The sequence below is a fragment of the Lipophrys pholis genome, assembly GCF_963383615.2.
Source record: "Lipophrys pholis genome assembly, chromosome: 1".
NCBI lineage: Eukaryota > Metazoa > Chordata > Actinopteri > Blenniiformes > Blenniidae > Lipophrys > Lipophrys pholis.
In genome coordinates this window covers 45,024,013-45,096,101 of record NC_137635.1, presented here as the reverse complement: position 1 = coordinate 45,096,101, position 72,089 = coordinate 45,024,013, and the positions used below count along the sequence as shown (strand labels likewise).

General features: G+C 40.9%; 1 protein-coding gene across 1 annotated transcript; it reads right to left on the bottom strand.

Moving 5' to 3' along the window:
* Positions 1 to 26,160: 26,160 nt before the first annotated feature.
* kiss1ra (KISS1 receptor a) lies at positions 26,161 to 51,851 on the bottom strand. Its single transcript, XM_080478952.1, has 5 exons — positions 50,890 to 51,851; positions 47,795 to 47,919; positions 31,042 to 31,177; positions 30,706 to 30,944; positions 26,161 to 28,373 (listed from the first exon to the last, which is right to left on the bottom strand). Exons 1-5 carry the CDS (start codon positions 51,188 to 51,190, stop codon positions 27,993 to 27,995), a joined length of 1,182 nt encoding a protein of 393 aa, XP_080335078.1. The 5' UTR covers positions 51,191 to 51,851; the 3' UTR covers positions 26,161 to 27,992.
* Positions 51,852 to 72,089: the final 20,238 nt, after the last annotated feature.

The following is a 72,089-nucleotide window of genomic DNA, read 5'->3' as shown; positions in this document are numbered from 1 at the left end:
AAAAGCTGCTAAAGTGTGTAAAATCCCAGATCTTCTTAAAGTGGTGACATACTGCACAAACCACTAAATTAAGAGTTGTTTTTACTGGAAAATATCGTAAAAGGCGAGGGGGGGAGTATAAATAGGATTAAGTTTATTAAAGAGTGTTAAATATAATGGATAGTATCTTTTTGGCAAGAGGCAAGCATGAGGTGCTTCTTCAAATTCTTTTCATGGTTTGAGTTCATAGTATGCTTTTTGCAGAATATCTGAATCAGATGAAGGTAACATGTCGTTTTCAAATTAGACTGGAGGCACCAAAACTAACTGGCCTGTTTAGCGGTTCTCAACATGAGGTCCAGTCCCCCTCCCCCCAAGCAGGGTGCTCGGCTTTGACCCCGTTGACACAACAACGTTTTCCAGTGAAGACGTAAACCTTTTTTTTGCATTGGGGTGTCCCTTTTTATGACAGCGGTGCTAGAAGTCACTTTAAAAACCTTTTTTTTTTTTTTTGAAAACACAGCATTTCTGTGTAAAAGGACATCGTAAACGCAAAACATTTCCACTTGAAACACTGTCGTGTAAATGGGGCCTTTCTCACAATCTCATCTGCACATTATTTGAAAATAACCTCGCCGTCCGGCTCAGATCTAAAGCAGACACCAGACCCATTGCTTATTTTTTCATGACGGCTTTCAGTGTTTCAGGTTTCATTGTGATGTTTTGGAAAAACAGCTGCAGCCGTTCTTAGAGACAAACTTGAGAAGAAATACTTTTCTCAACTGGAAGCTTGAAAACTGAAAAGTTCAGTGGAAACACAAAAGCTCCATAAGATCTTTCTGAGGCCACGTTTACACGTATTTCCCCCTCTACGTTTAAAAAAAAAAAATAAATCTTAATTTATACGGACCTGCATTTACAGTACACCTGGTTCAACCAAACCTGTATGAAGCCATGATAGCTAATCAGAATCCTGGAGAAAAATATAATATCATGAATTGTGACATAAATACCCACCTTCCCCCCTTTAGATGCAACCGGAGACACAGAGTTTATCCAGATCTCCACCGCAGCGGACGTTTTCAGGAATCATCGTTTGTGGTGAGTCCTAGCTGCGTTTATGTGGCCTGAAACTTTTCACTTTCAAAATGGGAAATTTAGTTTCTCTCAGCTTTCAGGTTCATTTTTACCCGTCGTCAGTGGGGAACTTTCCCATTTTCTCTTTCCAATGTCCTTTTGAGGGTCGTTGTGGGCGCGGCCCTCTGCAGGCGAACCCTCTTCTCGTGTTCAACAGTCGTCTGCTCAGCTGTGTGAGGAAATGTGACAGGTTGGACGTACGCGAATGTCATTGGCTGAAGAGAAGCCTTACGGGAGAAGCGGATAGCTGATTGGTGCAGCCGTGGACCTTTTGTGACAGCTGCCAGGCATCAGAGACTGATTGCCAACCCCCTGGAAGCCACGCCCCTTCAGGAGGAGGGAGCGGAGCGGAGAGTGCTGCTGGCCTTGTTCAAGATGTGTTTGTCAGCTGAAACTAGTGATATTCGCGCCGTGTCTTAGAAACTGACTACGTAGGGAGCCTCGTGCGTTTGTAACTCCCTCCTTCCTATTTGTTTGCCTCCCGATTTAGCTGCTGATTATTTGTGACAGCTTTTTGTTTTAGCTCTGCCTTCTGCAAGAGTCTCCTTTTAATTCACTTGTGTGGTTCTTTGTGTTTATTGTAAGTCGCCTATCTTTGTTATTGTTACGGAGTTGTTTTGGTTCTCATTGCAGCAGGTTTTTGTTACATTTGTTCAGAAGAGAGGAAAATGAGTAACTTTGTGTTAAACCTATTTCATCTGTTTTTTATATTGCTTCCCGTTTTCCTGCATTGGGCCAAGGTCATGACAAGTACGTTTTACCATGACAGTGTCCAGCCTTCTGGACAGATTATCAACAATTGGACCACTGAACGCACTCTGGGACTGGTTCAAGACACACCTCTCTCGTTGTGTATTCAGATGAAATCATTCACCTCTAAGCCATCTCCTCTCACCATTGGTGTCCCCCAGGGTTCTGTCATAGGTCCCATTATTGTCATTGTCTATCACCTCCAACTTGGCTTTATTTTCCATTAAAATACAGTTTCATTGCTATGCAGATGACACTCAGGTCTACCTTTGAACTACTGCACCGGCAAGAGTGTTCTGAATGTTGCTACTAGGTTTTTTTTTAAAACTTAACGTTTTTCAACACTTATGTACTGTGACGTTTGGCATCTTGAAGGATGCTTATACATAACATATATTATCATGATGATTATATATATTATCATCTTGACTGTTACTGAGTTAACCAACTAGTTTCAGGCCCTCCGGTCTTGTAATATCACTTTGCCCCACAAGGTGGTGTATTCAGTCAGTACTTCCTGACATTCATAGATAAGAAAATCAAATACATATTGCTGAAACTGTTGACAGTGATTCACCAATTGCATAAGAACAAATCAGTGTAAAATAAAGTCAAACCCTATTATTGTGAGATAAAACTATCTGATATAAGACTAATAAATTGCCACGTGAAAAGTGTAGTTGCCAATCTGCTTTCATAACATGAATATAAATTCAAGACTTGACATTTACCCCCCCCAATTCTTCTGAAGTTATTTCTGTCCGGTGAATCCCACACGAAGGCACAGGTGAAGCAGCATTACAGAAAATCTACTACAAAACTTGACATTTGGTATTTGGGCACTCCATTTGAACAGCAACTTTCCTGCCTCATACCAGTACCTTCTCACTTAACATTTACAAATGCATCCACTTTGCACCAGTTGTGAATCCACTACGAATTTGTCTTTTTCGCTGTTGCACTTGCTCTTTTCCATGAAAGGTAAGGTCTGCAAGTTCGTAAATCTTCACGTTTCGAAATGAGCGTTTTCACGCTGATCCAAATTAATCGGTACTTCACATCCTGCGTGCTTCTGCGAGGCATTAATGATGCCTAAGTCCGTCGTTCTGTGTGAGACAGGACGGGAATGGTGAACCGGTTGAGCGACTGGCGGGTGTGTCAGGGTGCGACCCCGCTGACTTATCCAACAGCAATGTTCTCCTTCAAGGTGAATGAGTCACAACCTCCCTCCGTCGGGAGATTTCTTTTTCCAACGGATATTTCTCTCCTCCATAAACGTTCTGTGTTGTTTTCAGTGCAGAACTCAGAAGATTTTCAGAGCTTCATTCCAGAGTTTAAAGTGCATTAACTGCAGGTTTACACAAGACGTTATGATTTGCAGTCCGTATCTGTCTGGGATGAGCTTTGTTGCCCCCGGGTGCTAATTGTTTTCTCCTGAATCCATTAGCATTTTTATGTGTACAGCTAAATGGTCTGAACGCTTCATGCAGAACTAAAAGGTTGCTGCTGCTGACAACCTGCTGACATAAGTCCTCCAACTGGAAAGACCACTGTGGGTTTTTTTTTCTTTTGCAAACGAAAACGTAGTGGACGATCAGCCATAACAATATAACCACAGACACAAGAAGTGAAACACTGGTGCCACTGCAAAAAAGGGCAGACCAGATATAAGATATAAACTTTAAATTTGAGAAGAAAATTACTTAAAACTAGTGATTTTACTTGATAAAAAATCTTTTAAATCTAGATTTAAAATCATGCTGTAATGGCGAGGGCTGAAAAGAAGTAAATAACTTTTAAAACAAAGTCAAATTATCTGTCATGTCTAAAATAGACTTTAAATCTTAGCAAGTGCCAAATAATTCGCAGTGTATCTCTTTATCAATGCACCTGTTGTGGGGGGGGGATGAGTTGGGTAGAAAGTAAACGTTTTCTTAAATATGTATATATATATTTCCTTTTCTTGTTTTTTTCTCGTAAAAACTGTAAGGATGGTCAATATCTGTAGAACGGCGTCCATTGAAGGAAAAGCCATGAGGCTTTTTGATGCCCGTGGGGAGTTTGTTGTGGGTAAGGCTTCAGATCATCCTGATCCTTGTCTCCCCCTGAAAGGACCAGCAAAATCAGAGCATGGCTCAGTAATGTCCAGAGGTATGGTCTACCTGGGGAGCAAATGAAACCAGGATGCATTATGGGCCGGAGACCGACCAAAACGTGAAACGGTTGGTGCACTCTTTGATGTAAACAGTATTTCCTGATGACGGTGCTTCAGCAGGATAAAACGCCCTGCCACAAAACCAAAAATAGTACAGGAATGACCTGAGGTGACTCACTCCAAAGTCCCCCAGATCTCATGCCAGTCGAGCATTTTCGGGACATGCTGGACAAACAAATACAACCCGACACCGTCATACCGTCATGAGGTCTCGTGGAATCCATGTGACCTTTGGCCATTAATGTTAATTGAATTTGTGTCTCAGCTAACTCAAAAATGTGTCCCGCATTTGAATTAATGCGTACCAGACGCTGAGAAGACACGCAAACAAGAACAAGACCGTGATTAAAGGAGGGGACTTGAATAGTTGATTCAGATTATATGCGTGCCACGATATTAAAACACAAACTCTACTTCCATTTCCACTTGTTGCGTCATGATCCGGTTCCAGAAAACACACGACCGAGTTTAAGCTGTGTCATCATCATTCAATTGACTGACTTCATGATTTAAATACACCTGCAGGGGCACGTATACAGCCGTAATTTATATGACAAACAGAAGAAGTTGTTCCTGCCAACTGGGGCGTAACTTGTTCTGCAAACAGGGTAATAGATTGATCACTACCTATAGAGCGATGACGCAGTGTGGGAAGGAATCTTTAATTCAATACAGTTTGATTTAAAAAATGGTATAATTGTGTATCCAACTGCACAGAGTGATAAAACTAGGGCGCATGCGAGGTCACTGTGGCATTGAACTTTAATATTTATCCACCAAAATTAAACTTCCTTACTTTCATTGTACTTTACTGATGAACGATCTTCAAGAACAAGAAATCGGCGGTAAGAAGGAGACCAGGATCCTGAGCCATGAAACAACAAACCAAAGAATTCTGATGATTATTTTATTGATGTTTGTCTTTTATTGGTCCTGATCTTTGCAATAAAGTAAAATAGAATACAGGTAAAACATCACACCTGATTGAACTACTGTCCTGTAGGCATCAATACAAAACTCCATCTTTATGAAGGAAAGATTCGATTTGTTTAGATAATTTAAACAAATGGATCATAGAATAATAAATGGTAAGACAACTTTCTTCCAAAGAGGCTCAACATAGTCAACAGACGGTGGATATTTCCCTAAAATAAGAATACACAACAACATTTCAAGTGAAACTATCATTTTTTGCGTTTTTGTTTCGGAAAGGTTTTTGCATTTACGCTGCAATTTGAATCCCCATATTTGTGATGTTGATCATGGATATTTCCTTTTTTAGTGTTCCTTTTGAAGGAAAAAAAATACACAATCCAGCAAGCTTACTTCACATGAGAAAGTTAAAACCCTCTCCAGGTTTGTTTGTGTCTGTCTTCCTGAAGCTCTGACTCACGTCGCTTCGCTTTTAGGAGAAATGACTCCCCGTTTGTTTCCGCTGGCCTCGGCCTCCTCCCTTTAACCTCCTTCACTTTCCATTCCTCTCGACGTCCCGCTCCTCTCCAGCTTATCGCCTCCTCTTCGCAAACCCCTTCAAACAGCCAAAATAAAATAAAATTGCAGGCTGGAGGTTATTGCAACACACAGATGATGGCGGGAGATATTCTCGAGCGGTCATCTTGATTAAGAGTTCCTCATTTTCTGCCACGCATTGGACTGGAATTAAACTGTTTCTGGGTTCCCCCCCCCCCCCCCCCCCCCCCCAAGTTCGTGGGACAGCAAATACAATTTGATATTCCGGAGCGCCCACTGACGATTTGTTTGCGAGCAAGCCTCCATTTAGAGCAGGATGTATGTTTCAGCACATCCATCTGCTGCTGCTGCAGCCTGTAAATGAGCCACTTGTTGAGAGGGCCACAATGCGGCTCAGAGAAACGCAGGAAGACGGCAAACAAAGAGCAGAATGGAGCCGACCTGGGGCTGTGAGGGCGTCGCAGGGCAGGAGGTCACGCTGGACGTCACCGCGATCGATTGACTGATGAGGTCCCTTTGTCTCTAATGAGGAGGGGGGGGAGGGTGCAGCAACACAGATTGTTAGCAAATTGGCGAAATAATCCCCATATGTATAAAAGTTATAACTTTTTGAGATATACACTCTCGGGATGCACCGATACCGTTATTGAGTCTGATACTGCACTGGGGACTGGTATTCGTAAATGAGTCCCATTACAACCTGTCAGGTGACGTCATCCATCAGCAACAAACAGAAAAAGTCAACTTCTCGACAACTTCACTGCTCACCAGTGTTTTATTTTTTTTTGAAAAATACCCTGGAACTGACATATGTGGCAGAGCCACATGTAATTAACCATTGGTAAAAATGTAAGTAATACAGTTGTACTTAAAGTTTCATTTATTTATTTATTTTTTCAGATGTGTTACAGCACTAGGGAAAGAGGAGATGGAACAAGCGGCCAGTAAAACAACAGTCATCAAATCAAAAAAAAAAAAAAATCCACGAACCAAAAATCCGACAAAGTCACTGAGAATGCAGAGATCACACTGGAACGCAAACAACACACATGTATCGGCAACCAAGACTCACAAAAAAAGCAGAATTATACACCGCCGTTATCAGGTGGAGACAATCACACTCGCAGACACAGGTGAAACACATCAGGGCGGGGACCTGCAATCAGACACAGGAGGGGAAGTCATGAGCCTGGAACGGCAGCATTAAAACTGAAAAATAAAACAGGAAACAAACCTGTCCTCCACTTCTGCAGGTTCTCCACTGTCGGCTGTCGGTACAGGCCAGGGTCTCGTCTGCAAACAGCATCGTCCATCCAGACGTTTCAGTTCTGACTTCAAATGTGAGCAATTGAATTGCACCTCCACTTTGAAAGGCACAATATGGGGAAAAATATTGTAGATATTACTACAGATTTCATGCTTTCTTCATATATGTCCAGTAAAGGTACAATATATCCAATTTTTATTTAAAGGTACATTATCTTGTGTTTTACATTTACATTACATTTTGTTTTTAATTTAATGGTACAATCTGTTGTTTTTATTATAAATGACAATATCTTGCATTTTTATTCATTATTAGAAGATAATGCATTTTGGTTGAAAGATATAATCACAGGTTTTTTTAAATGTACAATAGATGTTAATTGAAAATGACAGTTTTTCCTTTTTATTAAAATATTACAATATTTTCTTATTTAAAATTCTGTTTTTTAGTCAAAGGTACAATATATATATATTTTATTTTATTTTATTTTATTCAAAATGACAATATATTGTGTTTTTATGAAAAAATAGACATTTTGTTTTATTTAAAGGTATAAACTGTTTCCAGATTCATGAGCTGCATGGAGTTAATCCTCAGGTGAGCTCAGTGGGATTATCGACCTGCGCCCCGGAGTCACTGATCTCTGGTTTTATTCTCAGACTTGGTGATGAGTGCAGCCGCTTTGTGGTTGAGCCCTGCTGATGGGTCAGTGCACTAATTTCCTTGGAATTGTGCAGTTTGTGATTTGGAAGCTGTCCGGCCATGAATCAGTGATGACGAAGAGACACATTCAACTGGTTTTAAGGTGAAATGAGGCCAGAGTAGAAGCCGCCCTACGGAGTCACAACACGGCGTTCAATCCGCCCGCTCCGCATGTCGAACCATCGCCTGTCGCTTGGGAAGCAGCGCGGCGGCAGGAAAATTTCCTTCAGTTAATGTTGTGGCGCTTAGGCTGCTGTGATTAAAGCACTTTTAATGAGGCTTTTCACTGCGCTCCTTGTGCTTCTTTGGCACCTGTAATAATGGCAGCAGCCTCTTAAACAGATAATGACGGCTCTTGCGGTTCTGACTGAACAGGCCCGTGGCAGGCTAATGACATGGGAATCTCACTCCAAACACTCAGGAATTCCGTCTGCCCATGTGTAATTGTGGCCTTTTACACAAGGAATTAATGAAACGGTTGGATTTAGACTCACGTTCCTAAAAAAAATGTGGCCTTTGCTTTATTTATATCGAACTTCTCACGCAATTTCAAGTCAAATAAACGGTTTGGATACTTCTTTTTCCTCTGACTTCCTCGTTTTATTTCCATGTTTGTGCGCTTCGCTGGTGGAAAGAGTCACAACATTTGCAAATATTTCATACTGATGAGGTTATGTACTCATAACAATAAAGCCGGAGTGTTTATAAGGTGACTGGTTGTTAACAATCTCTCACACATACTTATCTGAGCAGCAGTGTGGAGCGTTTCTTTATTTGTCTAAACTCCTTTTCCGTATACTGGAAGAAACGGCTCATTGGATGAAATCAGTGGAATTTGGGGCATAATTTCTATCCAACAAACTACAACTGCGCTATATAAAGACGCGGAAATGAATCAAACCAATTAAAATGTCTGAAATTGATTTGATCCTCAAGAAATGACTCAAAGAATTCATTTCTTTCCAATACATTTCTTTATACTTCGCCATGATTGATGCACATTTGCAGAAACAGTGAAAAAATAGAGTTTGCTTAAGTAAGTTCCCAAAACAGAGCGGATTCTGTAGAAACAAAGTACCGCCCAGTTACGGCCCTCTTCAGTCGTGTAATACCAGTTTGTACCACAAAGTGGTGTGTTGAGCTACGGTAGCATGTTTAGTTCTTTTTTTTTTTTTTTTAACATCGGTTGAATATAAAGTCGCAGATGCCAACTCACACAGTGAAACATAATATTTATTAAATACACACCCAGAAAAGTGGCATGTTAATCTTACAGATTGTAAATGTGGAAAAAATAATAATTAAGACAACTAAGCAACTTATTCTGCATCATTCAGGCTAAGGCCCAATTTACATGAAAACAAGTGAAAACTGTGATATTTCAATGTGTTTATGGATTTTGTTTTCACGTAAACAAATCTACAAGTCACCAAAAATGATTATATCTGAAAACTTCAGTCAAAGTTGAGATGTGGAAAAAAACCAACGCCACAGTATGTGATAGAAGCATCACCAGCGCCATATGTGTGCAACAGTTACTTTTTCCTCACAGTAATACTTTTATTGACACGATTCCCAGCCACTGTTTTCTTTTATATTGTTTGTTTTGTTCTCTAAAGCCACATGGAGGAGGAGCTCCTCTTGTCTATCGGTCCAAACCAACGACCCTTTCATCACCAAATGACCAGGAAGTGATTTGTGCCATTCGTTGATTCTGTCACACTGCCACCTATGGGTGTGGGATGCTCATAGTCGCTCTTCATGATGTTTTTATGCAGGTTTGTGTAAATGACGATTTATTTTTGAGAACGTAGACGTGGAAATATCAGTTTTCATAAATACCTGGCTATGTGTAAACGTGGCCAGAATGAAACACCAAAACATGTTTGGCTTTGTTTTGTTTTTTAAACAGTGGAGTTGAAGATGTGTAACGCAGTAGACTTTTTTTTTTTTTTTTTTCTCGAATGGAAAATTTCCTCTTGGGAGAAGTCATCCCAGGGCACTTGATGTTAAAGCGAAAACAGCAGTGCAGTTGTGCTGAAAACCACACTACACACACACACACACACACACACACACACACACACACACACACACACACACACACACACACACACACACACACACACACACACACACACACACACACAGTGTTCATATGACTATAAAGCGGTGGTGTTTAGCACAGCTGCTGTCTGCCCAGATTTGTTATTTTCTTCTCGTCAAAACGTGGCGGATGTAAAAGACTGAACGTTATATATGAAATTACGCCCGATTGGACGTCTGCTGCTTCCACAGAAAATTACACATGAAAAACTTAAGAATACTTTTTCTGTTTTAAAGAACACTTCACATGTTTTAATCAAGTTTTTAGTTTTTTTTTTAAGTAATTTGGCACAAACAATAACTTATTAACTGTAAATTGTTTTTACATTTTGACAATCTGCTGCAATAGCACACAAAATATATTTGATTAAATAGCTTTTTTTTTATTTTTTATTTATTCAGTTCAGATAATTCTTTCAAAAAAAGACTAAATTGAGCCATTAGCTCAAAAAAGCTAGTTTCCATGTTTTCATTCAATGACATTGACTAATATAAGGCACCATGTTATCTGCAAACTTTCTGAATAATTCAGTTTTTAAAACATACTGATGATTCAAACAACTGTTTTAACCCTTAATATGGCGACAGATAATGTATGGTACCTACCATTTTTCTTCCAGTTCCAATTTTTCTATTCATTGACGATAAAATACATAATGAAAAACTCTTATTTTACACCCTCGCTCCTCATTCAGAACTCATTATAATACCGTCATCTTAAAATTATGAAGAGAATATGTGTTAAAATGCACATTAAAGGGACTGTGCATTACATTAAAGTTGATTAATAGATGCCACAAAGATTTAAGATTGATAATCATGCTTTTAATTAGCTTAATTTACCCAGATAACATGATACATAGGAGGATAGGTGTAATCTTAAGTGTGCAGCCCAACTTTTACAAAGAAAAAGTTTTAATTTGTGAGAATTTTTAAGGTAGAAAGTAATCGAAAAAGTACCTTTTTGATTACTTTCAACACTTTTTCAGGTGTCTCAGCGCAGACAGCTAATTTAGAGTGAAAAATAGAAACTAAAGTGAGAAGAAACACACTCTGCGTTGAAAACGTGTCCCCAGGCGTCCGCGGGACAGAAGCTTCTGGATCGGTTTAGGCTCTTCAGACGCCGCTCAGGGTTCGAATAAGGGCGCCGGCGTGGCGTAAAGTTGAGGCATCAGGACACGCTTTGACGACGGGCTGCGACGGTAAAAATATCGAGCAGTTTGGCAAAGGTCCTCGTGCGTTCTGAAGAGAGGCAGCAGATGTTTTCTGTTAGGTTTATGCTGCTTTGTTAGAATTAATTAGCAGAGACGAGGCATCTTCGCTTCATTACTGAAGTGTGCAAAACAAACTTTGTGGAGGAGGGAAAGAAAAAAACATCTCTATGCTAAAAAACACACCACTGTAGACACTTTTTAAAAATAGTTATTTGTCGTTTTTAAACAGAGAAATCCCTCAGCAGATGGGTTAGAACGTGACATTGATTATTGTTTTCAATATATTGATTTGTTCATCAATAAATCTTTAAGTATCCAGTACTTTTCCTGCACAACACAGTATGACACAATACAGACACAAAAAAAAGGGGAAAAAAAACAAACTAAAATAGAGTAATTAAACAGGTAGTTAAAATACAAAAGGAGAAAATGATATATATATAAAAAATACAAATATTTCCACAAAAATATAGGAACAAGAATGTAAGAATATAATTGTGTGTATATATATCTATATATCTATATATCTATATATAGATATATATTAAAGATTGTATTATACTGAATGATATACTAAGTTTGATTCCTTGCTCTTGTTGTTGTTTGGGAAACGTTTGTCTGTTTTTCATTAGAAACTGACTCCTAAATTACAAATAGACCTTAAATGTCCTTTCATTCTCAGTTACAGGGTAAATTGCATGATGCTGTATAATTTTCAGTGATGACAGTCACTCGATACTCCCGCACACGCCCTTCACTTTTTTTTTTTTCTTTCTTTTTTTTTTTTTCTTAAACCAAAGTACAGTAAGTCCACACCTCGGGAACCCAGAACACCACGTTCGCTGTGTTTGAAGAGGGAAAGTATCAGGTTCACGGCAACTAAACAAACGTGGCATCTATCTGGACCACCCTCCAGGATTATGTAGCTGTCGGAAAATCTTCATGGATTCACACACACACACACACACACACACACACACACACACACACACACACACACACACACACACACACACACACACACACACACACACACACACACACACACACACACACACACACACACACACACACACACACATATTTTTGCACAGACATGCATGCATCCCTTTCTGCACACTGTGTTCTATTTAGATCAGGTGAAAAACAGTCGAAGTCGAAGTCACTGTCATTTGTAATAAATCCAAACTGTAACTCTTTTCTTGTTTCAAAAGAGCATGAATTAACGTAGCATGCATGATAACTCCAGGTGAACCCAGGCCCAGACCCAGACACACACACACACACACACACACACACACACACACACACACACACACACACACACACACACACACACACACACACACACACACACACACACACACACACAGACGTCTGATCTCTGCTCAGACAGGCATGTTTGTACTAGACAGAGTGGCTACATTTAAAGTGTGTCTTGGCAGCGTCACTAATAATACCTGCCCCACTCCAGGTGGCTTGGTATACATATACACTTTAGAACACACACACACACACACACACACACACACACACACACACACACACACACACACACACACACACACACACACACACACACACACACACACACACACACACACACACACACACACACACACACACACACACGAGCATATGTTCTGCGCGCTGTGTGACAGTTTGGTAGCGGTGATGTGGAGGTTACCCACCCAGAGGGATCTCTTCAGTGAGAGTCAATGCATTTTAACCGCCGCAGTGTTAGTTTGTCTTTTGTCACATCAAGGTGATTCATGCCTTCAGCTTATTGGGTGTTGCTTTATGTCAAAGCCCGAACGGTATGTACGCATGTAACTCTCGGCCCCGGGAACGGTTGACAGGAACACTATGTATCTTGTAGCTTTTCCGCACAACAAAGCCAGACACAACATGACCCGATAGGCTCCGCTCTGTAAGATGGTCGGGGATTCACCAGGCAGTGGGGCGTGTTACGTAATGTCGGCACGATGCAACTTCAGTAACATGAAATAATATAAAATGTATATATAAATAGATAGAAATGTAATACTGTGACGTGAAGATGGTGGAAATGCTTCAAGACACCTTTTTACATTGGTCTTTACCGAACGAAATCACGTAAATATATAAAGCAGTGGTGTCAAACATATTTTAATTTAGACGCCACATATAGTCCAATTTCTTCTTAAGTGGGCCAGACTGGTAAAATAGAGCTTAATCAACCTTCAAATTTAAAACTTTGAAGTTTTCCTTTGTTTTGGTGCAGAGTATATGTGATGAAAATGTCTATATTTTTTTTTGCAAAACCAAAGATTTACTTCTGACAATTACTACAATCTTACCAGAACCTAAACAGGTACAGAAGATGGTTTCATCAATTCTTTAAGGTGGATTTTTGCTTCTTCCCTCGGGACGGAGGTTTTTAGTCCCAAAGTGTTTTCACAAAAGTCGTCGCCACTGAGCTCAGTAAGAGGCAGTAACAATGCACTCTGCTTTATTTGATTCTATTCATTCATTCTATTTCTTGGCTCTATTTATTCTTGTGGCTTTACAGATTTTGTGTTCTTATCCTGATTGCAGAGATTGCTTTTATTTCCATAAGGTTATTTTTTCATTGTGTTATTTCATTTTTTTATTTATCTCTGTTGCTCTTTTGGTGAAGAGCATAACACACAGTGAAACCGCAGATTAAGTCAGAAATCCAACTAACTTCTCTGCTTGAAAGAGGTAGTTTAACTTATTGAATAACTACAAAGCTGAATTGCGAGCTCCTGCCGGTTCCATGTTTGCGTTCATTCCGCAGGTCACATGCAAACACATTCAAATGAGGGTTTTTCTGTGCATTAATGCTTCGATTGGATGGAGCCCTCACGAGCGTGGAGGTGGACATGTTAGAGCAAATACATGCAAATCTGAAAAGAAAATGAGAAGAGCAAAAAAAAAAAAAAAAGAGTTTAAAAAGAGGTGAAAAAAAAAAGTGGCCCAAAAGCTTCCAGTGCGTAAGGTTTGAACTCCTCTCTGGGGTCTTGTCCATGTAAAAATCCACTTTAACTTTACTGATGGTCTTGCCTCTGTAATGGTTGTCGACTATAAACTGCCTGGTTGCTGTGCTGACTTGCTTCACTTTGCCTCGGACCGTACAAAATGTACAGTTCAAGCTCGCTGTGTCGTCAATCTACGGTATGAAGCCACGAAGGGAACCACATTCACCATATTTGTTTATTATATGCAGCTTGTAGGTTTATGCCAGTCGCGCTGCCGGCAGTTATCACAAATAACCTCACATGAGCGGCTGAATGTAATGCAAATATCTATTTTCATTACATTTAAAAAGCTCTCAAAACGTTTGAGGATATTCTTGCCAGGACTTGAAGCCGTTGCTGTGCTTACTGCCACACACTGCTTCTTTTTCAAGCTAAATTTAGGATAGATTAAAAGTGGCTGTGGTATTATCATAGTTTACATTCACTTTAATTCACTTGTATTTATAGTGCAACAGTTAGAATATATGTGTGTTTGTGACTGAGAATTTACGTAAAAGTGTGGCATTTCGCAGGTATACTTCAAGTGAAAACGAACATTACTGCTTGTGCCCCACACAAACATGAATAATACTACAAACACACACACACACACAGACACACACACACAAACACAAACACACAGGAATTGAGTGGCGCACAACTGCATGCAAATGAGGAAGTGTCAGCCTGATTACAAAAACTCCTCAGACCAGTGATTTGCTCCAGCGAAGGCAATTAAATGGTACGGCGAGCACAAGCAATTAAACTCAGGTCAAAACTTTACAGCTGCATATTTCCTACTCCACAAGTGTGTGTGACATCTGATCACTACTAATTACTGCAGGAAGTCGGGCCTTTTTTCAAAATGTTCCACCACGCAGGAATAGAATCACATCTCAAAAAAGAAATCTCAACAAAGTCGAAGCCAAATACAATGTAGAAAGTGAACGTTGGCGCTGGGAGCTGAGGGGCAATATTTTCTGTAAGAAAAGGGCAAAACAAGTCAGTGTGGAGTAGAAACAGGAAAGAAAAGTCCTATGCTGATGATGTGTGAGTATTATTTCTACGGCAAAATGACAACACATGGACAATAGCCACAAAAGGAACACTTTTTTCATTTATTGCATCATGGTTTTTCTTATATATTTATTTGTAAACAAAAACACAAATGAAAAAGTAAAACAAGAGGATCCGAGGTTTATCTATCTGTATATCTATGTTTATATTCTTCATATTCTTTAAAGTAATATTCTTTTTTCAATCACGCGTAATATTTGTTGTTTTATTGTACAAGTTAGTTTTGAAATTTTGAAATATACTTAAAACTATACAAACTAAATATACTTTTTTGAAATTTACACCACAGATATTATATATAGAGTCCAGACAATTTGGCAGACGTCAAATCTCTGATTGCTCTTGTTTGTATATATTTATAGATGTATGGAATAAGTAATTAATAAAACACCCCAAATCTACGAAAATGTTTTTATTTCTTCACTTTTTGAAGAGAAAAACAGTACAATAGGTCGCAATATGTCATTTTTGGTTTAAAAAAAAAAAAAAAAAACAGTCTGAATTTATTTCTGTCAATAAAATAAGTGTTTAAGTTAATCAATTTAATTGATTAAATTGGTCAGTTTTAGACAGTATAATATATCATTTATAAAGATTTCAACAAATCTCACACAAAGAGCATTACAAAAGGAGTTCTTTTTACGTTTCCTGATTTAAAACCTGTGTTTTTATTTGAGGTTGAAATGTGTGTAAAGTGTTTTTTTATATATATATATCCATGAGGGAAACACAACCTAGTTTCTTTTTAAAATCTGGTTTTATTTAGGGTTAAATAATCATGTTGTGAACTCTGTGTGTGTGTGTGTGTGTGTGTGTGTGTGTGTGTGTGTGTGTGTGTGTGTGTGTGTGTGTGTGTGTGTGTGTGTGTGTGTGTGTGTGTGTGTGTGTGTGTGTGTGTGTGTGTGTGTGTGTGTCGCTCCATTTATTTTTAGACCACAGGCAGGATATTAGGTTTCATTAAACGCCCCAGACCCCTTTCTTTTCCCCTACTATCGTCGTCTCTCTCTCTCTCTCTCTCTCTCTCTCTCTCTCTCTCGCTCTCTCACACACACACTCAGTCACAGGGGCGAGGTGGTTGGCGTTGGTGTGGTTTCCTGCTGGTGTTGTGACGTGAGGCGGCTCTGCTGGCTGGGGAGAAAGACTTCTTTGTATACGGCCGTCTCTCCCTCCTCTCCCCTCCCTCTCTCTCCCCTCTCTCCCTCCACCACTGACAATTATTTTCCCCCCTCCAACCCTCAGCTGACAGTTCACTGTGTTAAGCCTCTGTCGTCATCCGTCTGTCGTGCCATCCCAGAGAGAGAGAGAGAGAGAGAGAGAGAGAGAGAGCGGAACAAAAAAAAAAAGAAGAAGAGGTTTAGATTTCAGCAGCTGCAGCGAAAACAGCCTCAAAACTGAAGCTTTCGCTTATTTTCCAACTCCGGGCCACCCAAGGTTATCCAGATTTTCTTGAATCCAAGCTTCTCTCTGGTAGTATTCGTCACTCGGCCCTCAGACGGACCCCCTTTGCTCTTCCCCGAGACGACTCGGGGCCCCCGGCCGGCATCATGCGGTTTCTGGGGCCGCGGCAGAAGCGACGGTGTCAACAGTCGGGCTTGTGTTTGGGCAGAAAGCCTAGTTTACTGTCTTCGGAAACACACTCGACGTGCACGCACGGCAGTTTCCCTCCACAGAGAGCGCGCCCATGCCAAAAACAACCCGCACACACATCAACAGGCCGCTGCCAGACACTTTCTGCCACAGTGACTGCTCTGATCTCCTCCTCCTGGTCTGACTCTCTGTCGCCCTCTTCAGGAGACATTGCTCTATTAACACCCCCTTTAAAGGGAGTTTAGGACGCTCATGAGCATTGGGGAGGGGGGGGGGGGGGGGCTTTCTGAGCTGTGTAGCTCTTTTATTTGCTCAGTACGACAAATAGAAACTGGAGAGATGAGGATGAAATCATTGTTGACAACCTCCAATATAAAGATGACATACTGAGCGTTTTCAGCTTAAAACTTTTTTATGGATTAAATCCGTCTGTGATGGACCGGTGATCTGTTCAGGGTGAATCCTACCCTCGTCCACACTAAGCTGGGATTGGCTCCAGCTACCTGAGACCCTGAACAGGAGAACAGGATAGGTGCAAAAGAATATAGATGGATGGGTAAATAGTTTGTCTTTAAATGAACATTAATAGATAACATATGTAACAACCAATGATGTAATAATGGTTGATAATATAATACCATTAATCTAGTCATTAATCAAATAATTTCTAATGTAATAAAGCCAATAATATTATATTTTTTTGTCTTTTTATTGTATTAAAGCTACTAATCTGAAATTCTGGCCATTTTAGAAGCGATGAATCCAATAATGTGATAACGTTGTCCGTTTTACATGAAATATAGTCAATAATGAAATGGTTTTGTTGATTTTAAATGTAATAAAGCTAATAATGCTATACTGTTGGCCATTTTAGGTGTCATTAAGGCCAATGTTGTAGTAAGTTTGGTCTTTGTATTGTAGGAACGCCAATAATGTGATAATGTGAGCAATTTTAAATGACATAAAGCCAATAATTTAATAGGATATTTGAGCAATTATCCAAACTAAATATTTCCAGTAATTCAAAATGTTATTACATTAAAGAGCAGAATAAAAACAAATTATAAAATAAAAAAAAAAGTAAACACTGCAGCTGATATTTTGTTAATAAATCAAATTTACCATTTTGATAACACATAAATAAAAAGTGCATTTCTTAGGGGGGGGAAATATTCTTTTTGTCTGTACTTTTTTGTGGGAGTTTGCCCTCAAATTCTAAATAAAAGAAACTTCCAAAAGAAAAATGTACCCAAGGGCACGTTTTCCAAATTAATAGTAATTTGGAGCCTCTCAACTAAAAGAAAACGAAGAAATATGGACTCAAACTGAAAGTCGACATGTTGAAATCAGTGACAGCCTGTAATAACATACTCATTATTACTTTGATTTAATAGCAGTTTTAACGCCGCTGAAATCTTACAGGATTAAACAAAGGCTGCGTTAAAGTCTATTTGAGACGATGAGTCTCATGGGGGATCAAACGGGTTTGACGTCGCTCTTTTCAGCGACGATGGGGGGGGGGGGGACACTGAGGAAAGTAAGCTGAGGTCTCCTCTTAACAGCTAAATCCATCTGTCGGCCGCCATTCTTCCAGGCGTCGTGCAGAGACTCGCTGGGATCAGACAGTGACAGGTGGATGTTTGATGGATTGCCTCCGTCTCCCTCGGTGAGCGATGAATCCCCTCAGCTCCTCAGACGAGCCCTCGGAGCTCACCCGCATGTCCACGGAACTCTCAGCGGCGGCGAGCCTCGCCAGGTTGATAATGTCTGTGTCAGAGTGACATTAACATCCATTTGTTTCGCTCTATCGAGCTTCCACTTTTCTGTCAATCGGCGAAACTTGACACACGCTGGAAAATAGAAGCCCACGTGTCTCTCCAGGCTTTTATTTTGTTTTTTGTTTTTTTTTCCTTCCAGCCCATTCCTCAATCTTCTTACATTTTCTAGTCTGAAGATTAATTTCCCCCGGGAGCCACATGTTCAGCCAGGTGATGTAATTAATCACTTAGAGAGGTTTGTGCTTTATTCAGACGCAGGTGGAGAGGTCCACGTGATCTGAAAACAACATTGGATAGTACGCAGTTGAACAGACCGGCAAAACGGCACCGCCTTCAGAATAAGAAGGTTAAACGTCAATGAATGCAATCGAAAGATAAATCTCGACATCTCACTGTCGAGGTCTATTCCACGTGATCATTGATCATCTGGAAAACTCTCGGTTTAAGCGTGTGTGAGTGTGTGGGAACTTCACGCTATCTTTAGTCTCTTCGTCTTGAGATTTGGACCAAAAACTTTACATCTCTTCACAACTAAAACTGGGTCATCGATGTTTTCATTTCCCCCGTGACTCACTTTAAAATCATGTAGTTTGTAGTTTGTAGTTGTTGCAGTTTTGCAGTCTTGCAGTTGGTGGAGTGCTTGTCTTTCAGTTGTAGGGTTGCGGGTGCGATTCCCCATCTCTCCCTGTCCCCATGTCAAAGTGTTCTCGGACAAGACCGAACCCCAGACTGCTCCCATTTGATAAACAGTGTGCCTTGTATGGCGGCTGCCTCCATTGGTTGGGCTGGTAGAGTGAGCCCTTGATTGGACGGTTGCAAGTTCAACTCCCCGACTCGCCGTGTTTACATGCCGAAGTCTCCTTGAGCTCAACACTGAACTCCAAACCGCTCCCAGCGGATGGTAAAAGCACCTTACATGTTGCAGCCATGCCCATTGGTTGAGGCGGCCACTGCCTCAACCAATGGGCATGGCTGCAACATGTAAGGTGCTTTTACCATCCGCTGGGAGCCATGCCCATTGGTTGAGGCAGTGGTGGCCAAGAGGTTGGAGAAGAATTGGACATTCGTAGGTTTGAATCCTGCAGCTGACGGGTCACTGCTGTGGATCCTTGAACAAGACCCGATGTGGCTCCCCACCGCATCCTTGAAAGGAGACGGGTCAATGTAAGAAAAAGGAATTTCTCCAAAGAGATTAATGAGGACGATGAGTTTAGATCAGTTTTACTTTAATTCAGCTGGATGATGAAGAGGTCAAAGTACCCCAGACCATATTTAATGGAAAATGTGAAGGAAAAATAAATGCACTTTTCTATTTCTTAATCACATCTTGAATGCCGATGAGAACTCTATCTGAAGTTAGAAACTGGCAATTAAGATAATCGGGGTATGAAAAAACATATTAAATCGTCTTTTTCACCACGGCTTTTATTCAAATGAAATACTTTTTTACTCTGGATTTGATCGCTTTTATCTGTGACACTTTTTCCTCCACTTTTAAAAAAAACAAAAAAAAACCACTTGAACTCATAAAACCGAGAAGGGAGATAATGATATTTTTTTGTCTATCATTCAGACACAAAGGAGCTTTTCCACTGTGGCGGAGCAAAGCTTTTGTGCGGCGATCCCTGCAGCAGGATCCATACGAGCACAGGAGACGTGTCATACAGGAGAACGTACAGAACACGAGCATCCTGTGGCCTCTGTGTTCCCGCCGCAAACCCCTTCAGTGAATTGAACGCCCACGCTGCATCTCCCCGTTACGTGCGGCTTTTTTATTTAGCTCCACCCGACACCGTGATGTGAAAACCACCCGGGTTGTGACATGTACTTTACAGAGCGACGGCCGACACACTGCTTAAACGGGTAAAATAGAGGTTGGATGCATTATTGCAACTGGTGTCACCATCGTGAGGAACACTGGAACACGGCGTGCGGCGAGTTTCTGTTTGGTTGGAGTGAATCATGTTTCTTTTCTTTTTTGTTTTCACACTTTGGTTGAATCTGAAATGAACGACAGCGACCAGTTCTTTAGTGGAAGTTTTCCCATTATGGCTCTTTTTCCGGCCACTGATCATACAAAAGTGAAAAAAGTAAGAAAATGCTACTTCTGACGTTTGAGGACTGATCAGCCAGAACATTAAAACCACCGAGAATGGACGCAAAACCAGTAATTATAATTTTAAAGTATTACTTGTTTGTGTGTGACTTGAATCAGGGAGAAAATCAACATGTTGTCTTGAAACTTGATGTATCGATGTTGCAAAAAGAAAACTTCCTTCCTTCCGGTTGCTTCCCTTTTTCTGGAATTCAGATCTGTTTGCACAAACAGTGTGATATGTTTTAACTTTGGCTCATGCAAGCAGGCAAACACAGAAGCAATACCTGTTTTTAACAGACTGCTCTTGTGTAAACAGGCCTAATGCATATGAAACCACCATTTCAATACGTGTCTGTACAGGATTCCTGTCATAGTGTCATTTTTCAAATGAAAAAAAAAAAAAAGGTTCTGCCTTGACATAGCAAAATGATTTAACAAGAAAACGGCAGAAACACTAGAAATGATGTAGTGAGCATGCCAGGTCACCAGTCGGCTCTGTTAGTAATCTTTTTTTAATGAAACCATAAACACATGCGAGCAGAGAAAAATATGCTATAAACATTATCAATAGCGAGTCCGCGGACATTCGTATGGACAGACGATGAAGTTGGATTGTTATGTGGTGTGCATGTGCTGAGCCCGAGCGTTTGTGAGAAAGTTGGATTCTTGCCCATTTACGCAAAGACGGAGTCGGAGTGTTTTCACAAAGCTCCACCCGGGGAGCTGTTTTCAAACAGTCTAAGTTGTCGTGTAAAAGCAGAAGTTTAGATTTTCCACTTGAAAATGGGGCTTAAAACACCAAAGTATCAGATCAGATAAACATAACCTCACTGCATCTTCATTAGTTCTCAATATGAAAGTGTTTAATGTGTTTAATGTGTTTAACGTGCCATTTTCTTTGAAAAAAAAAAAGAGAAGACACATAAGGGAGCTTTTAAAAAAAATAAAGACTACTGTATTGGATCATTTTTAAGTTTTATATCTTTAACTTTAGCATTTCTTTTACCTAAAGTCATCACACAATTTTTAAGGAAAGTGATGAATTTTAGTTTATCACTACATTGGTGCAGAAATGAGAAAATACCAGAGACACTCAGCCAAACCCAGCTTGTATGGGAGTGTGTGATATAAAGTGATATAAAGAAGTGTGTGATATAAAGAAAGGTTGAGCTCTCAGCGCTCCAAATAGAGAAAATATCAGACATGATATGTTCACAAAGGCTCTTTGTACAAAACCTGAATGTTGTGGTGTGAAGTCATACATTCGAAGAAAAAGAGCACATGAGTAACACGGAATAGTAACATCTTTGGTGTGGATTTGATGTGGGATGAAAAGATGAGAGCAGATAATTGAACATGTGGCCAGGCCTCACAGAGAGACGACTAATTAAAAAAAAAAGAAAAAGACTTGAACTAGATAGAACCGCCACTGTTGCAATACAACGGTCACACCGAGGTTTGCACCAGGCCAGGGTCATTACCGCAGGTGTTGGTGTTTAAATGCAGCTTTGTGCACATGCTACTATGAAGAACTTCGAGCCGCACGTAAGCCTGCTGAAGCCGCTGCCGCGTCGTCTGCCGCTCGCTTTCCATGTGGCGAACACACGGCTGAGCTTTAGCCAGAGCTCAGTGTAGTTCAGGTGTGGAAACGAGACATTTTGCAACACGTTTGCAGCTCGATTCCAAAAACCCAGTATTGTGCAGCGACGCTCCAGATTCATGTCTCTTCACATGCAGCTATGGATAGAGCAAACACGACGCCAACAGCCACCTTCCTTTGTCGAAAAGAATTCTTCCTGGGGGATAGGTTCTCCATTCCCCTGCACGGGTGGATTAAAGATGTGTGAAGAGCTTTGGGACCTGTTTACAACAACAACAACAACAACAACAACGACAACGACAACGACAACGACAACAACCACAACCACAACCACAACCACAACAACAACGCTTTCAAGTTAAAAAACTGGAAACTTTAGTTGTTTTGAGTCTGTTCCCGTGACAACGGTGCTTGGAGCCCCTGAAAACTTTTTGAAAACGCTCCAACGCTGCTATTCTGCTTGTGCTCTCGATCTCGCAAGATCTCATTTGGTACTGGAAAAAACCATCTACGATCTATTTCACAACATTTAAGACTCTTCTCGTGGCTTGAATACTCTTTCTTTAAAAAAAAAGTCTGGCTTTTTTTTTTTTTTTTTTTCAGGCTGAAGCGGTCAAATGTTGATATTTTGGGCTGAGATGAAGTCAGTCAGTGAAACATAAACCCGCTTTGACAGCTACAGAGTCTGTTTGTAAACATATCGACTTTGGTGTGATCGATTTAGGTAACTGCCGGTTGGAAATGAGTGGAAATGGTCTTATTTTAGTGTGCTGGTTTATTATCTGTGTAGAAGTGAGACTTTTTATGGGAAGTATATTTGGAAGATTTTTTTTCCTAGTAGAGCGACTTTACCCTCTCTGTCATGGACGACCACACCAGGAGAGGAACCTGGCTGCAAGGTGGTAGAACAATACCGGAGCTGAGCTGTCAGCACGCATCCAGCTCAGCCGAAGTTTGTAGGAAATCACGCTGCAGTTCAAACCCATCATTTTTGGTCTGTTTGAGTTAGTCATTATTAAATCTGATATTTTCAACTCCACGTGTTCCTGGGAAGATGACGTGTGTTCGTCATTTGCAGGGCAGTTTAGGACTGGTGCCATCTGCTGCTGCAGATAAGTGAAGTTCAGGAGCAAAAAACAGGCCGCCGGAGGCGGAGTTTTATTGTTTCCCGAATCACAGATGAAGTAAAGAACATGGATACACTCTTACACACTTAATACTCTGGTTTACTCTCTTTGTGACGGGTTGGATCATCCACTCTTTATGCTGATTGGCCGTTGACCATAACGACTGCTCCGGGCTGCACAGCATAACAACCATCATCATTATCATCGAATATGATACAGCATGGTGCAATTTCATGACTTTAGAAAAACTGAAAAATTTCAAATGCACTTTGAAGTATTGAAAAAGTTCTTTCGGAATACATTATACACATGCATGCCAATTTAAATCACTATATACAATGCACTCCTGTACCTTGGTTGCTCCCATACCTTTACCTAGAAACGAGCGGTGCGGATCATTCCCGAGGTTGCTTTTTCCAGGTCACACTCATAACTAGTTTATTCAGTCAAAGTTGATCAAATTTAAGGATCTCGCAAACTATAATACGTCAATATTTTTCTGTATAGTGTTCAACAAATTATTGCCGACTAACGCACTACATTTCTTTTCAGTTCGAGAGAAGAGCTCGTAATTTGAGATGATATGGAGATTTTACATTGCCGGGGGCTCAATCCACTTGGAAAAGTTTTTGTGTGTCTGTGTGCAGAGTAAAACTTTTATATAAACATCAGGTCTGGGCACAATCTAGAGAGAGTGGGTCTGAATCTTATATCAATACTCTGTCTACTAGTGTTGATATGTGCTTTTATTTCCTTATCATTGTTTATTACCATTGCTGGTAAGTTGTATTGTATTAAAATTGTTGTATAGACGATTGTCAAATCAGTTTTCAGTCCACAGTTTGCGGAAAAAAAATGGAGGATGTAACAGTGACGCTCATTGTGTAGAATACTATTTGAAAATGGGGGTGGGGTTAAGCTGTATTTTTTTTCCCGCCCAGTAAACGCCACCTGGGTCTCAGTGTGAAGATCTGTCAGCGTCTCCACTGATCCGGTGAGGACCCGTAATGGGAAAGGATGCGGACGTTTGTGCGTGGGACACAAAGAAAGGTCAGGGACCGGCGACGCCACACCGATTATACCCTCCGCTTCAATCAGCTCCCACTTCTCACATCTGGCAGCCGAGAAACTCGCGTTCAGCTGCCTTTTGTCAGACGCTGAACAAACAACGTGAAATCTATGCCGCTTGATTTGTGTGCATTTGTGTCGCAACCTGGAAGCCAGGACGAAGTCTCAGAGCCGCTTTGCCTCCTGTAATTATTCAGTAGTGTTTCCTTATTGTGAGAGCAATTTATTTATTTATTATTTATTTAGCAATTTTATTTATTTTCTCCTCCTTTATATTCTTTATTATGATTATTTGTTTTTATTTTTTTTACTTTATTTAGCTGTTTTCATACTGGTTATTAGAGCACTTTATTGAAATCCACGTGGAATACGACTAAAATATAGATTAAAGCTAAATGTTTATTTGCAAATTTTCTCTTTCCGAAAATGTCAGGGAGCGAGCGCTGACGAGTTCTAGTTAGAATAACTCTCATATAACCTCGAGCTGCTCATTTTGATGAGGGCGTCTGATTAGAACACACATTATTTTTTATTCTCGTTGTGCTGCGGTGACACATTAACTCAGCTGTCAGCACTTTGTGCGTCAGTCTGACGGCTGAGTCACTCGCTGGAGTTCAGCTGAAGTTACTGGGAATTCAAGTGGCGGTTGATTTAATCCCTCATCATTAAAGTCTGATTCATTTAAGTGTGAATGCTTCACTCCACGTGCTCTGTGAGCCTGGGACTGTAAGACAGCTTGCAGACCGCTCTGAATCAGACGGAAGCTGGTTTTTATTCGGGGCCATGACAGATACAGGAGAATACTAATGTTTCTGACAGTCGGACATTTTTCATGTTGTTTGGACAGCCGGGCCAGACAGCGAGACAGAGAGAGACAGCAGCTCTAAAACTTTGTGATGAATAGAATAGAATAGAAATGGTTTATTAATCCCAGAGGAGAATCCTTGTAGCTCTCGCTCCACACAGAAAGGAACACAGAATAAATAGCATAGAAGTCAAAATATCAATACGACAGTATAAAGATAAACAGGTAATGATAAATATGAACATACACAGGGCTAAGCGGTGACTGGTATGAGCATAGAAGAATGAAATTAAGAAAAAAACACAATAAATACTCTTTACAAGGAGGAGTTATAGAGTCTTATTGCTAGAGGAATGAAGGATCTCCTGGAGGGGGAGAGACATTGTTCATGACAAAAGGAGCTCAAATCAAGCTCACGGAAATCTGAGTCATTTTAATGTTTTAATTGGCGTTGACCTTGCAATCAGACACGCATGCATTACTGGGAAAAGTCGTGTCATTTTGGGGAAAATGGAACGCAGGCGTTTTTAAGTGAAATTGCTAAACGTTTATTGCATTTTAAGGGTCCGTTTACAAGAGGGTTGTACTTGGTGCTACTGAAAATGCAAGTTTTCATAAAAGTTCTCCAAAGTTAAAACTTTTTGAAGACGCGCCGAATCCTCAAGCACGCGCGCGCGTGTGTGTGTGTGTGTGTGTGTGTGTGTGTGTGTGTGTGTGTGTGTGTGTGTGTGTGTGTGTGTGTGTGTGTGTGTGTGTGTGTGTGTGTGGTTTCCTTTCAAACGCAAACAGCAGCGCCCACTTGTGGCCTGTTACGCTAACCACATCTTTTTCATCGTTCCTGAAACTAAAATGCTAAAGCGATGCGTTTTTACTCGAGGTTCAGAAGAACATTTATTCAGAGTTGTATATTTACTGTTCAAACTGTATCCAAATAAAATAAGGAATAATTACATTTGCTAATTTTTTTTCTGTTTTCTGTTTATTGTTAAAAACTCCTGCAGAACAGAGAAGAAACTACTTTTAAGCACCTATGACAAACAAATAGTAACACACTGCAATTTGTAAGCGTCACATTGGCTTCAAATACACAACTCCAACTCTCCCAAAAAAAGTTAAGACGATAAAAACAAGAGCAGAATGTGATGGTGCAAGTGATTTTTGAGGCCTCGTTTATTTGAAAATACCACAAACACATTTACAGAGATTCTGAGTCGGACACAACATAGAAATGATAATTAAAAAAAAAAAAAAGCAACTAGGTGTAAACACAGATTAAAGGCAGAAAAATGCAATCTGTGTGCTCCTTCTGCGTCAAAATCAAACCATTGTCTGTGAGCTCAAGAACAAGTTCAAAACACCACAACGTAAAGACGAAAGCAGACAGACCGACTGATGGCTTCTCTGGGCCTGAGCTCCTCTCGGTCCCGTTTACACGACAGCAGTTTCAAGTGAAAATGCAGAGCTTTCATTGCGTATTGGGTGTCCGTTATATGACAACTTGTGCTTGGAGCTGGTGAAAACGCAACTTTTTGAAAAGGGCTGCCAAGGTGGAACTCGAATCCTCTGACTCTGTGGGAACAGAGAAAACGCAACTTTCTGAAAACGCTCGGACTCTTGCGACTGTGGTAAATAGTTCCCCTGTTTATAACGTATTCTTCTCTGCGTGCATGTGTGCGTGTGTGGTTTCATTACAAACAACAAACAACAGCACCAACTCTGGCCTGGCACTCTAACGACTTCATTTTCAGCTCGTCCACCGTTTCCATGTCAACTGACATTGTTGTCGTAACGGTCATACATTCCTCCAGAATCAAAATGATGCGTTTTCACTTGAAACGTTGTCGTGTAGACGGGGCCTCTGATGAACTGAGGTGAAGTAGTTAAGGTGTCCCGTGGTCTGACGGATCCATCCATCCGCAAAATTATTTTATTAAATCATCACACGCACGCACGCACGCACGCACGCACGCACGCACACGCACACGCACACGCACACGCACACACACACTCATGACCATAAAAGATTTCACTTCAAGTGTTTTTCGACCATGAAAGCGACCTCTCAGAAATGCCCCCTCACTTGTTGTGAGGCTTCAGCGCTAGCCACTTCACATCTGTGCAGCCTGATGGATCGACGTGAAATTCTTTGCTGACGTGTCCTCCGGGATGGAGACGACAGGGACCGTCCAGCTGAAGCAGCCCACTAATGCGACGCATTATTTACAGGTTTTTTGAAGCAAACATGTGCATCCAGAGAACAGGTGTTTCTCAGGAAAACCTTTGTTTATTTCAGCAAAATGACGTCAAACCGCATTCTGCGTGTGCGACAGCGACCTTGCTCTGCAGTGAATCCAGGTGCTCTCAGGCACGTGAAGTCGTGTAGTTATCAGGGACGGGACATGTTTCCTTAAAACCGACAAGTTTGAAACGCTTTTGGTATGTTTGCGAAACAAAGAGCCCAGAGGTTAGCCTGCCAATTCCTATATCTCTCCAACGAGTTGCTGGCATCAAGTTTAATTAAAGTATTTCAAATTCTCAGTTTCCCCTCTTCTGATATGACGTCCTTGTCCCATTTCCACGAGAATCCAATATTCAATACTAGTCATTTCCAGAACATTATACATTCTTCATCCGTCGTCTGAGCGGATTATTACTAAATCTGCAAACATCATCGGGTTTTATAGGAACTGGGAACCTTGCCTGCAGCTTTGTGCCGTCCTCCGATGTGTGGGACTGCCCTGCGTTGCTTGGCAGCTCGGCGGGCGACAGCGCTGGCTGGTCTTGGCAGTGGAGCCGAACGCGCCAAACGCAGTTAATGTCCATCTGTATTGTGTGTCTGTTTCCCCACGTCAGGTTGTTAATTAGTTGCATTCATTAACATAAATAATAAGCATCTCCTGGTCTGTTCCTTTTGAAAGTTTGTCCCGTTGTTACTCGTGCCAAATGTCCTCCGGGCGGAATTAGCAAGCCATTTCAGTGTTAATGGTCGGAATCAATTTGCTCGGTTGTTATTGTTGCCTTCCTCTGCAGCCACGAACTTGATCTCGGCGTTGGCAGTCCTGGAAGCCATGCTGCTGTCTCTGACCTTGTGTTTGAACAGGAAGGGGAAGGTTTTCCTGAAGGACTTCTGAAAGCTGGCCCCCATGAACCCGTACACGATGGGGTTGACGGAGGAGTTGGCGTACGACATGCAGTTGGCCCAGGTCTTGACCTTGTACGTGGCGTAGTTTGGCTGGTAGTTTGGGGAAAAAGACTGAAAGAGGACGAAGATCTGGATGGGACCCCAGCAGATGGCGAAGAGGAGGACGATCACCACCACCATCTTGGAGACTTTGCTCCGGATGCTGATCGTCCTCTCTGACAGGAGGTTGACCTGAGGAGGATACCAGAGGTCAGGAAGTTTATCGAACATTTTTTTTCTTCCCTCAACTGACCGAATAGTCACGTCATGAAAACCAAGATACGGAGGCCACAGCAGAACAGACAGGTGTTGTGCTGAGAAATAGATGCGACTCCAAATGGAAGTCCCCCCCCCGCCCCGAGAGGCTCCAATCTGGCCAAACCACCGAGCAAATGGTAGAAACGTCAATGAAAGCATTTATTTTTTTAACAAATTCCTCAAGATTAGCGGATACAGCACGACACTAAGACCCGAGCTGAGACGTGAGTGATGCAGCCTCAAAATCCGGAACTTCAAACTGGCTTCAAAGTCAAGCTGTCAGGGTGAGGTTGTAAAAAGATGCATGATGCAACAGCTATAGGAGAAGTCGTTTCACTGTATTTTGTACCAGAAGCTTTCATTGAAAATGGTTTTATGCTGACATTGTAGTGATATTCGGTGGTAGTTTTTTGGTTTTGGGAAATTATAGACATTTTCATCACATATTCTCAGAGAAAAACTTGAAGGTTTGAATTTAAAGGTTATTATTGCACTATTTTACAGCTCCGGCCCACTCACGATGAACTTTGTCCCTGAATTGAAATGTGTTTAACACCCCTGCATCAGAGGATGGTCAATTCTAATAAAAGGAAATACGTTTATGTTAAAAAAAAAGAAAAGAAAACTGCATGCACTGAATGAAAGGCTTGTCGAATCATCAATTCTGATAACTTATAATGAGTTTCTGCCGCCAACTTCAGTTATTTGATGCAAGACGTCATTGTGCTGATCTGCGTTTTGTCTAAAACTGCCACTGTGACTTGTTAAATCACCCAGGGAATATCTGAACGCTTTCCAAAAACTTTATTAAACTACACTGAGTGATTCTGACACTTCCACACAAAACACTTTAACAAATGCTGCTCTGTGCAAGAAAATATGATCCAAAGTAGTCTCGATTTATTTTTCTTATTTTTTGGGAATTTTTTGTATTGCTACCTTCATCTTGTAAACATTTAAGTTACTTTCAAGAACACACACACACACACACACACACACACACACACACACACACACACACACACACACACACACACACACACACACACTTCACAATATGATTATTTTATCTTAGCCCAGATTAAAAAAAATCCTCAAATTGTATTTTTGTTTGAAGTTCACATTTGTAATGTACAAATTATCCCTGATCAGAGCTGCTTATCTATAATTTGTAACAAACCACATGAAAATGGGTTTAAAATTCAGCTCGTCATGAATATTTCAATCGTGTAAAGTGGGTCTTCAGCCAGTATGGAGGCAGCGCTGCTGCATCAGCTCCAATTGGCAGTGGTCGTCATTAAGGTGTCTAATTATCAATGTTTATGTATATATGTAGTTTATCCAGTTGAGTAGGAGCTTTATCTAGCTTGTCATGTCAAATTCAATATGTTTCAGCATCTGTTTGTCTTACAGTTCAACTTCTAATTCAAAATGTGATGGATTTTCTCGTTTCTTGTTATTTTCTTGTTATTATAGTTTCATGTCCACATTTTGTCACACAGGATGATGTTTTTTTTGTTTGTTTTTTTTAAAATCTGCTTCAATTCCCTCCTGACAGGGTGGCGTCTTCCACCTTTCCAACAAGCTGTGGGATTTAACTGTGTAATAGATGAGATTTGAAAATGATTTGTCATCGGGTTCCATGTGTGATGTGATGGCTCACCTGTCCGGTCGGCCCTCATGGATTTGAAGGTCGGCTGAATAAAGACTTTTAGGAGCTGCAGTCATTAATGTGTAAAACCATTTCATCTGTCCATGCTTTTCTTGTCTTATTGGACTGAAGGTAAACTGAGGTTAGACACTATTGTGATTTACTTCAACATTTTGTGGGACAAAGTAGTGTGGCGAGACTGCCTCGCTCGTGAACACGTACGTCTCTATGTAACCCTGTTTATGTTTCAGCCTTGGCTTCAGCCTGCTTTAAGTCTCTGCACAGTGCCAGATGTTAATGTGAGCAACTAAAAGTGTATATTGACAAAATGAATTTTTGAAGTTTTTCTGCTGTTTAATCAAAATCTGTTCACTATCTTCAGTCCATTTTTGGAGCTGAGAACTGAAAATCTTCCGTGATGTACCTATAAACCTAAAGAACAATGTGTTATTCCTTGGAGTTCAAGGCAAACGGATGGCTGTGATTGTATTGTTCAGTCACTTTGGGAACGGGGGACAAAGACGGGCACTGGCACAATGAAGAGAGAACAGTACGTTTCATCTCGCCGTAAAGCAATCACAGCAAAGCGTGCAACAATACGCGCCTCCTCCGTACCTGATAATTGTTGTCTACAGGCTCCACAGTGGGCTGGCCCACCCTCTTCACCATGAGCGTGTAGCAGAAGGAGATAGTGAGCACGGGCAGCAGGTACGCAGCGATGAACTGGTAGAGGATGAAAGCCCTCTCATGCGTCTTGGAGGGAAACCTCTCCATGCAGTACTGCCTCGGGCCGTACCAGTATCCCTCCTCTATCCGCTGGTACATTAAGATGGGAGTGGACAGGATGAAGGAGCCTGCAGGGAACATCAGAGAAAACCTTCTGATCCTATACACTGTTGTAATCAATTACTATCTCTCGGGGAAATCTATTTTCGAAGAATCGTGACACACCAATCCAAATGCAGATGCTGACGATCATGGCGACCTTGGGGGTGCGGTGGCGCAGGGACTTGAGGGGGTAGACCGTCACGTAGCAGCGGTCTCCACTCATTGCAGTCAGGGTGATACAGGTGGCTTGTACCGTCACCTAACAAAGGTCGGAAAACAGAGAGGGGATGTACACTGGATGCAATGTGGTTTTCATATTAAACATACAAAGGACACACGCTTTGAGGACTGTTGGGGGTCAACGGTTGGATCCTGTCAGTGAGTTTCAAAGCTATGAGCCTCTGAACGCTGTTGTTTTTGTAATGAAAACCATGCACACGTGCGCTTAAAGGAGACATATCATGCTTTTAAATCCTTCCTTTTTACATATAAATCATACAGTTGTGGTCTATACAACGCGAAACTGCAATGCTTGGGTCTGAATTCCTCATTATTAGAGCTCCACAGGCCCCTTTTCAACCCCTTTTCTGATGCGCTTCTGAGAGCAACTCGTTTTGGGGCGGTCTCTTCAAATGCAAATGAGACACTTCATACCCCGCCTCCTCTCCAGGTTGCAGAGGTCACACTCGGTTCAACGCCACCCTGTTCGGCCATCTTTGTAGTTTGATAGAACAGATACAATTATCTAGCGGCGCAGAAACTTTATATTCACACATTATTTACAAAATGTCAACAACGGAAGATTTGTCCATCCAGCCATACATGTTGGAGCCAGAGTCGGACCCGGCGGAGCGAGATGAAAATGACGATGATGCACCTACAGAACAACGTCTTCATATGGATGTAACGCAATGGTGTGTTACTATATTTACACTAACTTCTCCATCCATGCCCACTACTACAATACTGCCTGTATTACAACGACTATTTAACACAGAAGTTACATTATAATCTAAAACGAGCACACAGCGCTAACATATGAAGACGGTGCAACTGCTAATGCTAACAAAACAATGACAGGGACGTCTTATCATCACACTTTTTAGCGTTATATACAGCTTACCGAAGTGCTCTGTTCGTCGTCTCCATAGATAGAAGGAACTGACCGCTCAATCAGACCAAGTCTTTCGGCAAATCCTTCTTTATACTGGCGGAGGTTGCTGAAGCAGTCGTCCTTAAAGTGATTCGCGCACACAAAAATGACCTTACCCACAGATGTGGGTACATTTCTGTGAAAAATAAAACTCAACCAGGCACTTCGAAAAGGTTCTGATGCTGGGAGACGGTGTAACGAAGCTTGTGGGTTACTACATCCAACAACCGAACATTTCGACTTATCCTCTCGTAACTTCGGTTGGACTACAAAATCGCAGCGAGAAACAAAAATGGCGGATTGCTCGAAACGTCGATGTCCTAATTTGGCAGTTCCGCTGAGAATACTGTGACGTCATTGTTCAAAAAACGTAATAGAGAATAGAAAAATCGAAACCGATCGCAAAATATGACCAAAACAGAATATAAAGATATCAACGGAGCACCTGAAGAGACTACTTTGAACTTTTCTGTACTTCTAAACACTCTAAATATACACCAAAATGCATTTAAGGGCTAAAAAAGTGGATTTAGCATGATATGTCCCCTTTAAAGAACAATACGTGATAATCATTAAGAATGTACGCTATTCCGGTTGATTCACAACTATAAAACTACCAAGTCCCAGGAGCACGTCGACTCAGCAGGCTGCCATTTTTGTTCCTGTCAATCCACACATCAATGTGAAGAAGAACTATTTACTGCGGCCATGGTGTGCATGAGCAGCAGCAGAGGTTTCGAAAAGTTGTGATTTCCCCATTTCTGTGGAGAAGCAGTTAGAGCGTTTTCCAAAAGTTGCATTTTCAGTGGCTCTGAGCACCGTTGTCATGTAAACAGACACACAAACCGCACAGAAAGTGTTTTAATTTTCACTCCTGTGTCTTGTTGCCTTCTATTCCTTCCATGTAGGGGTTTTTTTTTTGGTCTTCTTTCAAGTTTAGTTTCCTTGTTTTCATTCATCTTTCTCATTACATTTGCCAATATTTTCACATGTTAAGCACTTCTAAATAACTCATTGCTGGAATAAGATGTACAAATATAGCTGCCTTGCCTTGGAAATTACATTATTTTTTGGCAGGAAATTTGTGGGCACAATGTGTACGATTTGGAACATGCTCCTGTTGTGTTAGTACTAACTCACTGTACTTGTCATGCTACACAGTTTATTTCTTGTGTTATTTTGAGATTCTAACTGTTTGTGGTTTCAGGCTCCTTCCCCTTCTTGTGTCTGATTGCTGTTCCCCGCCCTGATGTGTTTCACCTGTGTGTGAGTGTGATTATCTTCACCTGGTTGCTGTGGTATATATTGGGCGTCTTCTGTTGTTGGTTTAACTCTGTCCGGCTTTCCAGTGCCGCAGCAACAGTCTATTGTTATCTCTGGGATTTTAATGATTTGGGTCACTTGTTTTGGTGTTTTGGTGCAAGAAGGGGGCAACTGGCAGCCCGAATTTGCATTGTTCAGTCGATACACATTTTAATTTAACTTGTGATGTCAATCCTCTGTCAATACATGTTTTCTTGAAGTTAGTACCCTTAAATACAAATTTTATTTATGGCACCCTGGTAATAAGGAAGATTACCAGGAAGCCCCAAGTCAACAGTTTTCTAAATGAATCAGTTGCTGCTGTATCAAATTTTCCAAATGACAGAGCTTCTGTTCAAGAAATCAGAGCAGGATGAATTAATACATACATGAACGGAACTTGTGAAAACAAGAGACATTGTTGTGTCTGTTACCTCTTTATTGCTTGTTGGTCCGATGAGTCTACATGCCAGATTGACTTATGTGGTTATCTACAATTCAATACAGTCTTCTATGTGATGACACCATTAACTTTAGTGAAAGTGCTTTTTTTTTTTTCAAAATTGATTTAGGCTTTTTTCCACATGTTTTGGACGGGGGAAAAAAAACCCCAGCTTTAATGAGCCTGCTAGCTTTCTACATCACAGTCCTCACAGTGTTTTGTTCACCAATGACAGATGTGAATATAAACGATGAACCAAATTCTAACCATAACCACCTTTCAAAACATTTTCAATGAAAGCGTGAGCCCATGAAATAGAAAAAGAGTCAAACACAATAGGACAGAGCCTCATATGAGTCAGCTTGGGCAGAGGCACTAATAGCTTCTGGCGGCTTCATCCCAGGGCTGCCCCATCTGCGCCTTTTAACAAAACTGTATGTGACCCACATGAAAGAGGAAAACAAAACAAAAAAACCTGAGCTGCACAGAAAAAGATACACTGAGAAGAATAAAGTCTTGAACTAAGAAACCCAGTAAAATATTTATGAAAGTGTGGACTGGCCAACAAAAAATGAAAAATAGACATATGAAGAAAAATGTACGTATATATTTTGTAGGAAAATGTTCTTTTTAATGTCTGATGCATTCATTTAGTGGAAGTTGTGGAAAATGTTTATGTTTGCAGTAGATTAATTACTCCCCCCAAAAAGTATTTTCGTCAGAGAAAACAACATAGTTTTGATGCATTTCAATAAGGAAAGGAATGTTTGTATTGTACAACCAGTTGGCAAGCTAGACCAAGCCTGACCGGGCAAGCAATACCACGTTTTACCACCAGGTGGTGTAAGGAGGTACTAGTGTCATTGGTCTGAGTCCCCCCCCCCCCCCCCCCCCCCCCACACACCCCGAAAATATAAATAAATAAATAAAACAAACAAACAAAAAACAAGCAGCAGGTATTTACTTTAAGTGATTTGAGAGGTTTAGTACTCAAGAGGGTTTTTTTTCTGTTATCTTCATTTTGTGTGTTCTAATTATTTTAGAAATAAATCTACATTTGAATAGACTTTATTCTTCTTTCAGCTTATGAAGCGTTTAACAAACGGGGTCCATCACATCTGAAAGAGTTGATTGTCCCACATCACCATGGTAGACCACTTATTCTTCAGAGTTTTGCCCCCAGGAGGTTCCTCGGTTAATTAGGAGGCAAAACGTTTACTCAGGCTCCTCTCATGAGGAACCAGCTCCCAGTTTTAGTTAGGGAGGCTAACGCAGTCTCTGCTTTTTTTTTTTTTTGATTTTGTCCTTCAACTGCACATTAGGCGCAAATCTTGAGACTTGATATATAAAAAAGAACAAAAATAAAACAAATCGAAATTTAAAACACAAAACAAACGGAACAAATCCAAAAGACATTCATTCAGCAGAAACTTTGGTAATGTGGGGTGAATCAGTCCTCTTGAAGTTTTAGGTCACATTCGAGTCTCTTTTGTTCATCATTTTGTCCTAGGTTCTAGTGAAGATGGATTCTCGTATTCTCAACTTAAGCGTCTCCATAATGAAAATGTCCTCTATCATTGACAACCAGTTTTTTTGATTCGGGGAATCCATTAGAGCCCGTTCTTTATGATGGCTTTCTTGGCTGCTGCCAAGAGAATCCTGAACAGGTATTGGTCCTCAGTTTGGAGGATTCCATTCAAGTGTCCCAGGTACAAGACCAGGCAGCTTTGTGGGATCTCATATTCAAAAGTTTGGCGGAGAGCTGATTGCGTACTCTCCAAGAACGGTTGTGTTTTTACACGAGACCAAAATATTTGTGTGATTTTAGTTGCATTTGCCCACATAATCTCCAGCAATGTTGTTGAGATTTTGTTTATTTGCTTTTAATTTGGGGTGTTTGAAGTATTTGATCTGATTCAAAATTCTCTCCTCTTGTTTGTTGTCCAGATGTCATTCCACACCTTTTCTGGGATTTCTTCACTCGGCTCTCGCTCCCATTTCTTTGAAATGTTGGTTTGGCTTGCAGTTGAACACGAGCATTTGAGTTTTGTGTATGCTTAATTTATAGCCAGAGTATTTTCCGAATACTTCGAGGGTTTGCATTAATGGCAGTCTCTACTTTTAACTGTAGTACCCCAATTTTCTTAGCTCGATTTGAAAGTTTGGAGTGGCTCGGGTCAACCTGGAGCATTTTGTAGTTAAACTGCTATAAATTTAAACTGCTGGAAGACCTATGATTCACTGAAACGCCTCTCTTCTCTCCTCTACAATTCATATGACACCATTTCATGTTTCACCCTGATGTTTCCCTCCTGCCTGGTTGTAAACACAGTGACAGCAATGTCAGCTAGGTAGGCCGGATTTTTCTTCTTTAATGGGTGGCTGTGGATATGCTGTTGCAGATGGTCTTTTTTAGATTCCACCTCATGTCAAGTCCTCTTGATAAAGACACTGAACCTCACTGAGCTCCCAATGGATTCGATTCAATCTTATTTATATAGCACCAAATACAACACAGTCTCAAGGAACTATTGCAGAGAAAAACACAATAATTCCACATGAGTAAGCAGAGGAGACAGTGGAATGAAAGAAAGAAACCTCCCTTTTAATGGGGATTAAGCTGCAGAATCAGTGGAGAGTTTCTGCTGTTCTGGTTCGACGATAGAAAGAGACAAAAGGAAAGGACAGACAGAGAGGAGGAGGGAATCAAACCCTGGTTGGGGTAGGGTTTGAGCGCCTTGCACTACAGGATCACAATAGTTGCGTGAATGAGCGACTGTGATGAACAGTGTATTGGGGGATCGTTGAGTCAGTAGAAAATGCTATATACGTGAAATCCATTCACCAGTTTCATTTGGTGGCCAACAAATCAAATTGTCTGCACTCCCAGAAACTGTACTTTACTTTGTTTGTCTGCAGAAAATGATCCCTGAAAGACCATGTTGCAAACAGCAGTCCTCCTGTGATCAATCCTTATGACATTTTGCACTGCAACAAACTCCAAAAGTCATCTTGGCGCAGGAAACGGGGCTGTAATCACACAATGCAGCTCAATCAGTGATCATTCTGTGAAGCTTGGATCCTGATGAAATCGAGAGGAAAAAGTCGACAGCACATGCACAAGCTATCATGGAGTCTGTTTTCTCCACAAATGTTTCCACCCTCTATAGTTAATCACTGCACACTGAGATGCAGTAGTTGGAGCAGCTTTTTGTCCACCGCTCACGGCTTCCTCCACCTCTTGTTCCAGGTTTTATTTGCTAATGAGCTCGCCTTGCTTTCACCCCGCAGAGTGCGCGAGCGAATAAAGACAGGAATGAAGCGAGCAGTGGGAGAGGAAGCCGGGAAGCAGTAGGAAGGCTGCATTCGCGATTAGTGTCTGTCATTAGCATATCGTTCAATTTAACTTCTAATAGGGTTCAACAATGCTCGATTAAATTAGAGCACGGGTGCACCCGAGGAATGGTAATTAAAACATAAACGTAGAATTCATGTCGCCGTAGAAATAACACAAACTCATCTTCCAAGAGCTTCCTCACTCACTTTAAAACCCCTGAATCAATGCACTAGAGCATCAGAACCTGGTCCCAAACATCGCATTTTAGGTGATCATCTTCCCTCATTTCCAGACTATAATGTTACTAATACATGCCGACTGAAACGTAACTGACTAGAAGATTGTAGTTATTCTATATGGTCTGTTTACTGCGCTCATCCCATCAGGTTTGAGGAAGTCATGTCCTACACTTTAATAACTCCACATAAAAAAACTGTACAAAGAAATTAAAAAAAAAACAGCATGGCCACGTAGCCCGAGACCGAGTCAAGCCCAAGAGCGTCCAAAGACCAAAGACCTTGGACGGGATCTCAAGACTAATACCCCTCTCAAATACTACATTTTTGCTCAAGGTTTCACATTTCTTTGACTGGATTTGTCAGAAAAAATGAAGGAATTTCACTTTTTGCAGCTGAAGCGATTGCAATCATTTCATATGATTAATATTTTGCGTCGTTCAAATACAGCGTCTCTATGTAGCTTGATGTCTTTTATGTAGATTTAAATAATCCACATGGCTTTGGAAATTCAATACCCGGCTAAAAATGGAGGACCCAATGTTCTTCATGCATATTTGCATCTTTTTTCTTGTCTCTCTTTTGTCGTCGTACCGGCCTCGTTTTCTCCTTCCACCTCTCACATGCTGTTTAAACCCGTCAGCCTCCAGAGGACCCGAGCGTCACATCAGCGCTTCAAAGAATATGATTAGAGGAATGGAAAAGGGTCAGAATGAGTTCAGCAGAGGAAATATGCACCACAGTCTCCAAGACATCACGTGCATCAAGATCGTTCAGGTTTTTTTTTTTCCATGGAGGTCAACTTTCACTCACAAATTGTCAGTTTGAGGTTAGACAACATGTTTCTATACCAATAGAATGCTTTTAAAAGCTTTTACAAAACATTTTGTGAGTATTGATAAAACACATTTACATGATCTTTCTAGTGAAAACGTGTCGTTTTTGCATTTTTATTTCAGAAACGTTTCGCATGTACACTGCAACATTGACACAGACGCATCAGGAATGCTGAAAACGATGTAGTGTTCAAGTATGGCCACTAGCAGGTGCTATCGGTTGTTTTTGTAATTAAACGTCACACACATACCCGCAGAACAATAAACATGAACAATGGCGAGTACACGGGCATTCATGTGGACGGATGATGACGCTGGATTGTTTTTACAGTGACTCTCAACTATAAAACTACCAAGTCCCAGGAGATTATGGACTGAGAGTCGTGACACTCTGGAGGCAAACACTGTTGTTATTGTCCTTATCTATTTACATTTACCGTGGTGTGCATGTATAGTAGCAGCATTTTTAAAAGGTTGCATTTCCTCTTAGACGGAGCAACATTGTCATGTAAATAGATAATCAAAATGTAATGAAAGTTTCTCTTGTTTTCACTTAAAAACATGTACTTGCTGTCGTACTTTAGGATTTTACAAGTGTAACTCATATTGAAGCTGGTGAGGTTTTTCCAGATTTTCAAATGAGTCACATGTTAGGCAATCCAATTTTTCTCTCAGGTCTTCCAGGTGTTTCTTTCTTTCTTTTTTTTTTTTACTATGACAAAACACATTAATCAAAATGAGTCCTTCTGTAGAAATAGTGTCCATGAGCCTTCATCAACGTCTCTGGACTCCTGTAATCTCTGCAGTAAAGACCGTCTTTGGCAGAGGTCATGATTTTCGCCTGTTGTTTACTCGCCACCAGCATTAAAGTAGTTTATCTTCGAGTGAGAGTGGACCCATCTGCCAGATTTCTATGAATACCTTACTGTGGCGATAGGGGCCGGTCAGAGGGAAATCTGCAGTCCTGCCAGGATTTGATGAGTATCAGAGACAATCACTGGCTCTCTATTGAAGTTAATCATCTCTGCTTTCCGAGGACCGTTCACTCTATACATATTTGCAGAAATGAGCTGCCCTCTTCAATCTATGGAAATATTCTCTCACAGTAAATTATTCTCTTCAACCGAAATGCTTTATAATTGTACCACTCAATGCTCGTCTGTGGCTCCTCTCCATACTAATGCTGTCACGTAGTTCAGCAAATGTTGACAGCACTTAAGACAAGTTAGTTTAGTAACACTTGGTTTCTTCATTTCAGGCAAATATGTTTTTACAACATAGCTCTGACATGTTTTGACGGTGTGAAGACGTGAGTAGGTCGTAAAAACTTACTTTTAGCAACAAACTAAAGGGATAATGAACTGAACTGAACTCTGCTCACTCCTGATGAAAACATCTCAATCACTATTTAGGGTTTCTGCCTGAAAGTTACAACCAAAAGAAAGTTCTGATATTTTATTCACTAATTCGTATTTTATCCAAATATAAGTTGCAGATTAACAGTCATCCTTCTGTTTGCCACGAGTTGGATCAAATCCATAACAGTGCATGACACAAAATCATGTCGCTAAGATGCTAAACTAGCGCCGTTGGTCAGAATATACATGTAAATTTAACCAAGGTAGCATGAAGGCTGTGTAAGACAGAACAGTTTATATACTTCAACTGGAGCAGTGCACAACCACATAAAGTCAACAATTCTAAATGTCACACATCAAATTACACAGAATAAACTATTATGACTGAAATCATAAATCCATATAATGTCATTTTCTCAATCCATAATTAAGATTTTGGACCGTTCCACTTTGATTTGACTCATATACTTTAGTATATATTTTGAGGAGAAACTATACCGCTCCTGGATATGAGCTGCTTTAAGTCAAAACAAGTTTAAATAGCCTGGTTTCTATTATGGATTTCTTCGAATGAAAAGGGTATCCTGATGGGCTCAGTCTTAAGAGTATTACGCTTTATTGCGTTTGGGAAGAAAGCTTCTAATATAATGTCTGCATACTTTTAAGATTCGTTGTGCTCCCAGCCTGAAACTTGCTCTTTCTGATCATCAAGGATATAGTCAGAATAATGGAGTTAGCTGTAGGTCATGTCTTTAAAGAAAACCTTCACATTGGGTCTTTGAATATTGATAGAAGGGCATCCATTATTGAGGTAGCTGTTCTTTATATTCTCTGTTCCTGTTGTGTAAGTATGGATTCTGTAAGAGTGTGAGGATCTGTTTGTCTAAGGTTAAAGACAAAACAAAACAGAAAGTAGCCTCTGTGTTGAAGCGCAAACCATAAAAAATTTGAACAATTTGATGAGTTAAATCGGCCGGGAAGAAATGAGAGTGATTTGAAAGAGAATAATTCACAGGATGTTGCCATTTTTTTTATTTATTTAACTCTTCAGTGGATCCAGGAGGATTTGACTCCGTGCTGTGCTACATGCTACATGCTACATTCTGAAGACTTCCAAGGCTCACAGCCCAGCGATGCTACATGATAAACATGATTAAAGTAGGACTCATTAATAGTGAGCTGTAGCGTGTGGCGACTCATAGTGAGCTCAGTCCCTCGGACTACAGCCTACAGTATGCATAGTACGCAGACAAGACTCTACCCATTACCCTGTAAACTATAAAGGCAGTCGTATACTGGAGACTCCAAGGCTGTTGGAGCTGTTGGAGCTGTTGGAGCTGTGTGTAGCGTCGATACAGAAGCTGTGTGTAAGTGTTTCACGGCATCACATAACTTTCACCCATCGTTTGCGCACGGAGTATATATTAGACTTAAAGGCATCTAATAAGTATAAGTATTAGGAATTGGTATCGGCAAGTAGCTAAATATTAAAAAAGGAATATCGACGCATCTCTTATGGATGAAGTTGTTACTTGATTAGCCGGTTATTGACCAGCTGCAGATGCCTGAGAAGGACCTCTGCCATTATCAGACTCCTCCCATCCAGCTCCTCACCTGTTTGAACTGACAACTCCTGCAAGCGCCACAAGTCGATGAAGATTATTAAAGAGATTTTATCCTTGGACCATCAGATTATTAAAAAAAAACATTAACCTGGACATTAGTGTTTGAATATGTCCATCAATTGCAATGCTGGCTCATACTCGCTTATAATATGGCTTAAGTGTACAACGTTTGTGTGCTATTCGGGGGTTTAGTTTTCATCTGCATCAGTATTTTAGCCGGAAAGAAAGAGCAGGAATCGGTTTGCAAGCTGCCACTTCATCAAGGTGAACAAACAGTTACTAACTCCCAGCACATTCTCTTCTGTCTCATATCTCCATAAAGACTATATACTCACTTTATGCATATATGTGTCCACTTCCCTACAGCTATGGTGTATACGATCCCACTCCTACCCCACGTGCACACAAACAGTGATTCTGTATGAAAAGAAATGGAGAGAACAAAAGCGCATTTAATAATGCCTCTTCTTCTATATCCCGTCTTAAGTATTTAAAATGTTTCCAGTGAAGAAAAAAGGTATCTGTGCTTCCTCTTCATCCAACTTCAAGTATAAACTCGAACACAATGGTTTGAACTCTTTCCTCGCAGACAGATTGAAGCCTAAATTGTCCATAGAGGAGTGTGACAGAGCACAGGGAAGAAAACGAGTGGATAAAGAGATGGACTGACAGATGAATTTAGTAAATTCCCATGTCTGGGTTTCTTCCATTCTCCAATATGTGGTTTATTGATTGATCTGAATGGGACAAAATCACAGCCAATGAAAAAAAAAACAAGACGAACAATTTCAAATTTCACTCCATTATGTTTACGTTCTGTTGTTTGGGTTGTCAAATTCAACATGTTCAACATGCAGTGTTATGAAATGAAAATTCTAAATAAACTCTGGGCCTTACGTTCTGCTTTTTACAGAAGACGTCAGCTCATTTCTATCACATCTTAAAACACTAGTTTACGACAACTCACCAGTGAAGAGGATATGAAACTTATTCTCTGTCTAATTTATGTATTACATGTAGCTCACTTATCTATTGCTGTGGTCTTTTGCATTTTAAATAGAATTTCTGCCATCAATCATCTCAAACTGAAGTCGAGCGTTACTTTAATGTTTTATTCTGGTGTATGTAAATGTCTGTAATTGAATTGCTGAACGAGGCCATGCAAATAAAGGTGAACTCAGGCTTTATATGCAGAGACGAGTTTCTCTTGAATTTTTCCAACTGGCAGCGATATAACATCTGAAACCTCTGCAATAATAGGAATCGGAAGAAACCCGTTCATATTACTGACCTGTTTTCTCACTTAAGATGAATGATTGTTAGATTAACATCATCAAGTTTCTCATTTTAGTTCTGATATTGACTATCCCGTGACATTTATGTTAAAGATTGTGCCGCACTTTTGACATTGAAGCACGTGAACATGAGCACTGATGCGGTGAAAAGGATTTTGAAGTCACTGGCACTATCCTCTGCCGTGACACGTCACCTGTAGCGGTGTAATCTAACAATAGATTGCTTGAACACGGACCAGATGTCAACACAGCGGGCTCGGTTCACGTCTCCCGCTGTTTGTCTTCTGTTGTTCTTGTTAAACTTTGAAGCACTGCTCAAGCTAACGGCCGTTATTTCTCTGAGAAATACATCAAACTAAGACCTCTTCTGTCTCACGATTATTAAAAACGTCATTACCGTTCTAACGGGTTCACAGAATAATGAATTCCTGAAAAAACTGAATAAGGGCAGAGAAAATAGAAAGTTCCTGCTTCACCTTAAAAGTGACGATTCAGAAAAAAAAAAAAAAAAAAAAAAAGTGACGATTCAGACCAACTGGCTCTCATAAAGCTCATAAACCAAATTATTTACACACTCTTTTAACTTGTCTGTGCTCCTGCTTCACCTTTAAGACTTTTATTTAATTTTTCTGATTCACTAAATGAACCCAGGTTACTCTGCAAGTTTAAAGAAAGTTGTTATTTTTAAGGTTTTCTGGACTTAATAAACACACCAGTCATTCCCAAGGTGTGTGCAGCTGTGAGATGTCATTTACATTAACTAATGTCTAATGTATGTATGTAATGACACGCTAATAACTACATCGTTTTTCTGTGCAAACAAATGGCCTTTTCAAAACGTTGCTTGAAAATGCAAAAAGTGTCTGAAATGAAAACACATACTGAATTTAGCATACAATTTATTCAAGTTCTGTTTGTGCAGGCGGATTACAGTGTCGGGGTGGAACTTACAATTGGTGACACGCGGCTTATTAACTGGACAGGAGCTGCAGTCGTTTTAGAGCCCTCGTGACAAGTGCAGCCTTTTCAGGTTGCTTGGCTTTGGCTGCCTGTAATTAAATCCGGAATTTGTGTCTGCTCATTGTCACGCACGGTGTACTTAAGAAAATCAACTTCACTCTGAGTAAGCTCTACTCTTTCACTTGTACAGGGATGAATTTTCTTAAGTGGCATCAATTCTCCTCCTATTCTCGTCAAAGTTCATATATATATATATATATATATTTATACATATTGCACATTAACTAAATATGTACTCAGGACCAGCTTCATGAAATAATATTGGATAATTCAGTTTTACTCAGCTGAAATACAGTAATTTAGTCTTACTGCTGGGGGTTTTCCCATCTGACCGAATCTCAGGTGAAGCAGTTTATTTTCATCGTGGTTCTTCAATTTTTTATGCTTCCTAGTTTAATGCCCAAGGCGAGGAGATCAAACGGTTCATATTCCTGGTGGGTCGTGTTTCCGACTGTGCTGGCTGCTCTGCTCCTGTACCTTCTGGTAGCTGCTTATTTTCTCAAAACAAGTGGTTGTTAACGGTCTTCCAAGCAGTTCGAACCACCATCAGCAGCACCCTGCTGTCTGCACAGAGAGACAAGCACACACGCTCACATTCTCACCGAGGGGGAATTTTAATGGTCACCAATCGGTCCTACGATTCAAAAATGTGTATCTGCAAATTATTCAATAAAATGGGGAGATGTGTTATGTGTACCTTGTGTACATCAATGGACCCAGAACACATTTTTGGGTTAGCCACAACTTTGAGGGAATGGGGTAAGGTGTCAGAAAATCCAGTTTAGTTTGTTAAAGAAGGTCTGCACTCTTTCAGGAAGAACTGAAATCCATGGAAAGGTGACCTGATGTAAGAGTGGCTATACTCCAGAGTGAGTAAAAGGAAAGTGGACCAGTGAGGAAACTGCATCTGTTGTAGAGCAGCTCTTCCCGGAACAAAAACCCGCCACTCAATCATTTCATGTCTTACACTCGTTGGCACAGGGAGGATGATTTTAGAGACGCTGGCACTGAGTGAGTTACTGAAAATGTCCATATCGTATTAAAGTGCACCGTCTCTCAGCACCTTTCCTGTCTATGCCTGCTGCCTTTTGAGTATTGATTCACTGTACAGGTCACCACACCTCAGCAGACCGTATGAGGGGAGCTCACTCTGAAATAGGTCTGATCCTGGGGCAGATGGAAACGGCTCTCAACAGCATTTGGCATCCATCCCGGCCCTCGTGCCACATACAAAAGGTTCTCTGGCAGATCTCAGTGCACAGCAAAGTTCACCAAACTTGACGTCAGAGCCAGCTAAGATCACATTCACAGTCTAATGCACATTCAGGCCATTTCAAAGACGGGCCCCCGCTCTCCAAAAGCCACAAAGAAATGAGCTGACACCCACCTCAGGCACCACTCGCCATGGACTACGCTAGACCTCCAAAGACCCCATGGACTAGTAAAGCCAAAAAAGCTTTTAATGACCTGTCGCACCATGTGCATTTCCCACCAATCCCACAGAGTGAGGTCAAAACCAAGCGAGACCACTTCCTCCTCTCAAGCATACAGAGTGGGCGTCTCCTCCATCGAAGGCAAATCAGATCGAAATGATCTATAAGTCGCCTTTGGATGGTAATTTATTTCAGATCATGTAGATCGTGATCATTTCCATATTTACATGCATATAAACACAATCATATGCACAGTTCTTGTATATATGTATCCACCTCCCCACAGCTGGAGTGTATATAATCCCACTCCCACACACACACACACACACACACACACACACACACACACACACACACACACACACACACACACACACACACACACACACACACACACACACACACACACAGCAATTAGGAAGAACAAAAGCTCATTTAATCCTACCTCTGTGATCCCAATGAATAGGGAAAGTATCTACGCTTCCTCTCCATCTCAGCCTATTGTACTTGAAAGGATAAACTCACAGTCACATAGGAGTCCCCATTTACATGTTTCAAGTGAAAATGCATTGTTTTTGCATTTTCGTTTCAGGAATTTCCACAAGTACACAGCAACATTTTGAAAATGATCCATGTCCATTTACACAGAAATTGCAAATATTGCTGTAAACAATGTCGTTAGTGTGCCGGGCCACAAGTTGGCCTTGTTGTTTGTTTATGTAATGGGGGTACAAACAAGTGCGCAGAGAACAATACACTATTTAAATTAACAATGGTGAGTCCATAGACATTTGTATGGACAGACGATGAAGTTAGATTGTTGTTACAGTGACTCAACTACAAAACTACAAAGTCCCACCAGAATATGGACTGGGACTCATGACACTCCTTGTTTTCCTTCGTTTCGAGACGGATTTAGAGTATATATATTTTTTGAAATTACACTTTGGGAGCTGTTTTTAAAAAGTTGTGGCTTTGAGTGACTCCAAAACACCGTTGTCATGGCAACAGATGCCCAAAAGGTAACCGATTCACATCCGGTGTTTAATTAACTCTCTGCCCAGAAAGGAGGAGCCGCCCGGACACAAGGGTGACAGGCGGAGGAGACACACACACACACACACACACACACACACACACACACACTGGAGCAGAGTGTGGTGTTTTGTGTTGATCAGGTAATGAAGTCACCTCATCACCTCTGTGGGAACCTGATGGTGGCAGAAGGTGGCAAAGCATGACTGCCACACCTTCTTCTAAACGGGGCCTAAATTATCCAATTAATTCAATGGTTCACTGCCTGCAGCACCTGTGAACAGCAGGATCGCCTCATTTGATCGTCATTATAATCGACAGAAAACATAGCCACTACCAAGAAGCGAGCCAGTGTGTTGAGAATTCGGCGAAACAGATCTGTGCAGAAGTGAAGAAAGTAGCCTTCGCACTAACTCCAGTTAGAGGATGAGCTTTCTGAACCAACCGGAGACACGAGAGGAAAGATTGGCTCAATCCGAAATAATTATTACAATAATCCAGCCAAGACCTAATGAAAGCATAGATTACAGTTCCAAAGAGCTGCTGTGCAATAAAAGGTTTTTATCTTGGAAAAGTTACTTGAGCTAAAAAAAAAAGTTTTTTTAAAAAAGCTTACATTTTTGTTCCAATTTAAAATCACTGCCCACATTACAACCAAAGTTAAAAACTGTCAGATTCAAATACAAAAGTTTTTTTTAACAAACACCAAGATTTCTGTTGTCTTTTCTTTAAACTTGGTATTTTTCTGTTGTTTTTTTTTTACCTTCTAGGCTTTAATGTCATCGATAAATAACAGAAATGGGCTGATAGAGAAAGTATCTTTGTCCTTCAGTGGTACATAACTATTGCTGTCACCTCTATAACAATGGAAGTAGCTCCCATACTTTCTGTCACGGAGCCACTTGTCTCCATTAAAGTTGTCCTTGGGATAAATGTTCATGTTTCAGTGGCACGTAATGTTGGATGTTTAACCACGGGGTCTTCTCAGCTCCGTTGGAAGGGGGATTGAGATCTCCTGTGAGCTGATCGCATGAGCTCTGCCTGATGTTCCAGCCAATCGTCTGTGTTTCTAGGTGGACGTCTCTCCAGCATCTCGCCGTGGTTCTCCTGTGATGTCATGGACATTGTTTCTCTGTTTTTGGTTTTTCTAGTTTGGAATAAAGATTAACTTGTTGCATGGTGTTTGGAGTCTTGAATCCGGGGGCCTCCGGGGAAGCTCCCTCTGCAGTCAAAACTATCACATATGTGTAATTGTGATCTGTGTCATTGCTGCCGACCAAACTGATGGTTCATCAGCTTTGCTAGAAGTGGTTATACTGCGTGTATATGTGCAGGAAAAATCCTTTCTTAAACAAGTACCTGTACTTTTACCTCAGTAAAGGATGTGAGAATTCTTGTCTCCTCGGGAAAAACCTACAGGGATTTGAAGAACGTTTGAACTGAAGAAAGGTATTTTGTTTAGCCTTTTCCTATCGCTCCTTCTTTTAGTGGAGTTTGATCTGTGAGAGGAATGTCTCGGGAGTATTTTTTTTTTTGAAAAGGCTTTCGTTGTATCTCTCAAGACGCCAACAATGGCTGAGTTAAGCTTTGTAGGTTTTTCTCAAGGCAGGCTGTGAGCTCTTTTAAGAGATTAGAAAAATGGAATTTTCTTTGACGAGAAATGAGCTGAGGAGCTGCTCCAGTCCATTGGTCAAATAATTGCAAAAGATGGAGCACGGCACGTATAGAAAAAAAAAAAATCTTAATTTTGAGGTGAGACAGTCGGGATGATTACTGAGCTGATCGGTGTGTCTCTTTCTCTTACCTGCTGCAGAAAGGCCACAAACTTGCACATGAAGTTGCCGAAGATCCAGCCGGGGAGAGGGTAGAGGGTGGCGGTGAAGGGGACGCAGCACACCAAGAAGATGATGTCTGTGGCGGCGAGGTTCGCTGCACAGGGAGAGAGCAACGTTCAGAACAACGTTTGACGAGAGCTGGGCCCCGAGGTTTAGTGGGATTATACTGCTGCATTGAGATTGTAAGATTGTAAACGACACCACTGTGTAGCAGCTCATGCTATCGTTGCACATCCATTCCTCCGGAGCTACTCAACACGCCACCTTGTGGCACAAACTCTTATTGCAGGACTAAACAAAGTGCCTTTGTTGGTCAGCACATTAGAAAATGGTCTTTAGGATGACGCCATGAATACCGATTTCTCCTATTTGGCCATCCTTCTGGTGAGCGTGATTTATTTTGCAAGGAAATATATGACAGAATGTCAACTTGATAATTGACAGCCCGCTTCAGCACCGAGTTGTTTTACTCTCTGTCTGTTTATAAACCTGTGACTGACTGCAGGAGGTCAAACAAAAAACACCCACACAAAGAATCGCTGCCAAATAGGAAATACTCTGAATTCAGCTCCAACTTGTCAACCCAGTGTTCTCACACAATTGCAAATAATGAAAATATTACACAATGACTATCAGGTCATGCATTAAAAAACTAAACAAAACAAGCTGCAGTGTTAAATTCTGTAAGACTTATTCTGCTTCTCTCCTTTATTCATCACTCACAATTTCCTTTTTGTTCCACCGGCTAATCTAATCACAGTATAGCTGTCCGGCCATTTTGCTGAAGGGAGAGGCAGATGGTGCGGGAGCTAATCAGATCGTGCTGAATATTAAACTAACATCATATTTTCATCACTGAGAAATGAATCCTGTATTAAATCACGGCTCGGTCACGGCTGACGGCTATGTGCGGCCTTCATAAGGACCTGCATGGATTGTTTTCCTATTTGATCCATGAACTTAATCTCGGTTGATCACTCTGTGACAGTCACAGCCCCGTCGGATGTGCTATAACTGTCCACACAGATCAACCCTGAATGCTTCAGAAGGAAGGCAGCGGCGGGAGTGATGCGTTCCTTCATTGATAGAGTTTAATTCAAATTATTAGGGGGGGTGGGGGTGGGGAACTGAGCGTCATTAAGGATAACCATCAAGCATACCCAAGCTTTTTTCAGCGTCTCTTCTCGATTGCTTGAAGATCTCCGACTCCCATGAGCTCGAACAGAGATGATAAACCTTTCCCTTATAAGCACAAATGAGGCCTACATTAAAACCGTGGGCTCTCCGGCAGTGGAATTGCCTGTTTACACAAATTAATAAAGATGAACGGCATGCAGCAAGTGTCTAATAACACCACGCAGCGGATAATTATTGTGCCTGCTCTCCTCCAAACTTCCCCGTGATAAAATCAATTTGTGCTTAGCTGCAGCTCGAGACACGTGTGATTACCTGTGTCACCTAAACGGTTTCAGGAATTCATGTAAAAAGATTGTGGCGTAGCGTCTAGTCAGTCCTTCCAATCTCAGCAGCATTAGCGTTTTAAATGTTGCCTCTTTTTTCTCTTTTGTTTTGTTTTTAATGTGTTTCCATCACATTAGGTTTTGCATAATTAAAGCGCCATCAAAGATTGAGGAGAAGCTGCGGGAAAAGCGTCTTTGCCCACAGTCGAACAGTAAAAATGATGTTATTACAGCAGAGTGCACCAGACTGACGCTACATTAAAAATTCACATTTTACTCAGCTTTAAGTGGGCCTCGCCATCATTTTTCGATTTCAGCCATTACTCTGAGTGTTAACATAAATATATACCACATATAAAGTTTGAGGAGGAATATTTTACAAGAATACACACTTGTTACTTCCTCATCGAATAGACTTGTAAATACCTACATGCTTGTTTGTAATTTAGGATATGGTCCAGGGTTGGATTTGTGTTAAATTATTATCAACATAATTTTAGATCTGAATAAAGGTTGTGGACTGAACGCTAATTAAAGTGTTAAGAATAACCTTAAGTGAAAGAAATGTGATGTTTGCAGGCTGACATATACATATAAGGATCTACCTGCCTGACTTCTGCATAAGCAGCTAATTAATGCACCTCCGCTAATGCATCTTTAATGCTTATAGATTTCAACAGCTGCTACCAAGAACACCTTCTAATTTCTCCAGCATTAACCAAAATGTATAACTTAGCTTTAGACTTAGTGGCATCATGATCAGTCTAAGTTGCTCTGACCAATATAGATTTTCAAAATGTTTGCGAATGTGCTTTAATCACCGTGAGATCGATTTAGTCTCGCTGCACCCTGCACACAGCACAGAACTGGATTGTGCCATGTTAACCAGAAACGTTACTTTAAACGTCCAACCCAGGGGTCTGCAACCTGCGGCTCTTCAGCCATTCTGCAGTGGCCCCCAGAAGCTTTCACAAAATGATACGTCAATTAGCATTTTAGCTTGTGTTCATTCTATTTACACGACAGAGTCATTTCTAAAAGGCCTCTTAACTTAAAAGGCTAAAAAGTTTCAATAACTGAAAAAAAAATTGCTGTAAACACAAGAAATGTGTGTGTGTGCATGTGTGCTATATATATATATATATATATATATATATATATCCAGTTAAATCCAGTTATCCAGTTAAATTTGATTTGATGAAAAGTGGCAGAAACGTCTCTTTATTTGTTTTGGTTTTTTTTCCACAATTTCCCATATGCAACAAGGATTTTGATTGGTGCATGAATTTGCAAAATTCTGAAAAAAATAATAATACAAAAATACTTGGAGCTTATCATGTTGGGGTCCAACATGTTGGGGTCTGTTGGTCATAATGGTTGCAGATGCCTGATCAAACTGAAAACAGAAAGAAAGCAGATCTTTAACCATTTTCAACAGAGAAAGTGAGGATTCGTTACTGAACTTCCTCTTTTGAAGCCGCTATCAGTATGTGTTTCAATAATACAGGATAGATGAGAGAGACGTCAACTAATTAAGATGCATTTAAAGTTCAATGCTAAAGATTTCAAAGGTCTTGTTTTACCAGAACGAACACAAACTTTACCTATGTAGAAGTTGGTGGCGGTCCTCATCTGCCGGTGTTTGGAGATGACATAAATAACCAGAGAGTTTCCCACCAGTCCGACCAGCATGATGAGGGAGAAGAAGAGGGGCACCAGCCAGGCGTCGGTGAGGAACGGGTGCTGATCTTCCTCCTCGTCCTCCTCCTCGCCCCCGCGTCTCCCCAGAGAGTAGTTCGCCTCCGACCCGTTGAGCCAGCCGCGCTGGGTGGAGTTCCACGGCTCCTCGGAGGAGTACATGGTGAGGAAGGTGTGGAGAGAGAAGAGAGTGTGTGCAGTGTGCATGCACTAAGACCCGTCTGCCTTCAGGGAAAGAACGAGCGAGGTCTGGAGACTGAGGAATTGAGGAGGGAAATATCCAGGGTAAACAAAAGAGATCGGACGAGAAGACGCATAAGACTCCTGAGTCTGAAGTGCTCCACGCGGGACATCCTGCGAGAAATGTCTAATCTGCTGGCAAGAGGAGGACTGAAGGTGAGTCAGAGAGGAGGAATTGTCTCTCCTTTTGTTGGAGCAGATTTAATGATAACTGCCCCTCCTGCCACCACAGCATCGCCTCCTCCGAGCTCCGGCTGGAGCAAACCCCAGGACAGATCAAGAGATTTGTTGATGTTTCTGAGAGGCATATAGGTGTCTGAGACGTTCCCTCTTCAGACAATCAGCCTTCCTCTTCTCTCCTCCAGTTTGTTTGCACCTCTCAGCGAGGTCCAGGTTGTTTTTTTCCTTCCACTGGAGGATTTTTCTTTGAATAACAAGAGAGTAAGTTGAGTGGAAGACGAGGCAGACTGGTGTGGGAGTCAGAATCTATCTACTCTGCGACCACAAGAAAACTATTCCTGGAGAAGAAAAATAAATAAATGTAATTTCAAAAAAAAAAAAGGTACTCGGCTCCGTTTGTCATTCACCCTCTGAGCAGAGCTGAATCACCGACACAGCAGCAGAGACTGGAGCAGAAGAGCTGCTGGCGGCTTTATAGTAACAGCGAGACCAAGGACACACATACTGTACACAGCGGAGAGAACACACACACACACACACACACACACACACACACACACACACACACACACACACACACACACACACACACACACACACACACACACACAGAGTGAGTCTATATGCACTTGGGCTACGATTTTGGGATAACAGTGGATGTCAAAGTCTCCTAGCAACATCATCCTCAATAGTCCTTTAGCAATATTTATCCAGAATAGAAATTATCCTCAGCTTATTTGGTTCCGCCGAGAACAATGACACTCTGCAGAAATTCCTTGAGAAAAGCTTCGGCAATCTTGAATGCTCTGTTTTTAGTGTTTCACGTGCTCCCGTCAGTTTACATCGGAATTAACAGGAACAAGAAGTCTTTAATTCCAATTTAATCCCATAACTGTGGTCTTTTTCTTTTTTTCTTAAAATATGTTTTGCATTCAAATTGACCCTCAGGGAACCAAATTGACCTTGAACCAATTCCACCTTTCAAACAAGATATTGGCACTACAAACGATACAAGATTTTAAGGTTACCGAAAACACATTTGCAAGCCAACGAAAACCATAGCGGGACACTTTCTATAATTTAAACCAGGGTATCAAATACATTTTAGTTCCGCAGCCACATTCAGCTTAATTTCACTTTGAGTGGTCCAGACCGGTGAAAGAATAATAACTTTAGTATACATGATGAAAATGTCTATATTTTCACAAAAACAAACAATTACCGCCGGAAACTAGTACAATCTCAACATGAATACAATTATAATGATACGCTGACACAGTGAATTGTCCACAAACTCCTAAAGCTGTTACATGATGTATATTTTTACAAAAGCACCCTGACTGTAAGGCTAAATTGCTAACAACATGGCTACCTTTAATAGCGTTGTGTTGCTTCAGCTACTGTTGAGAAAAATTTTTTTCTTTTTAAATCTGTGTTTTCTTTGAAATGTTTACAATTTGCTTGGTGGCCTTGCTGCCGGAATGGAGCCTCTTGCCGGATGGTTTTGGCCCACGTGCCTTATGTTTGACACGCCTGATCTGGAGTTCACCTGACAAATGCAATATGAGAGTGGTTGTATCTTCACTGTAAGAGTTTGGCATGCTTTTCTTAAAGCAGAAAAGGTTTGAGACGTCTAATCTACAACATCTGCTGTTTTACTGCCAAAATCTTGATCGCTTTAATTTACGAATATTAGAATACTTCATTTAAGGCTGGATTGCAGTAGAATTGTCATTATGCTATATATAGCCCACCAAAGAGTGCAGAGTAATTTCTCAGAATATTATTACGCTGCTTTGCCAGTTGTACAATAGTATTAAAACAATGAATGTCCATTTTCTTTCCTTTGCTCCGTGCAGGATAGAGGTTGTAAGGTAATGCATCTGATGTGGGCTTTCTGCAGCACCAGATAAATCACACCTTTAAAATCTAGGAGGAAACAATTCAGAAAGGATTGCTCTCAAGCTGTGCCAATGTGGGGGGAATGTAAGCATACGGTCGCAGTAACTATTGAAAATCCATATCTGTCGCCGATAAAGCTCCACACAATGCAAGATGGGCTTGTTTTTCTGAGATTGTAGAATGGAAAAGACATAATCCTCGAGTTCTCTTCTCCACAAATGATCCCAATATAAATCCTGCAGGAGTCCCATCTGCACTGAAGCCTTGTAGCACAATTAAAGCACACGGAGTTCAGATCCTTCTCTCGCGATCAAATCTTAACATTCATGTTGCAAATAACACTGTCAACAAAAAAGTATTTAAAGGGAAAGTTTATTCTGATTTCACAACAATAATGAAGTGGAACTTCATGAAAATCACCTGATCATTTTGCAGATAAAGTCATGTACTTATTGCCTTTGGTCAATTTGCTAGCCTCTTCTGATCCAAAGGCTTATGAATGTAGAATGAGTGTCCTGGACACTGTTTGTTGTTTATCTTCTCTGGTATAGAATTGGTAGAATAGATACAAAAGATTTGATGATTATCTCCCAAGACTGTGACAGTTCCTTGGAGCCTTATCGCTCTCTCCTCATAGGCTCCTACCTAAAAATATCATTCATTGTTAGACAGTTGATAACCCCTTCTACGCTGATGACACTCATATGTACATTTGAGTGTCATCAGCGTAGAAGAGATTATTATGTGCAGTACCAGGTGACCGAAACACATTAAATTATTGATAAAATATCTCTCCACCAATGAATAGGCATTACATCAGATGTTCAGAGCATGAATGAAATACAGAAAAATATCAGCCTATAGTTTAAAACAATAACACCCAGTTTGATGGTTTGCAATGTTGTAGACCAGTTAGTCCTCGTTCACACAGCCAGGTATTTCCAGAAATGGATTTTTTCCACAATCATGGAAGAAAAAAACACAACAACAACAATGAATATTAGGAATTTATTTCTGTTCCTTCCGCGATAATGCCACAAGGAGTCATTTGCTTGGACCAAAAAGAGAAGTGGAACTCCTCCTAAATGTGCCAAACAAGTAAAAGTTTCCTAACTTCTCAGCAAGAAATAGCCTAATAAGCCAATAACAACCGTGTCATTCATTCATCCTTGTTTCAGAAATCAGTTAACCAGATTGTTGAGTATGCTGTTATTATTGCCTTTCAGACAGCAGGCTGATGTCTGCAGTGGCGTGAACACGGGTCCTGCCAGGTTAATTGCTGCCCGGTTAATAACAGGTTGTCACGGTTCACAAATGCACTTTCAAGCACATCAATGTGATGCAAAACAGTGTCATGGTAAACTAGGTTTTAGATTTCTTAGTGGTGCGTGGTTAGGGTGCCAACTATATTCCTTTTCAATCTGGCAATTGGATAAAGGGTTAGTGTTATTCAGCGTGATCATTTTAAAACTCTTTGTTTTGAGCTGTAGGAAACACTCGGTCTTATTTATCGACACCTTGGGAAAATCTAAAGAAATGATACAGATGGGGAGGCTCTGTGTCTCGGCCACTGTTATACTGCCATTACTTTTTTATTTGCGTAGATTGTTTTTAGCATGCAGACTTATATTAGTGCAATTTAGGTTACTGCTTCCATTTGGTTGAGAGGAACTTGAGCCCATGATGTACAAAACATTCGATGGCCAAATGTCTTTTGACATGTTCACAGTTAACTTACAACGTACAAATATAGAAGCCCTGTTGTCTGCCACATGTCCAGAGCAGCCTGGCCTCGTTCTGCTGGTGATGCTTTAAATCTTTATTCTTCTGCTCACAGCCTGAAGTCCAATAAACTAAATCAGTGCATTTATTTGCCTGGAGACCCATAGTGATTGATCTCTGAGGCAGTTGTACCTAAAATTTGCAACTCAGGCCTTGTTTACAAGACGTGTCAAGTCAAAAGGCGTTGTTTTTGCATTTCAGATAAGTTTTGCATTTACACTGCAACATCTTTTTTTTTTTTTAAGCACTGTTTTTAAGCACTGTTTGCCCCCAGAGGGCAAATTCCATCCAGAATGACCCATCGGTAGCAGCCACACAAAGCAGCGCTCAGGGGGGAGCCGAGGGTCTTGCTCAGGGACCCCCAGTGCATGCTTTTTGGGAATGTGCGAGGAATGTGGGAGGAACCCGGAGTAACCGGAGGAAACCCACTCACACACAGGGAGAACATGCAAACTCCACACAGAAAGGCCCCGGGCCATATTTTGATCCAAATTCACTTCGAACCGATAGTTGGCTAAAGGGATCATTTATATGACCGATCCATAAACAGCACAGTCCAACCGTGAACAAGGCCGTCTTGTCTCGCTCAAACTTCGGTCGAATAACAGAATCAATTCGGCGGGTTGATAAGTCTCACTTCCTGAATGAAACAACCACCCCTCTGCACCAGCAGTAGTCACCATACTGAAGGCTTCACATCACCTCCACCCCCCCCCCCCCCCCCCCCCCCCCCCATTATTCTCCAAGCATCACGCCTGTACATAATCTAAAATAGATAGCTGAAGAGTCACACTTGAATCCTGCACCCCGGGTGTACGACGGTATTCAAAGCACTTCTAAAGTGTATTGCACTGCTTTTATTTTCAAAATGTAGCTGCAGAAACTGCTTGGATGGTATAAAAAAAAGAAAAAAAACTACCCGCTTTAGGCAGTGGAAAGACTATCGAGCTGTTACCTAAGAGAACACTCGGTTTTTTTTTTTTTTTTACATGATTATTTTGTCATGTCAATGTTAAATATGGTACTTATTATAATTGTTAGCGTTACTCTGGCTTTTTTGTTTGAAGGGCTTTGTTTTGATAGACAAATAACAGTGGTCCTGTTCGAGGAGCAGATATCTACTGTAGCGATAATGAGGCCAGACCATCACAGGTGAAGTGGAGCCTCTTGTAAAATCAAGTGGGTGTTCTGTGTAACGCTCAACAACTGTTTGACAATAAGCTTCTGCCGCATGGAAAACAATGCAGATTTGTCAGCGTTTCCTCCTGAATGTGTGCAGAAATACGTCAATAAACCACTGAAGAGTGGATTGTACTTGTTCACAGGACTCAAAAAGCAATAACAAAATCAGTCAGGTGGTTCTGGACCTTTTATGTTCTCTGGCTGCTTCATCCTCCAATAGCTGAGATTTCAGCGTGGTGTCCAATTTTCATTTCGAGTTGGTTGGGCCTTTCTGGACAACTAAATACTAAATCGTTACATGTAGATTTTTCCTCTTAAACGTTATATCTTTCGTTTTCTCCTCGACATTCTTGCTGATGCAAGTTGTGTTTTTTCTTTTAAGGTCCACTATTTTTTTCGGCCGTCTTTTCCAAAAATTGACCGTCCAAATGACGGCTGGACGACTCGCTGCCTAAAACCATGATTGTATGACAGTTGGTGTATGTACGAGGTCCTTACGAATCACAGTATGTAAGTAGCATGATCTTGACAATGCCTTTTCTTTCCTATGGTGCCCAGAGTGGAATCTTTTGAAAATGGTCCATCTCCATGGAAACAGGGGGAAATGACACTTTTCATCAATGGCTGTAATAAAATGTTCTTTTGCACATGTGCAAGTAGATGGACAATAACAACAACGTTGAGTCCAGAGTGTCATGACTCCCAGTCTATATTCTCCTGGGACTTGATAGTTTTATGGTTGATAGTCACCATAACAGCAATATAACTTGTTAATACAAATGTCCGTATACTCGCTTTTGTTAATGTTTATAACATATTGCTGTCTGCACGCATGAGTGTGTGGTTTCAATCCAAAAACAACAAGCAGCACCCACAAGGGGCTCTATTTGAAAACTACATTGTTTTCAGTGTTTCTGCCGTGCAATGTTTTCAACACGTTGTCGTGTAAACACAACTTTTTTCTCGAACTCACACACAAAAACGATGCGTTTTCACTTGAAATGTTGTTGTGTAAATGGAGCCTCATTGTTAAATTCCTGAGGAGGTTCAACAGGAACCAAAGTTTGCTACTTATGGTCTGATTTACTAAAAGTTTGCCTGATCTACTAACAGGATGAACCGAGACACACAATGTAACACAATCAGTTTAGCAATTTGGCATAAATATGGTACAAATTGTTATAAAATATATTGTAATAAATGTAATAACTGGTCAATAATGTAAACAAAAGTGCTGAGACCGAAATGTAATTACAGTTTTGTTTTTATAAAACCCAAAATGTAATAAATGGCCAATAATGTAAAAAAGATTTAACAAGAATTTAAATGTGATCTGTTTAATGCTTATACATTATTTTGGAATGATGATTGGAGAAATAGATTACAGATTATAGAGAACAGAATGACTATAAATGACTTGGGCAACAGCAATCATACATAAATACCATAAACTGTATACAGTATATGTGTAAACAAATAGTCAATTATCAAGTGTTAATTTAACAAAATAAAGATCCTAAAACACCGTTAAAGAAACTTAAACAATTATTCAATAGCAGTCTCTATACTCCCCCAACAACATTTAGCTCATGACACGGCAGCGCATCTGTTGTTTATGTTAGAAACACTGAAACACCGAGAAAATGAAAACAAGGCTGACGGCGGAGCTGTCTGTGGTGCTGAAACCACTTTTACGGCTCGTCTGCTCATCAGATTCACATGAAAGCACCAACAGTTGGCCTTTCCTTTGCTGAAGGTCTGGTAGCTCAGGTGTCGGTCTCCCATCTTTTAAAAGCTGCTGTTTTTCCTCAAAAGAAAGTTGTTAAAATGTCTTTATTGTCTCCGGCGCTGTCATCCTGCCTGTTAACCTGCCAACTAGCAAGAGAGCGTAGCAGCGCTGTATCAATTCACTAATGCACTGTGAGTGTACATATAGTATTTAGCATAGCACTGTTACGTCCAAAGGCAGCGTAGTGATCTGCCTTTTTACGTAAATGATTTTCATATTGGGGAACTGACTGCGCATGAGCAAACACACCCATACACTGGATATGACCAGCAAAGGCAGAGCAGCAGTGTGCCTTCGGGAGGGGGTGTGGCCTTCAGGAGAGTGTGTGGTCTTCAAGAGAGGGTGTGGTATTCAAGAGAGGGTGTGGCCTTCAGGAGAGTGTGTGGTCTTCGAGAGGGTGTGGTCTTCAAGGACAGGGTGTGGTCTTCAAGAGAGGGTGTGTCCTTCAAGGAGAGGGTGTGGCCTTCAGGAGAGGGTGTGGTCTTCAAGAGAGTGTGTGGGCTTCAGGAGAGGGTGTGGTCTTCAAGAGAGGGTGTGGGCTTCAGGAGAGGGTTGCCTTCAGGAGAGGGTGTGGCCTTCAGGAGAGTGTGTGGTCTTCAAGAGAGAGTGTGGCCTTCAGGAGAGGGTGTGGCCTTCAGGAGAGTGTGTGGTCTTCAAGAGAGTGTGTGGTCTTCAAGAGAGAGTGTGGCCTTCAGGAGAGGGTGTGGCCTTCAAGGAGAAGGTGTGACCTCACAGTAAAACAGGCAGCAGTGAGTGACTTGTGCAGCCTCTCTGCCATACCAGGAAATAGCGGTGTTGAGTCATTTGGCCGATGAAAAGCACAACCTGCCCACACTTTCAAGCCTATAGGTACTGTAAGCTCTCGGAAATTGAAAAATAAATTATAATGAATTATATTATAATTAAAAAAATCTAAATGAATATTTCATTCATTTAAATTCAGCCTTGGGGAGGCATTGCCCTGCCTACCCTGACTGCACGTCACTTCTGAAAATCGGTTTCTATTATGTTTGAAAACCACAACGTTTACTAACCCATATTTAGTCTTATATATTGAATCACTTGAGGGATTTTAGACAGGACTTCTACATCGACTTCTATTTCCACTTAAAGTTTTTGTTTCTTATTTCGAAAGCGACAATTTATTGTTGAAGTGTGAACATAAGGACCTTCAAGTCTTTCAAATCAATCACCACGTATGCAGAATATCTGCTTTTACAGCTTTTAGGAACAGTGAATTTCACTCTCATTGTGTGGAAATGTTCAGCGCTGCAGGTGAAATCGCTGGGAAATGGAGACGAACTTCAACACCCCGACAATAATGATTCAGGTGAAGACAGAGCGCTGAATTATCTGAATCCGAATGAGATTGCATCCTGAGAAACCCACACTTTTCCTTTCCCTGCCCTCTCCTTATGAAAGATTTGTGCCTGTGGTTAACAAAGGAAGGTAAAATAATGAAGAAGACCTACGTTTTGCCTCAATTGTTCAAGTGTGAAATAGTAATTAAAAAGCCTTTAGACCGAACAATGTGTGCTGAGATCAAACTGTCGCAGCCTTTGTTTCATTCTTCTTAAACTGACAATCATTTATATTTCAATGTGGAGTTTTCATGGTATTTTTCATGTCTTCCCAAGGCTCCCTGAGGGAAAAACAATAGCTTGAACCACAACAAGAATCAAGACCGTCACTCGTCATATCTGTCAGCGGATCTGCATAAATATTATGTAACGTTTGTTCTGCCCACTCAACACAGTTAATGAGAGACACGGTGAGCTTGTCAGCTCCGAGAAAAGTGAATGTTGTTACAGCTTCTTCTTACCGTCTCCTCCCTGTGAGACGTGGTAGAGGTGTCCTTCAGCTGGATCCTTTCAAGGTGGAGGAGAAGTCGGTTCCCTCTCTGTTGCCACACCACTCGGTGGTCTTGTCCATTCCGGCGGCATCTGCACTTTCCATCGTTTGATCACGCAGAGCTTTTGAACGTGAAGTGTGGAGACGCTTCCTGGTGCTGGACGGCCACAAAGACAGGATAAGATTGAAGAACTGACAGAGCCGCTCTACCAGTTGATCCTCACATTGCACAGACGCATACGCACGTCTTAGTATCATAAGTATCATGATACTGTAGAATATAACTTCAAACAATATTTTATACATTCATTAGATTATTTATGAAGCTATACCAATATTTATCTACACACAGTCTAAGTGAAATCCATATAAAATGTATAAAGGCAACTAAGAGCAGAGAACAGAATATTCCTATATTTTCCCTTGATTGATGTGTCCATCATATAATTTATCGCCGAAACAGGTAACAACATTTGCAACAGCAGAGAAAAGACAAAGGAAAGCGAACACTGGAAACTCAATACACCACAAATGTTCCCCAGTAGTTTCAAAGGACATAATTTCAGTTTGATAATCCCACAAAAAACCTCAAATACTCAACAGAATGGGAGGTACATACAACTGTCCAACAATACCACTTTGAACCACAAGGTGGTACAAAAGCGGCATAACTGAAGTCTTTAAGGGAGCTGTTAGAACAGACATACATATATCTGTTTGTGAGTTTGCTACAACTGTGAATTAGTTTAATCAATTTAATCTCAGTCTTAAAGCTGCTGGTTCGATCTGCATGTCGAAGTATCATTGAGCAAGACACTGAACCTCAAACCACTCCCATTGGTATGTGCATGGGTGATTCTGTACATTGTAACGTGCTTTGGGGGCAAAAGTGTGATATGTGTGAAAACCATTTACCATTTACTGCATGTTGCAATATAATCCTTTTTATATGAAATATCTTTTCCTTATAAGGTATTTATTTGCTTCTTCTGCGTAAACCTTGAATTGCAAGAGCTGAGCACTGCAATGCATCATGGGAGTTGGGTTGGCAGTGTTTCAAATGTCTTTATTTGGGATTATTTTAGGCTTGTAGGTGTTGGTAATTATTGTGTTGTGTTTTTGTTGCTTAGTTTGTGTAGTTAGTTAGTTGAGCTAGTTTAGATTAGTTAAATTTGATATTTGTAAGTTGCCAACCAGGAGTGCAGAAGATTTTGTGTGTCATTTGGTCCTGTCATGGTGTTTTTATTGAGTGTGAGTAAGTATAATTCCCCTTGGCTGTAGGTGTAATGAAGTAAATTGTTCATTATTGATGATTAATAATCATCTGTAATACAATGTATAACCAACATTAATCTGGACAATTATGGTCTTACAACTAAATCCACTGCCTACTACATTACATGGAACTGATTAATGGCATTACATCCTACTGGTTAATGCTGTGTGGATGTGGCTGGCAACAATGTGGAAGAAATAATCCTCATATCAGGAGTAAACAGGTTCCCTTTGTAAACTGTTGATAGCTTATCAGGTAAACCTCTGCTACTGTATGTTCAGGTTCTCCTGCGAATTCAAGAGCTTAACGTTTTCTCAGGTGGTACAAAAATATTGCTCTCCTCTGGTATCAAATGTAGGCAATGCAGTTTTTGTGCTTTAACTGGCAGTAGGGATTGATTAAAGAATCCAGTTTTACCTTCAGTTCAGCTATTTTGAATTACCATTAGAGATTCAGCAGTTGATGAGTGAGGCTCCGTTTTTACATTTGTAATTAAAAAAAAAAAAGTTTTTACATTTACACTGCAATGTTTTTCAAACAATGTCTAACATGGAAATGGCAGGGATGCCAAAAACGCAATGTAGTTGTGATGTAGGGCCAATAGTGGGTGCTGTTGTTTGCTTTTGTAAGGAAACCACACACACACTGAGAACCATACGCTATCAACATCAACAATGGGAGTACATGGATATTCATATAGACAGACGATGAAGTTAGATTTCTATTACGGTGACTCTCAACTATAAAACTACCAGAGGAATGTGGACTGGTCGTCATGACTAGAGGCCGCCATAGTTGTTATTGTCTATGTACTCACAGATGTGCAGAAAACAATTTGCTATGGCCGTGATGCGCATGTGCAAAATTTTCCTGTCTCAACACCCAAAGCACCATGAAACATTTCCCTTTTCACTTGAAAACTCTATCATGTAAACTGGGCCTGTGAATTTCAGCCTCTTTCCACGTTTTAATACATAAAAAAAAAATGCAGACTGTATACCACATAATGCTTTAAAGTGTCATACTCAAAAGTTTCATGCTGCAACTTTAAAAAAAAACAAATGTGTTTATGATCACACCTCTCCCAACTTCTAATTAGAACATTCAGAAAAAAAGAGAGAAAGTTCTTTAACTCTCCTGCTTTTACCGTCTAATGAGCTTCAGAAGCCTTGGGAGCTGGTGCAGATTACATCCAACCTCAGATCTTACCTCCAAATATTTCACGTAGACACAGACTCCAGGCTACAGTTAACTGCAACTTGCCAACTATCCGAAAGGGGAAAAAAAAAAAAACTAATTTTCTGCACCTCCAAAAAAAAAAAAAAGTACAAATCCAGGATGCTGAATTGTGTTACGAGAGACTCGGAGCCGATGGCACTGTTTGATATTCTGTCGACCGAGCACCTGAACTTTATGATACATCGATAAAAGATGAGGAGTAAAAAAAGAATACCGGGACGGCGGCGAGTAAACAGAGACAGTAGGGGACGAGCGAAGGGGACGAGGAGGGAATGAAAGAGTGAGAGGAGCGAGCAGGAGGACGGAGGAAAGTGTCTGAACTTTAGGTGGACTGTCACGAGAGAGTAAGATAAGAGGCCTTCAGGAGAAGACTGGGCTCAATCAAGCCCAGTTTGATGTCCAAGTATCAAGTTAATGCTTGTAATTAACCCTTATTGCACTTTTTGTTTTGAGGCGTACTTTCCAACTATAAATGAAGCCGAAACTTTTGTTTGAGTGAGAGGAAAATCAATGTAATTAACCAAGTTATAAACAATTGATGAACCTTTGCTTAGAGCTATACTAATCAATATTCTTCCATTAGAAATTGATCAGCCATAAATCACCAGCAGGTTTGCATTTGAGATAAGGCAGTAATCAACCTAATGAGCTTCTGTTTTAGAGCAGCTGGAAGTCAGAGCTGAAACGACCCTCTCGAGAAACGAATATGTTTACATACCTACTGTGCTGCCTCCTAGTGGATGTAAGAGTTCTCGAGCGTTGACTCGAGGGGCGCAAATGTTCCTATAAGGAATCAAAATCATTCATCAAGGATGAAGAGTTTTGGAGTTGCACCAAGAGAGGAAGTTGAAAAGTGAAACGTGCCTCGGCAGGTGTCAAAGTTGTGTAACCATGTGCAGTTTGACGTTGGATTCAGAGACAATTACTGATGGTCCCAAGCTGAAAGGAGGCCCCCAAACGAGGACTGACGTCACTCCAAAATAAATGACATTTTGAAATTCGTTGTTTATCTAAAATGATGAGGAACCCTGTTGGCCGCTCGCTGCCCGGCGCTGCTGCTTGAACAGAGACAATGTCTTACATTAAAAAGTAGTTATGTCACTTTCTCCATGACTATGTATTCCTGCCCCATTGACATTTCCAATGAAAAGGAACCGGATCCATACAGTGATGTAAGGATTTCTCTGTGTCTCCTGCCTATGTCTGTTCCTGTTCCTGCTGATGAGACGAGCTGCTCGGCTTTAAAGACGATGAAAACCCTGATTGAGGTCGAACACGTCAGGAGAGGCTCAGTCGACTGCCTCTGGTTCAACAGCGTCACCCACTGGCACACACACTGACACAGCAATGGAGGCGGCTGCCATGCGAGGTGCTCAGTTCATCCATTAGGAGCGATCTTGGGTTCAGTGTCTTGCTCAAGGACACATCGACACGTGGATAGGGAATCGAACCTGCAACCTTCCAAATGAGATTTTAAAGACAGTTAAAAGTAAAAATCACCGCTGTTTCAAATGGTCACTGGTTGAGCTGTGTCAGTGCGTGTCACGGGTGTTTCCAGTAAAAAGTTTTCCAAGTGAAAACCTTTGATGCTTTTGTGTGGAATAATAATCCAACTTCATCATTTGTTCATACTCATGAGCTCGCCATTGTGAATGATTACAGCATGATGTTCTCTGCAGACATTTGCGTGTGGTCTCATTATAAAAGCAAACAACAGCGCCAGCTCGTGGCACCAACACACCATCTACCTCTTTCTCAAAAGGTTGACATGTGAAAGTGAGATTTTCTTAAACAAAAACAAAAACTATGCATTTTCACTTGAAACATTGTTGTGTCAACACGGCCTAAGGTGCCTCTTTCCTTCCCGGAGCCCCCAGAGAGTCTACAAAATGTCCCTGAGTCCATTCCGACTCATTGTGTTTCACAACTTCAGGGCGAGAAATGAGATGCCGTTCAGACCCATCTCACACGCAGCCAGTTGACATGACAGAGAAGCCCATTTGCATTTTCCTTGCTAATGCAATTTTGTCTCATTCTGTGTTCAGCCGAGTGCATCACCATAAAAATAACCACCAGTCTGCAAACGTTTTGCAGACTACCTCTGCACTTGAAAGATATTCCATCTCCCCACGTAATCAGCAGCTTTACCTGAGAAGGCATTCTTTATTATCATGCTGAGAGATTCACTTTGGCTTGGATAAAACAATCACACTCTGGTATATATTTAGTTTCACCTGTGCCAGGGAGCCTTTTTTTCTTGTTGTTGTTGTTGTTGTTGTCTATCTTTGGGTCTAAAATTGATTCAACCAAATGACTGTGGGTACTTTTGCCCTTTCACATAATCCTTGGGGCTTGCTCAGAATGGAGGAGGAGTATGAAGCATGTCCTCACATGAAAAATGAGCCTCTATGTATGAGACAGTGATGTGACACGCATGAACAATGTGTGGTTGAGATAATAGTCAGACGTGACTGCACCGATGTCTATTCTCACAGTGCAAAATGATGCAACAGTCAAAGCAACAATCGCAATGTACCTGGTGATAACTAGTGAAAACCTCCGCTGCATTTCGGGGTCCGTCTACATAACGATGGAGCTCAGAGCCACCGAAGATGCAACTTTTTCATCATGGCTCCCACTGCAGAACTTCTCGAAAACACTCCAGAAACCCACCGACTGCATAAGCATAACTAAAATAAACTTGGTGCTCACAATATGATGTGAGCAAACAACTTACCACAATAGAAATACTTTTGAAAAAGTGTAATATAATAAGAGTAATCAAAATCATCCTGAGTAAAATGTCCATGGTGTTTAATCAAACATCCTGAATGATAACATCACCTGGTTAGGCTCAGTGGAGTTCGCCTCTCCACTGGCAGGTCCATGAAATACTCATTAGGTCTTCAAATTGATGAGTCTGACCACTGGGCAGGGTGATGCAAAGATTGACCAGAAAAATGAGGCCAAATTTGAGATGCTGCCTCTGTGCATGCATACCACTGCCATAGTAAATAGTTCTTCTGTAGAGTAGATGAGCATTAACAACAGTGGCCTCCAGTGTATCATGACTTTCAGTCCATATTCTTTTGGGACTTGGTAGTTTTATAGTTGAGTCATCCAGAATAACGATCCAACTTGGTCGTCTGTCCATGTGAATGAATGTCCTCGTTCTCGCCTGTGATAATGTTTATAGTAGGGAAACATGATAATGGATATGTGCCAATATAAAATATGCCGATATTTTTAAAACAAGATATTACCGATGCCAATACCGATATAATCCAGTTGACAAATGTGTCGGTGGGTAAAAAAAATCACTTGTCCACAGGGTCCGTCAATGTCCTGCTTCCTATTCATTGTCGATGTGAAACGCATCGCAGTGCATGCTGGGTGTGTGTGGCTGCCGTTCGCACATTTGAATTGAGTTGAATCCTGCCAAAAAAAACCCTCTCTCTAGTAATACTTTTCTCAGAAACTGCTTTCGTAGTAAAAGAGAAAGTTTGCGACCAAAGTTGTCCAATCAGGTGCAGCACTCCGAGCTACATGCTACATGCTAATACACTAACAATGCTACATGCAACACACGATTAAATGACTGATACACTGATACAGTGAGCTTGAGCGTGTGCGCACGGCACACAGCAAGCTACATTCCTCGGGCATTGCGCAGATAGACGCTGTCCTGACCAAAAGTGTTGCCTCTTAGTCAGTCGAGTAGCTCACATAATCCCGTGTCCTCATTTTTGCTGGGTACGTCGGCACAGCAGTGTTTGTGTCTCTCAGCGGTGTGAGAAACCTTGAAGCTCATCGGGCCATTTGAATCAATCATGGCTGACGGGGTACTTTACGGCATCATTGCCTGCTGAAGCCGGCAGTCGTGGCCAAACAGAGCAAAGAATATTCTGTGCCAAGAATACTTACCTTGTTTACTTGTTCGCGTCAACTTTGGCAGCAAATGCTTGTCTCTGTCTCCGTCTGTTTTTTGAATATATGCCCAAAAATGTTTATATATATATATAAGAACACAGTCTAAATGAGTCTAAGATGCAGGCAAACAGGTGTTACAAGAGGAGGAGGACTAGCTAACAATGGTTGATAATACACCAACATATCAATACTAATTGTATTCAGGGCGACATCAACATGGAAAAAAGATAATAACACCGATGCAAAAGAATACCCTTTCATTGTTAAAGTAAATTACAACTAACTGTGTACTCATGTCGACACACTCGTCCCACATCAGTGCGATCAATACCATTAGGCTCAAAAGCACCAGCACCCAGACAGATGATGTATTGAACAGTGGTGTCTGAGCCACAGGGAGCAAATGGCTGAACACATTCTCCAAAGTGTCTGGAATTATTTATAAATGATCCACAATGAGTTATTCATTGAACTATTTGTTTGTGTTGGTGGCCTGAAGCCAATATATAACACGTTGAACACATTGTGAAACAGATGCTTCACTCCCGCTTATTCATGTAAACTCCCCAAACAAAGACACAGTTAATCACACAGCCGGCGAGTAATGGAAGATACTGCTAAACTCTTAAATCACGTGTGACATACAACCCTGATGTAATGGAGGAGGAATGCCTTGATCCTCACCTCCTGACAGTAACATTACCGGAGTGCAATATATTAGTGACTCGACATAAACAAGAGTTTCTCTTCATGTTTGCAAGTTATCTCAGCTGTGTTGGTGCGGGTTCAACTTGTTATTATTGGTTCGTCAATTTGTTTCTTCCAAAAAGTGCAAACATTCCAATCAAAGAGCTTTTAGATCACATTATGTGATGGAACTCCACCCATCCATACATCCATCCATCCGGTGGAGTCTAACGAATGGCATGAACTGATGAAGCGACTTGGATAAAGGACAAAACATCTTCCATGACCAAGTCCAGTTTACTGTATTGAAGAGTGAAGAAGCCCCAGACATCCCCGTCCTCCAACCTCCTCCAGCTCTTCTGGCGGGACGACAAACAGTTACCAGACCAAACCAGAGGTAGAATTGCCACAAATCTATTGCTTTTATTATATGTTTTTAGGACTGTTTATTTATGATATTTCTCCATTTTATGCGTGTTGATTTTATAATTTGCTGATGTAAAGTGTGTATGAGTGTCTTAAAAATCGTCTTTCTCCTGGTGGGATGTGTTTACTAAACCTTGAAGGGGAAGCGATCAGCGGGTATCTTAATAAGTCGCCTAAACCAATTCAACTGGCTGCGCTCAATGTGGAGGGGGAGTGCCGGGACGGACAACCCTCTCTGCTGCTGTCGGTGAGCAGCGCAAACTACAGTCGCATCCTTTCTTCCACTCACAAAGAAATGACAAAGGGATTTCTTTCTGAAGACTGCTACCCCAACTCCCGTTTCCCGTTGCTTAGGATTTTTTCATTTTCCCTGGCCGGCATGATCGGGAGCACTTACATCAGTGAGAGCAGCTTTTCAACCATGAAGCACGTTAAATCAAGCGACTGACAGATGAAACTCTTTTCCAGTTCATGCAAATTGGGAGGACAAAAATTCATTCCGAATATTGTGCAGCAGCAGGGGAGGCCGCAGGAATGTTGCTGATCCTGGTGGAGGTGAGGCAGGGTCTTTTCAGGACCTTGCTTAAAGCATCATGTGGAGTAGGAGCGTTGTGTAGAAGTACTTCAATTTAAGCCATTGTAAACGTAAATGTCTGTTTTAGAGTTCTTCACTTTAGTCTTAATTGTTATTGCACTTTTCTTTCCATAGAATGAAAACATGTTTCTCACAGAAACAGTACAAGTGTGTAAAATAAATACAGCAAACATTAATTGCCACAATTCTTTCATGAAGTAAATTATCTTTATAAAAAGCAGAGTGTCATAAAAATCCACAGTTATAGTGTGGCAGCGGTTGTGTTGGAGGGAGGGACAATATGGTCCTCTCTGTCATTAAAGTTGTCTTGAATGCCTGAGCTCCTCCCTGTATCACGAAGAGTGACGGGAGATTTCATAGGTAGAGAGTGTGGACCAACCGGGACAATCCTGTCTGAACCTGCAGCCAGTCTCATAATGAATAAGACCCTTGAAGACACTTGAACTCCGTCACTTGTGGACGGGTCTTTCTCCCTTACCTGGAGAGGACGTGTCATTTTCTTCTGTGAGACACCAGTGATCTCAGACATGGCGGTGCTGATTCGTAACAGCTTCACGTCCGGCGGAGAACCAGTTCCAGTGCATGTGAGGGTTAAAAAAAAAAAAAGGACAACGTCATCTGAAAAAAGGCAAACTTAATGAGTGGCTGGGTTATTAGACTGCCCAATACAGTGCTGAAACCCCAAAATACTGGGAGGCTACTGAAAGCAGCACAAGATGTTCTTTTTAAAGTTACTCGTTACTTTTCATTTACAATAACGTCCAAAGCAACTTCACTAGTTTTACTGATTCAGTTACTCGTTTTCAGTAGAATTCACAACACTGGCAGTAAGTCATATTATTATCCACTATCCTTTTAAATCATTTGCTTTTTTCATGCTACATAACCATGTTTGTCCTCTTTTCCATCGAGCGGTACAAACTGGTGGTTTTATGGAACATGTTTGTGCACCATTTTAAACTATTTTTAAAGGATCTAAGCAAAAAAACAAAAAACAAATTTTGCCTTTAATTGTAAAATATTAAACAGCCCTATCAGGACTCTTCTGCACGACAGTTGTGTGTGCGGGAGCAGCGTCCGAAATGAAACAAACTGATCCGGACAGCATGAACCTGTGAAAAAGAAAAACTTACGTGAACATGGTTTATTAGCAAAAAAAATGTTTTTTTTTTTTTTAATGCCCATTATTGAATTGAGACGCTCTGTACTCTTCTGAAGACAGATAATTTGTTTTGACTGGGAGCACATGGGCACATCATTAGCTGTGCACAGAGAAGCCGCATCTCGAGCATCTGCAGGATGAATTATAGCCCCGCCGATGTCAGCGAGGGGATTACGCAGCACAGCTATTTAATTCAAGTGTGCTCAGTTTGAATGAAAGCTTCCGTCCTAATTAAAGCCGAGTGTAATTATTACCAGTTTATTACTTTATGTGCTAATGAAAGGCATTTACAAAAAAAAAAGTGAACGTGACATAAAATAGTCACTTTTTCTTAATGAGGGCTACAAAAGTATAAAAATCACAGGAAAATGTTCAGGATCAGGCTGACTTGACTTCAATAAACACAAATAAAAGTGGAAAATGTGTGAAAACAACTGTTAAATCAACTGTCTTTCCTCTTTGTTTCTGCTCCTTTTTCCAGTGTGTTACTAATAATACATCACACAGCTGCACCTCTTAACTGTTTGGATTAATTTGTTTTTGATTTCATCAAGGTTTTTCCACGCCGGGCCACTTTACACTGTATACATCGTTAAGTGTACATGTCCCGTTTTCCATGGCAACGTCGACTTTTTCTGTTTATTCTGTTGAAAGGCATGACAGCGCATGCAAAAACACACCGTACTGGAAGAGTACACTGTGAGTACAGTGGCAGGCACAAAGAAGCGGTGGGCGGGGAGGCACGCTGCTGATATGAAGATATGTGCCTCGAATGACTTCCAGCAGTTTAAGACAATAAAGGCGGATGTTTGAAGTTGCATGTATTAGCATCAGAACTGACGGGGGTCACAATAAATTAACTGCACGTTGTGCTTGTTTCTTTTTTTTTAACGCTTCCAGTATTAAGGCGTCGTCACGCTTAAATGCAGCTGCGTTTATTGAAATGTCAGAAGGTTATTTGGCAGGTTTACATTATTGAAAAGCATCAGAATCATGGGTGAAAGGAGTCGCTGCAGCTGTGTTACACAAAACGGCTCAAAAACGTAGTGGCGTTCACCCAGTCACACAACGATGGAGTCGGCTGCCGTGCCAACATGCTACCAACCGCCATTGGGAGCAACTTTAGAACCTGTTGACACAACTTTTCAACTGACGACTTTTTTGTTTCAGAAAAGTTTGAAGTTTACACAGGAATGTTTTGAAAACGATGTCCGTTTTGGGTGCTGTTGTTTGTTTTTGTAATGGAGTCACACACGCATGCGTGCAGAAAACAATACGCCATAAACATTAACAATGGTTAGTACAGACCATGAGGTTGGATTGCTATCACAGGTGACTCTCAACAATAAAACTACCAATCCCAAGCAGGGTCAGATCGAAAGCAATATTTATAGGGTAGCGATAGGGGCCAGGGATGTTTGAGGGGTGGCAACATATGGCAGATGGACACAGTATATATTGGAATTCAGTATATACTGTGTCCATCTGCCATATGTTGCCATATGTTGACACGTTCCAAACAAATTAGTTTGGAATGTTTTCCATTTTCCTTTGAAAACGTTGACAAGTAAACAGGGCCTCAGTGTCAGGTCTCCTTCTGTGTCTTTGTCAAGTCTGCGTCTTGTACCTGTTTGTCACTTCCTGTTTTATTTGGACCCACTTGTTCTGTCTGCATCTCCATCCACCTGTCCTTCCTGTTCCGTCTTTCTGTATGTCTGATTTTGTGTGATGCATTTCACCTCTCGCGTTGGATTATTGAACTCTGTTTTGGGCCCTGGCTATCCACCTGGATTGTGTTTTCTGGATATTTGAACAAACAGCCCCCGGTTTTTGTTTTTACTGCAATAATGCAGTGATAGCTCGCTATTTTGCAGGAAGTCGAGCAGTTGATCCGGACATCAGAGGTGTCTGACCACTGCTGCTGACCACCTGTTTAAAACCTGTGGCCTGCAGTCTGCATTCAGTTCATTAATTGTCTTTAATGTCCCACGGGATGCCCTCTTTGTTAAATACATTTGTTTCCGTTAAATGCCTCCCAGTGTGCTTCCTTCCCAGTTATGGACACACCAAACCGTAGATTTTCTCCGGGTTCTCCTCCTCTTCTAAACCGACCACATTCTTTTATAATTAGATATGATAAAGAATTAAATGAACAATTCACCCGTCAAAACTAGGAACATATAATTTTCATATTACGAGAGCCTTAAAAACCAAAATATGTTGTTGATGCCGTGAAGGATTCTAGTTTGACATAATGCAAATGCTCAGTGTTTGTTATGGCAAGTCTCAGATATTTCTGATGCTAATTTGATGCTAGTTGTGATTTTCTTTTTTTCCGTCCTCATCAACCACAGCAATAAGATGCTAATAACTATCCAGTTTGTGAGACGCACATAAATCATATTCGCACACAAACTCTTCAAATCTGTTGTATCTGGATTAGTCTGACTAAATCATCCTCCCTGTTCGACGGATGATGTAACCTGTGCCTCAGGTCAAACACATTAAAGAGCAAACACAACAGTCAGTAGTTATTATTTCTCAAGGATATTATCTCAGACCTTTCACAGCTTAGTTTCCAGTTAAAAGCAACAAGTTAAATAACCATTACCAAACACTGAGCGTCCACAAGCAGCAGAGGTCACAAATTAATTGATGCAGAATCTTGTCAAAGAGAAAAACCCAGAATCCAACCCGCTCTGAGATGCGTTCGATAATGAAAACACCTCATGTTGTTTTGACATCCTACTCCAGAAATCGCTCTCCTGGCATTAAATTAAGATCCAAGGTCACTTCTGTGTGAGAAAAACAACCGTTTAGTAGTTGGAGTCATTTTCCCCCAGTGCTTGAGATTTAATGAACACG

Coding starts and splice junctions, on each gene's coding strand:
- kiss1ra (XM_080478952.1), bottom strand. CDS start 51,190: ATGCACACTGCACACACTCTCTTCTCTCTCCACACCTTCCTCACCATG. Junction 31,178..47,794: donor TTGTGGCCTTTCTGCAGCAG/GTAAGAGAAAGA, acceptor GACCTTTGTTAG/GTGACGGTACAAGCCACCTG. Junction 30,945..31,041: donor CAGCATCTGCATTTGGATTG/GTGTGTCACGAT, acceptor TGTTCCCTGCAG/GCTCCTTCATCCTGTCCACT.